Genomic DNA, 72,089 nt, shown 5'->3' with positions numbered 1-72,089 from the left:
CGCGATTGACGAAGGGCGCAGAAGACGACGTTAGTCTCTGCGTGCTATCAGGCTTTTCGTCTTACAGACAACAAAAAGTTTTGAAAGTGCGGACAACCACTTGGGTATCTCCGCATGTCACGTGACCCCAGTGCCAGCATGACAGAACTTGTGAGGGTGGCCGACAAAAGCGAGACTCTTGCTCCTACGTATCCTCCAATGAGGAACTCAGACCTACGTAGTTCGTGATAACTTGTGAGACTTGAAAAAGTCTCCACCGGAAGATGCTGACACCTCCAGAACGAGCGCAGATGACCACATTGGCCTCTGCTCGTCAATTACACTTGGGGTCACTGAATGACGAGGTGTGGATAACCGTAAGGTGTCTCCGCGGGCTACCAGCTCTTGGGTCATGGTAACAAAAGGTGGTGTGGTCGACAAAAGCGAGGCTCTTGCTCCTACGTATCCTCCAATGAGGAACTCAGACCTACGTAGTTCTGGATAACTTGTGAGACTTGAAAAAGTCTCGGTGTTTTCTCCACTAAAATGCAAACATGCTTTAGTAAAGAGACCAATATTCCAACTGATTAGAGCAGCATATGCCTTTTTGAGTGAAAAACAATGCGTCTACCGGGGAAGGAGAGTCTGCTGATGAAACCCCCCCATAACCATAAATGAGATTTTGGATGTTAGCATTTCGTTTCTAAATGACCATTTAGAGGAAACACTGGGTTCAACAAATAATAGAAGAAAATCACTCAGAGTGTATCAACCTCGCACAGGTAAGTGTTTCATCCTAATTCCGAACCATAGATATGTCACGACTTGACTTTGCGAATTATTTCCTATCAAATCAAAGATTACATGGGTGATCATGGATCAATAGGACTTCCCTTGGAAATGGGTTCTTTTGGTGGGTTTTTCGGCTTTTGATTTTTTTGGCTTTTTCCTTTTCTGTTCTTGTTTGACGCGAGGCGAACAAGTCATCGACACACAGGTTTTTGGTTGGTAATCAAAGGGAGAAGACCACTTTAGGTCATGGTTTCCTTTCCTTCCTTTTGTTCATTTGGTGACAATTTTGTATTGTTCAGATATTGTCTGGTCCAAAGACCTTCCTGCATATTTCTTCTGGTTTCTTTCGATCCTTGATCAGGAACTTTCTTTCCTTCCTTTTTTACTTTCTCCCACTCTTTGACTGGGAATTTCCTTTCCCCTTTTTTTCTGCTTTCTCTTTGATTGGAAATTTTCCTTCTCTTCCTTTTTTTGCTTTTTCTTTGATTGGAAATTTTCCTTCTCTTTTTTTGCTTCCGAGGGTAAGGATTGACATTCTCACCCTGGGTCAAGGTTTATGGTGAGTTAGGATTTTGGCTCAAGGCTTGTAGAATGGTGAGACATGATGCATGTCAGGGTTTGGTTTGGTTCAAGGATAAAAAGGGATGCCCCACATTATTTCCATGACACAAATGCAAAAATGATGATTTGGAAACTTTATGCAAAACTGGTCATGCATGCACCTATGTGGACACTCAAGTGTCAAATTTTTATGGCCATGTGATGCTAGGGCTCAGGATTCATTTCCTCTATTTTAGTCAACCCAATGTTTCCAAAAGATGTTCTTTTATCCATTTGTGCATTCATCCGAGTCCATTTTGGGCGTCCGGGAAAATTTTCACAGCGTTCACCCTTCAGGTGTACACACATTTTTTTTCAAAAAACTAGCTATGATCAGTGAATTATTTCAAAGAAAAGTTGGAAGTTATCTCTTTTCAAAAGCATGTTGGTTTTTTAGCTAGACAACTTATTATTTCTTTATTCTCTTTTTTTTTTCATTTGTTCATTTCTTTTTCTCGTTTGTTTTTTTTCCCTTTTTTTTTCATGAGGTATTTTGCTACCTAAACATGTGTATATTTTTTTGAGGTATTTTTGCTAGGTGTGTCCCAATAAGACTTGAGAAACAAAAGGTGATCAAATAGCAAGCAAAAATTTAAAAGTTACTAGGTTGCCTCCTAGTAGCGCTTCTTTAACGTCTTGAGCTGGACGCCTAATGATTTGTCGGTCATGGACCTAGTACTTTGCTTACCTTTGGCTTTGGACTTGGTCGCCTATTGGTCGGCCATGTGTCATAGGCAACGCTCTAACCTTTTTGTGGATGAGCTGAGGTGAACTCTAGAGGTGGTGGCGGTGTGTCTATTGCCTGCTACCGGCCATCCCAATGCTGCTGTGGTGTTTTGCCCTGGGCCTGCCTGGGGGCGCAGTACTTCTTGATGAAAGCTTGATTAGTAGGGGCCTGATGACCTTGCTGGGGGCGATAGGCACTCCGTAGAACTGAAAAAGGTCCGTAATCAGAGCTAGAAACCCCAAGACCCTGTTGGACTTCTCCGGGTCCACTGGGTGTCTTGCGGGCGCGATCCCTGCAAACAATAGATGGCATCAGAAATCAGTTGAGAGAAGTGCATACTTACCTATGTCACGATGGCATGACCTTGCTGGGGGGAACGGGCACCCTGTAGGACTAACAGAGGCCCGTAACCAGAGCTGGAAACCCCAAGGCCTTGTTGGACTTCTCCGGGTCCACTGGGTGTCTTGTGGATGCGATCCCTGCAAATAATAGATGGCATCAGAAATCAATTGAACCATATACATACTTACCTATGTCGGAACGACACATACCAACTGATACTTCCACAGGGGGAGATCGGCATTGCGGTCGCTGGGCAGAATGTTGCTAAGTAGCAACGTCATCTATATCTATGTAAGAGTGGTCATGTTGGTGCGCATGATCCGCACTCGTCTCTTTGCAGCGGCACGGGTGAAATCTTGCCCCAGTATGCATAGTAGCTGTGTGATAGCCTCCCTCTCTGGTTGTGCTCGCACAGTTGGCCCTCCTCCAATATTAGGGGGTGGCCCAGGAATCGTTAAAAGGAAACTACTGGCCCCTTAACCGGGAGTGCAAGTCTCGGTTAACCATTTAAGGGCAGAGGACCTTAAATTCTCTTAAGGTGTGGATGTGGAGCACACTGAAAATGAGGACGCGTAGCCCTCTAAAGGTGAGGGCGTGCAATCCTCTGAGGGTGAGGACGTGCAGTCCTCTGAGGGTGAGGACGTGCAGTCCTCTGAAGGTAAGGACGTGCAGTCCTCTGAAGGAGAGGGAGTGCAACCCTCTGAAGGCGAGGACGTGCAGTCCTCTATAGGTGAGGGCATGTAGTCCTACGAAGGTGAGGACGTGCAGTCCTCTGATGGCGAGGGCGTGAAGCCCTCTGAAGGTGAGGGCGTGTAGCCCTACGAAGGTGAGGACGTGCAGTCCTCTGATGGCGAGGGCGTGTAGCCCTCTGAAGGTGAGGGCGTGTAGCCCTACGAAGGTGAGGACGCGCAGTCCTCTGAAGGTGAGGACGTGTAGTCCTCTAAGGTGAGGACGCGTAGTCCTCTGAAGGTGAGGACGTGTAGTACTCTGATGTGAGGACGCGTAGTCCTCTGAAGGTGAGGACGTGTAGTCCTCTGACGGTGAGGACGTGTAGTCCTCTAAAGGTGAGGGCGTGTAGCCCTACGAAGGTGAGGATGCGCAGTCCTCTGAAGGTGAGGACGTGCAGTCCTCTAAGGTGAGGACGCGTAGTCCTCTGAAGGTGAGGACGTGTAGTCCTCTGATGGTGAGGACGTGTAGTCCTCTAAAGGTGAGGGCGTGTAGCCCTAAGGTGAAGGAGTGCAACCCTCTGAAGGTGAGGACGTGCAATCTTCTATAGGTGAGGGCATGTAGTCCTACGAAGGTGAGGACGTGCAGTCCTCTGATGGTGAGGGCGTGAAGCCCTCTGAAGGTGAGGGTAACTAGTACCCAAGGCGAGGGCGTGTAGCCCTCTCAAGGCGAGGACGTGTAGTCCTCTGGAGGTGAGGGCGTGCAGCCCTCTGATGGTGAGGACGTGTAGTCCTCTCAAGGCGAGGACGTGTAGTCCTCTGAAGGTGAGGGTGTGCAGCCCTCTGTTGGCGAGGACGTGTAGTCCTCTCAAGGTGATAGGTACAAGTACCCAAGGGTCCACCCTTATGAGAAAGCAAGAGATCGACTCATCGAGAGGGCCGGTCATCCCAAATCCACAAGATTTGGGCATTAGATGTAGGAAATCTATGCAGTTAACATAATTTTTAGGGATGCAGATGCATGCAACCTTTGTCGTGAAATTTGGTAAATGCGGACTTCATATGAAACGATGCAATGTAATGGAAAGTTGTACAATGTTCATGACATTCTTTCCCTATTTTGTGATTTTGATTTTGATTTGATTTTTTTCGGAAACACAGATTGATTGTCCTTTTGAAAGAGGTGATAGTCCATTCAACCTTATCCTATCTTTTGCAAATCTCTCCGGGAACTCCCTCAGAGTGTGCGTTCTGTTTGATTTAGTCACTTGACCATTTTGGAGTGACGGCAATGGAGTCGTTTGATGTTTAATCAATCCATTGAAATCCTAGGGTTTGTCCCCCCCCCCTTTTTTTGTTTAAAAACATCGACGGGTGAGAACTTTTGATCGGCCCCTATGTTCACTTGAGGCTCATGCACGGTGCCCCTCATTGCCCCAGTGTAAGGCTTTGAGGTACCAATCGTTGTCTTTTGTCATGACCTTGTAAGAGGGAACCTATTGGGTGAGAACTTCTAATCTGCCCCTAGGTTCACTTGAGGCTCATGCACGATGCCCCTCATTGCCCCAGTGTAAGGCTTTGAGGTACCAATCGTTGTCTTGTTTTCATAGCCTCGTAGTGAGGAAGAATGAAAGAAGCAGTTGATTCTTGCAAAAAGAATTTTCCAAGGACGAGAAATAGTTGAAGGATTTTTTTATGGATTAAGTCAAATGACTCCTATGTAGAAGCAAGATGTTTTGATGTTTTGATGATGCCAAAGGATCAAGTACTTCCAAGTTTTATTCAAGACAAGAATCCAAGAATCCAAGAAAATCAAGATATATGATCAAGTTGATCTCTAGAATCTTAGGAAGAAGTTTCCAAATTGAAAAAGCAAAAGGTTTGGCCAAAGACTTCTATCCAAATCATTTTAAATTGAGATTTACTCTCTGGTAATCAATTACCAGCAGCTGAAAATGTTTATAACAGTCACTAGAAATTTGAATTCAAAATTTATAATGTGTAATTGATTTCACATGGATGGTAATTGATTACCAGCAGTTTATTCAAATTTTAAAGCCTGTAATCGATTACCAGAGGAGATTTTCAGAAAATAATTTCCAAGAGTCACATCTATTCAAATGGTTTATGAATGGCCATCAAAGGTGACTTGGAAACACGAATTTAAAGAGAGTTTTCATTGCCCAAAAAGTTTTATCCTCTCAAAAGATTAAGAGTTTTTCTGAACTGAAATGTCTTATCCTCTCAAAAAGATTCCTTGGTCAACCACTTGCATATTCAATAAGGAATTTTGATTGATCTTCATTGTACAATCTATCTCTTTTAAGAGAGATTTCTTCTTCTTATTTCTGAAAAGGGATTAAGAGACCGTGGGTCTCTTGTTGTAGAGGATCCCTGAACACAAGGGAAGGGTTGTCCCTGTGTGGTTCAGACTTTGTAAAAGGAGTTTTACAAAGAGAGTGGGAAATCTCAAGTGGGTTGCTTGAGGACTGGACGTAGGCGCGGGAAGTGGCCAAACCAGTATAAATCAAGTTTGCATTCCTCTCTTCCTTTAAACTTCTTTTATTTATTGCTATTTATCTTTTGCTTTAAAGAAGTTTATTTTGAATTGTCTTTTGAGTAATTCATGTTAAGGGTGCATTGTTAATCCAAAAAGAAAGAGTGATAGTTCAATTGAGGAATAGTCTTTGCATCTTAATTCAACCCCCCCTTTCTTAAGATAACTGAGGCCATTTGTCCAACATCCTATTCTTGACAACTCGCTTCTCTAAGAAGACAAACTTTCCGGAATGATAAAATGAAGTCACATGAACGTCTATATTTTTACTTGAAAACACAGTCAATCAAATGCCCCCTCTTCTTCTTTTTTTTTTACTTTACTCGTCGTTTTACGACACCCCCACCAATGTGCAAGATGAGTAATCTCTTATTGAACGGTCTTGGAAGTCAACACTCAGGAGCGCAGGTTGCTTGAGCAAACAGACCAATGGCTTACACTCACATTCCGGTGGAAGTTGAATAAGCAAAGATGTGTTTGTGAGAGGATGAGAGAGACAAGGATGTCCATTTTATCCATATCATTTAGCACTGTAACTGTGGTTTATAATAATGGCATAAACTTGAAAATCCTGATGAGTCATAACAACAGCTTCCAGAATTGCCCCATGTATGGTGTTGCTTGTCAATGTTAGGATTCAACAAGCGATTCTCCTCAAATTTCAGCCAGCCCATATCAATTAGACTTCACACTTTATGCTTCGGGGTCATACAATGCTCAATGGAATGCCCCGGGGCTCCTCCATGATAAGCACACGTTGCGTTCGAGTCGTATCCTTAGAAAAATGGAGGTTAAGGAACCTTGGTTGGGGTTATGGCTACCATTGAATTATCGAGTGGATATGGGATCAAGTTTAGCATATGACAACGGAATTTGGGGTGAACCCTACAGGCTTTTTGCTGCAAAATTCCTTTTTGTTGGTGTTTTTTGGTTTGTGCTAAAGGTGGTCTTCGTCATTGGAAGTGCGGTAGACAGGCTTTGTGGTTGATTTAGGGATGGCCTTTGTGGATAACTGGGTGGTGGGTAAGGAGGAGGTTTGTTATTGGTTGAGTAATGACATTGTTGGGTTGGTGGGAAACTTGGCCGTATAGGAATGGCAGTCATAGCATGGGTTTCTCCCTCTTTCTCACCCTCTTCATTTGCCCCAGTTTTCTCAGTCGTCCTAGTAGGATGATCAAATTTGCCTCTTTTCGGACCCACATTGATCCTTTCACTGGCGAAGACCAAATCTGCAAAGCTTTGAGGGTGCGTAGCCCACCATCTTTTCATAGTAGAGTACCGATAATGTGTCTACCATCACGATTATCGTCTCCCTTTTAGCACATGTTTTGTAGTTGCATCCTATCCGAAACCATATCAGAATAGTACTGATACTGCCTAATGAAGGCAACCATTAGGTCCTTCCAAGTATGGACTCGGGAAGGTTCCAAGTTAGTGTACCAGGTAACAGCTACCCGAGTAAGACTTTCTTGGAAGAAATGTATTAGCAGTTCCTCATCTTTGCGTATGCCCTTATCTTCCGACAATACATCTTTGGAGGGTTCTTGGGGCAAGTAGTCCCCTTGTACTTGTCAAAGTCCAGCACCTTGAACTTGGGAGGGGTGATGATATTGGGTACTAGGAACAACTCTTCTAGGTTAGCAAAGGCATAATCTTTACCTCCTTCAATGGCCCTGAGCCTTTCCTCTTTCCCATTTCTGCCATAGCATGAGGGTTTTTAACCGCTGTGGAATGTGAGGGTTGTGGTTGTGGGTGACACTGAGGGCCCTCCAAAGTGTTTTGCAGGGGTATACCACCAACTGCTTGCCCTTCAGTGGCATATCCGAGGCAAGGCTCGAAGTCGGCTAGATTGTGGTGGGGCATTCCATGTGTCTCCTCCATGGGTCGAGAGACATGTGCATGATCAGATTGAGGTTGCTGGCTCTTAATGAGTATGGGTGTAGAGTTATTGACATCCTCATTGGGAATGTACGCCACATTGGGTGGTGTATAGTTTGGGAGGCAAGCCATATGGCGGGAAGGCGTGCTTGTTTTGAATTTGCACATCATGGGGTCATCCGTACTTCCCAAATCTTTGCGTACCATATTTGAGGTTGGATGATTCATTTGCTTGAGGCCAGATGGGAGCATCGGGTTCACCTTAGCGACAGCGCTAGTAGTGGCAACTATAACCGCATTGACTTCCATTATCTTCTTCATGCTCATCATGGCCTCCATCATTGTGGCCATTTGCTCTTTCATGGCCTCCATTTCGGCCTTCATCTTCTCTTGCACCTCCTCTGCTTCACCCATTACTCTAGCACGAGTTCGGTAAGGGCGCCGTAAAGCGTGTCCTTTTCTTTTTGATAACAATGATTAAGTTCATTTTATTTTATTTTTCAAGGAAAGAATGCAATGAGCAATGCAACCAATGAAAAGCATGGATGCATGCGAATGATGTACAGTTGAAGTATTGCGAATTTTTACGCAGGATATGGGGTTGAATCAATTTAGATTTTCAACATGGTCCATGACATCTTTGTCAAGGTGAAACTGGAAGTAACAAGGACATCAACAATCCTAAATATGTTTGGCAGTGGACGAAGCAGTGATGTGACTCGATTCATCTTTTGCCCCAATTTTGCAAGACGGTTACTTCCATATTTCAACTTGACTTGATAAACCTTTTTGTAAAAGCATGAGCTTGGTTCCACCCTATAATCCAAGGAATGGCAATTCTGATCGCCAATACTTCAACAACATCTCATAGGGATGAATGACTCGGGCATACTTTAAGCTTATGCACGGAAAATGTAATTATGAAATTGAGATGCCCGAAGAAACACCATTTCCTAGTTAACCATGCATTAGGTACCATGTTCAATTATTTTGTTTTGTTGTTGTGTGTTTTTTTTTTAGAAATGGGTTTATGATCCCAACATGGTTGGCTCATGGTGCCTAACACATGCAACTAAGAATGTAGTGTGAAGTTTCACGCTTCCCCTTTTTTGTTTTTGTTTTGTAGAGGAAAACACAAGGAAGAGCAAACATGAAAACAAATGGTATGCAATTTTGCAGATCAAAAAGTTTGTTGAACGCATATGCATGATGATGCCATGACTCATGCAAAATGTGAGGCTGTAATATGATAACAGACAAATGCAGGAACGATATGTTCATTATGATGCCATGAAGAGATGTTTATGTGATGCATGATATGAATGCATTTACGGACACGAGAGCCCGAAAAATTATCTCTTCTTACTTGCGCATTTGGGGGCGCAGTGCCCTATGTGTACAGTTAATAAGGTGATATGGACCTTTCAGCTTCCCTTGACAAAGGACGAGACCAACATACAATGCATGCTAGAGATAAAATGCGGGAGTGACTTGATTCGCACTGATTTTTGGAGTAAAAATGTGGGATAAACTCATTTTATTCAAAAAGTTATAACTAGTCAAGATGTGAGCGACAATACAAACTTCCTATTGGTTTCTAATCATATGGTCCATTAAGTCTATCATATGTTGACAATAGCTGAGAAGTCCGTGGATCTCCTCGGGGGCGGAGTAGGTGTCCGCCATTGCTTTGGCCTTGGCTGGCAATCAGGGAAGTTCTTGACTCCTGTTCAAAGTAAGAGCAAATTGGTCCATCCACATTGTTGCCTCTTGGTGCAATGAATCAATTACCCTTTCCCTTGCTTCCCTTTCTGCTGATATCTTGGCGTACTCATCCTCTAGCCTTTGCTCGTGAGTCGCTGCTAGATTTAGCTTCTCTTTGCACTCATCGATGATGGCCCACATATTCCCTTCAGTCTCACTTAATTGTTGGGACAAATTTCTTTTCGACCTAAGGCAAGCCTTTAGCTCGTCCTTCAAGATCATGCCTTTGACCCGTGATGATTCCTTTCACCTCTTCGGAGCTTGAGCTCACTATTGCTGCCCTATAAAGCCCCTCAAAACTTTGTTTTGGTCGTGTTCTTCCTTTCGGGCCTTCTTGGTTTCTCGTTCCAAGGCTTCAGCGGTGGCCATATTGACGTCCCTTAGTTCATCATACTCTCTTCAGACTTTGATGGCTATGGACTTGAACTTCTCTTTGACTACCCTGGCTCTTTCAAGCTCTGCCTTTAGGGCTTGTACCTCATCACTTTCTTCTGAAGCTTTAACCTCATCGTCTCTCACAGTCTTTAGATTTGGGAGCCAATCCAATCCTTGTGTCCGGACTCTCAGCCACTTATGATAGCCGCCGATGATCCCATTACTGCTTCCCCTAAGCTCTCTGTCTTTTCTTCACACCGCATCACATGCCTTGCGAACTCCTTGGAGTACCTTTGCATTGGGGTCATTGAAACCCCATGTAATGAAAGGCGTGATGCTTTCGTCTAATGGCGCTCCTCTCATGGGGTAGCCAAGCTGTCTTATGGCGAGGACAGGATTATAATTTATACAACCCCTTGTTCCCATTAAGGGAACATTTGGAAATCCTTCGCATGAAGATAGAATCCTGATTCTTCCTTCCTTCTAGCGAGGGAACCAATTAACAGACGCCCCTCTATGCTAGCCAAGAGTTGGTCCCAATTCGTCTTTCTTTTTTCGACGCATGAGCGGTGACCTTGTAGCGGATAGACGGGCCTACCTTCTTGGAGAAAAAGGTGCGAAACCAGCCACACATAGAGAGCCGGTGTACAACAAAAAATTCTTGCGCCACTCTTTTCACATCTCTGGTCGAACGTGTCATGCATGGCCAAAATGGCGACGACCGGGCTTTCCTTGCCATGATGAAAGGTGAGGAAAGCGTCAATCGCTGCTAGGTCCACTAACCCTTCCATATTTGCAAAGAGGACACCTCCAAAGATCAAAAGCGCCAAGATGTCAATAAAAGAAGCCCATTCGCCTTGATTTTTCCAAGGCCTTTGCCCTTTCCTCCAAACACTTCCTTGGTACTCCGACTACTCCATTTCTGTTTTGCTTTACACGGTCCAACTCTTGTGCTGAGATTTTCACTACCTTGGCAACTCTTGTCGTGGAGGGATAGAACCCAGAGAAAAGATATGGCTTCCTTCCTCCCAGTGGGCATCCCAGGATTTCTTCAAACTCTTTCACAGTCGGCACTAGCTGGAAGTCCTCAAATGTGAAGCACCTTAGGGGCTGGTCATAATACTGGGAAAGGGATGCAATCGGTTCCATGGAGACTTCTACCCTAGCTAGGTCCCAAATCTTACCATAGGCTTTGCGGAAGGCTTGCCGTTGAAGTTGACCCATTAATTGCCCCAACTCTCGTAAACTAGTGACCTCTAAGCTCTTGATTTTGACTTGATAGAACCTCTTTTTAAGCGAAGGCTTTTGACTTGATCCCATGTTTTACTAAAGTGAAATAAAATCTAGTGCGAATCAAAACTCCGACATCTATCATGGGTGGAATCGATGAATGCATGAAGAAATTCATATGACACAGATGCAATTTATGAATACGGGAGCCCGAGAAACTGTCTCCTTCTTAGATACAACGTCTAGGGGTAGCAAAGTGCCCCAATGTATGTATTTAAAACGGTGACACGGACCCTTCGTTGGTTTGTTTACAGAGGGGATCAAGACAGAACCCATGTGCGATGCATATGCGAAAGGCGCAACACGGGAATGTACATAGTATGACAATACTCACTGAATATAAGCAAAAGGGTATATGACACTTATGCATGGCAGTGTGAAAAATGGCACGCAGCGTGTTTGCTCCGTGCCCCTATTTAAGGGACCTATAAGGGAGAGAGCTAACTAGGCTTTTAGTAATAACCCCCAAGGTAGTCATATCTTTCTTGATGGTTTCTAGAGGTATCATCCCCTTCGAAGAACATACTGCAGCAGTAGGGACTACTAGCAACAATATGTTTTCAAAGAGAAAAACTCTAGATGAGGGTTCACTGTAATCAAGCAAGTCAGAGACCTAGCATGATCACGGATTCACCTCCACTCCTTATGTTCCCACGAACCCGGGTATAGGGCCCTTTTTCAACTCACCGTGTGTGCAAATAGTGTTAGTGTTTGTGTGCATCAAATGAATAAATATTTAACTCAAGCATACAAAAAATGCACTAAAAGCATCAAAGAGTTATATATACAAGAACATAATGAAGGAAAACCAGCAAAGGAGTAAGTCATGGTAAAACATTGCACAAGATTAAATGGCCTAACTCTCTAAAAACAGTCCCCAGTGGAGTCGCCAACTGTTGCAACCTACCCTTCGGCGGGAGGGCGACGCGTGACTCGCGGGATGCGTGTTCCACGAAAGGAATACGCGCGGAGTCGCCACCAACGTTTATTCGAGGAAAACGTCGGAAAAACAGGAAAAGACGCGATCTACGAACTTTTAAGTGAAAGGCTCGGGAGTTGTATTTACGCACGGGGAAGGTATTAGCACCCCACACGTCCGTCATAAGAGACGGCATCCTTTAATCAAATGTGCAAACATGACTTAGATTTTACGTTCCCTTTTACGTTCTTATATCTTTTATACTCTTTTTATATTTTTCCTCTTTTTGTGGTCGACAAGGGTGTTTCCCTTTGCTCCTACGTATTCCTCAATTGGGATGAGAAAATCAGACCTACGTAGAATGAATTGAAAAACTTGGTTTGAGGTACTTACCCGTTGAAGACTGAAGAAAACGAAGAACGGACAATGAATCTTGAAGAACAGTCGAGAATCTTCGCGTAATTACTCATGGAAACGTTACGGAAGTGCCTCGGCTTGGATTTTCTTCACGGAACTAATTTTCCTCAGCTATTTCGAGAGAGAGAAAAGTGCCTAAGGGGCTGAACCCTTTTCTACTTCACTTCTCCCCCTATTTATAGAAAATTGGAGGAGAAGCTTGCCACCCAGCTCGCCCAGGCGAGCAAGGTTGCTTCCTCCAGAAGACACAGCCTTCTGGAGGGCCCAAGTGGGCCTGGTTGCTATTTGCACCCCAATTTTTACTAAATACACCCTCCTGCCTTTTTTTTGTGATTCTTTTTTCGTTAAGTTACGGAAACTTACGAATTTCGTAACGATACTTGTTTTCTTTCCGTAATGTTACGGAACCTTGCGGATTACATAATCATCCTTTTTTTTACTTACGGAATGTTACGGAACCTCACTATTTGTGCAACGATGCTTCCTTTTGATTTCCAGTGTGTCACGGAACCTTACGGATTGTGCATCAATATTTTCTTTTGATTTCCGGCACGTCACAGAATTTCACAAATTGCCTAATGATGGGTGCCAAGCACCTCAAAATGACCAAACACAAGTTGCATGCCACCAAGCAAAGGTCCCCGGACGAAATTAGGGTATGACAATAATGAAACTAGCAAACACAGACAAGCACTCACATTTGCTTCAATGTAGTTCAAGAAACCATCATTAGGGAAAAAAGCGGCAATCTTCTTCCAATTCTTGATAAGTTGAACCCTGGCACACTTATCAATGGCAAAGTTAGGCTGCTTAGCCTCAATACCTCTGCAAATAGAAAAACACATTAATTTCTTAAAACTGTATACTCTAACCAAATCAAATAAATATTCTAGTGAAAGATATACAAATCGAGTTAACCAAATCTTACATCTTTTCAAGGACAATTCCCTTGGCATGGGATGAACCAGCAAAAAGTTTCTTCCATTCATTTCCAAGATGGGAATTCTTGTATGACTTGCCAGCCCACCTTTGCCTCTTGCAATGAGACTTGAGCCAGATTCTATAATTTAAAACTATGCACAGATTAATTATACTTTTTATTCTAAAGCTCTTGTAAGCTATTATTTTGAGACTAACTATGCTATATTTGAATAAACTTCTTATAATAGGAGGAAAAAAACAAAAAACAAAATAAAACAAAATAATCTTCTTCTATAAGCTAATAGCAATTTATAAGTTAATTTGTAAAAAAATTCTTATATGAGCTTCTCTAAAACACTTATTTTTAACTTATGAATAAGTTAATTTTAATTTTTGAAAGAAGTTTATTTTTTTTTTCTTCTATAAATACTTATAGATAATCAATGAGTCTAACTAGCTCATTTAATTAAACATGATCTATGAGTGTTGTAATATAAACAAGCAAACAGTACTTCAGCTTTTCATTGCTCTAATATGGTAATGGTTAAAAAATTTAAACTATTTTTATTAAAAATTATAACATTTAATTCTATTCATATGCATTCTACCATTTTTTTAATAAAAATAATATCTTCTTATTCCTTAATCATTTTACTAAGTTAGCAAAACTGTTTTCTTGAAAAATTGTAATAATGAGTACTAAGTTGTAATAATGAGTACTAAGATGTATTGAACTGTGTGTAAAGGTTTGGCTTACTTAAGCATGTGATTTTACATTCAATAATTGATTTATATATGTGTGTGAAAAAGAAAATTGGAAGAGGTCTCTACTTTAACGCTCAACTTTATTTTGAGAAACTGGTCTATTACCTATCAGGAGAAGGAATCCTCTGGGAAACTCTAAAAAAATATTATAACTTCGATTATCTAAACAAAGAAAAAAGAGACATTGCACCAAACTTAATCAGGGGCTAGTATCTATTTATAGTTTCTTATATGAATATATAAGAAATGATTTGTTTAATGCTATAAAAAAAACAAATAAATATGTATTTTAAAACTAGTGGCATACTAAGTTGGTGATTTAAAAATTAAACATAGTGTAAGAGCATTATCCTACTTAAACAAGAATGAAGAAGACACTGAAATAGGCATAGACAGATAGGAAATAATACAAGAGGTAAGTTCCTGTAATAAATTGTTAGTTGTTATTCATGAGTTAGTTTGATATTGAAAATTTGCTAGGAAATAGCAATGTACCTCCAATTTATGATTAATTTTTGTAGAGATTGTATATGTTTTCCTTATTGTGTGATTTTATAGAGTAGAAACTCCATTTTTGTGACCTAATGTTGGATCCAACTCAGTTTGCAGGCCAAAGAAGAGAAGGTAAAAGCTACGGATGACTCGCTTAGCAAGGCAGATTGGCTAAGCGAGATGCATCCGCTTAGCGAGGCATCCAGCTTGCTTAATAGATGGGAAATCTTAGAAGACGATAAGTCAGGGATATGCACGCCCAGTGCACAGCCAGCCCATCCAGTGAGGACGTTGTCACTTCTCGCGCTTAGCGCGCCCAAACTCACTTAGCGGATTTTCACTTACTCTCGCTCAGCGAGCCTTTGGAAGCTGAGAAGTCCAAGAGCCTTTAAAACACTGAAGTTGGCGGAAATGAAAAGACACAACTGGTTGAGAGCAACAAAGAGAGCTTGGCTTCCTGAAAAACAAAGAGATTTAGGTTTGAGAGGCTGGAGAAGACATTCTTCATCATTTTCTTCCATTTTTCTTTCACCAAAAATAGTGTCTTTCTTGTATTTTGAAGCTTTGCTTGTAATGGAATGCTAGAGCTTATTTGCTGAGGAGTTACTACTTAAACCCTTGATGTAATACTCTTACTATTTATTTTATGTTATGTTATGTTTTTGTGTTCTTTGCTTCTATCTACGCTTATTTTACATGCTTGTGGCTTGATCACCCATTTGTATGTGTAGTTAGGCTTTTTAGTATTGGAAAATGCTTTAAAACCTTAGAACTTGATAGAGCAAGCTAGAAATCTGTATGTCTAGGAATGGAGTGTAGTGATCTAGTCTATTTTACATTATGTGCTTAGTGCAACTCTGTTAGAGTGAGTTTGTTGAGGAATCAAGAACGAAAGCTAAGAGAGTTAGGCTCATTCATGTGAGGAATCATGGTCTGAGTATTTTCTCACTGTAAGAACACTAGGATAGTATTAAATAGAGAAAAACCTTTTTATATAGCAAGAGAAATTCAGTAGGACTCTCCCCAACGCGTTTATCTTGATAGTTGTCACATTTTATAGCTTTGAATATTTTGTTTTTGTTCAAATAGTTTAATAGTGCAGAACTCAATATTTGTTTTATTCCAAGCTTTAAAAGTGTTTACATACTGAATATACATATTCATGGTGAAACAAATTTCCTGTGGATACGATACTCAATCTTACCGTTTTATATACTACTTGTGCAAATCGGTACACTTGCCGATCAACCGAACAAGTTTTTGGTGCCGTAGCCGGGGATTTTTTTTCCACTTAGATAGTATAATTCAATTTGGAAACATTTATTCTTTATTCTTTGATTGTTTCTTGTGAATAGGTAGAATTTAAATTTTATCTCTTGACTTGGTTAACTGCTGCTTTGTTTAGTTGCTTCTTGTATGCGAGGTAATTCTTCAGCAGGGGATTTAGCTCCATTAGATTTGGAGATTGAAGCCTGATCGAGGCCATACCAGAATCAAATAAATATTAAAATGTAGTAACTAGGAAGTGATCCTAGGTCGTTTCCCAATGAGCAATGATAAACCAAATGTTCATAACAAATAGTAGGAAATAGTAACAAATTGGAGGGGGGGGGGGGAGTTGTTTGCTTTTGTAAATTAAATAGCGAGTAAAATAGAATTAGAAAATATCATAATTAAAATACATTGCTTCCCCTTGATTCACAAGCAAGTCTCTTATCCTAGGTTGCGAGAATTTATCCTTTATCAGTTTAACCACTTAATCCAACCCTAAATTAAATTACTAAGCGAAATTTAACATAAGGCATTCATTATGTGATTAAGCAACACATACACCAATTACTCATAAACGATCATTAAGCATGAACGTAAATTAAGCGCAAAGACAATTAATCAAGCACTAAGCATGCATGAATTAATAGCAACAAATTCAGAGTAATTAGTGAAGAGGAAAAACTGAATAGAATTTAACAGTAATAATAGAACCTCAAAGAGAACTGTGCTTGATCCTCAAGAGAAAACAACGTTGGAGACTTAGCCTTCCATTAATCAATAGAGAATGAAATTTTATTGCTAAAATGAAAAGTAAAAACTGGAAATTGCAAAATGAAAAAGTGTCTAAAAGAAGAAAAGCCTAAAACTAAAAACGAAAAGAGGAGAGAGAGAGAAGAGAGAAAGAGGAGAGGAGCCTAAACTAGAACCTTGGTGCTGTTATATAGTTTTCCAACCCCAAAGCTTACAAATTTGTTTTAAATTAAAGCCCATAAATAATATAAAATAAAATCTAAATAAGATAAGATAAGATAAGATCTAGATGAAATAATATCTAGATGAGATCAAATCTAAATAATATCTAGATAAGATAAAATTTTGTAGAATAAAAATAGTCTGCCCTCTTCAAGTCCAAGCCCAATTCTGGATTCAAGCCCAATGCTTCATTAATTCCTGAAATTAGATTAAAAACATCAAATTAGCTGAATGGGCCCAAATAATAAAACTGCCTAATTAATTTGACAATTAAGACTAATCAGTAATTAAAATGGTGCAAAAAGGGTTAAGAAATAGGAGAAAATAATGGCACATCAAAGCCACTTGCAGGAGAAACAACACAGAGAGGAGGAGGAAAGTTTTACAAGAGAGGACAGTCTAGCCAAGCACCGAGAGAACTCTTTCATCCGAATCGTCTTCATCATTTCTAGCAAACTTGAGGGAATCCGAAGTTGCTGCGTCTGAAGCTCACATGATGGCAGAAGAGGAACCACAGAGGGTTACTCTAGCTCCACCGTGCCACAATTTTTCACAAGCATTGCGCAACCAGAAGTTCAAGCACACAACATCTCCTATCTACATTCCTTGATTCAGCTGATTCAAGGAAATCTATTCCATGGTCTGCCCAATGAAGACCCTTATGCACACCTTGCAACTTACATAGAAATTTGCAATATAGTGAAGATCGCAGGGGTGCCGAAAGATGCAATAAGGCTGAGCTTGTTTTCATTCTCTTTAGCTGGTGAAGCAAAGAGATGGTTGCATTCTTTCAAGCGGAACAACTTGAAGACATGAGAGGAAGTGGTAGAGAAATTTCTGAAAAAGTATTTCCCTGAATCAAAGACAGTTGAGGGCAAAACGGCTATTTCATCATTCCATCAGTTTCTAAAGGAACCTTTGAGTGAAGCACTAGAAAGATTCCATGGCTTGCTGCGGAAGACACCTACTCATGGATTCACTGAACCTATTCAGTTGAATATCTTTATTGATGGTTTAAGGCTACAGTCCAAGCAATTGTTAGATGCTTTTGCTGGAGGAAAGATTAAGTTGAAAACTCCAAAGGAAGCAATGGAGCTCAATGAGAACATGGCTGCTAGTGATCATGCTATCTTGCATGATAAAACTCATGTACCCACTAAACGAAGCCTGTTGGAACTCTCTTCACAAGACGCATTGTTGGCACAGAACAAGCTGTTAGCCAAGCAGTTGGAATCACTTATAGAAACACTCAACAAATTGCCAACACGACTACAAGCGACTCAGCCATCTCATTCAGCTGTTATACAAGTTGGAGGCTACAACATTTGTGGAGGATCTCATGAATCCGGTTGTTGTATATCCCAAGATGATTCAGCTAAAGAGGTAAACTACATAGGGAACCAAAACGGACAAGGATTTCATTCAGGCAACTTTTTAGGCTACCAACAAGGAGGGAGTTTAAATCAAAATCAAGGGCAAAGATGGAGGTCACATCCAGGGAACCAATTTAACAAAGATCAAGGAGGACCTTCCAATAGACCTCCTAATCAATGGCCTAACTTGTATGAGAGGACCACCAAGCTAGAAGAAACTTTGGCTCAGCTTATGCAAGTTTCAATGTCTAATCATAAGAGCACTGAATCAGCCATCAAGAACCTGGAAATCCGAGTGGGGCAGCTGGCCAAGCAAATAACAGAGAGTTCTTCTAGAGGTTTAAGAGCTAATACTGAGAAAAATCCCAAGGAAGAATGCAAGGCTATTATGACCAGAAGCAAAAGGGAGATAGTTGTGGAGAATGAGAGTAGGACTCATGAAGAGAAGGAGTTAGAAGTTGAGGGAGAAAAAGAAAAAGAAGGAGATCAGATGGAGGAGAGAGAAATAAATGAAGTTGAGGAAGAAGAAAATGAGAAAAATACAAAAAAAAAGAGACATTGAGGGGGATGAAAGAATAGAGAATGGAGAGAAAAAGACTAAGAGTGAGCTGGCGAGAGAAAAGAAGAAGGAGGTTGTCCCTAACTTGGGAAAAGAAGCACCATATCCTTTGGTGCCATCTAAGAAGGACAAGGAACGACACGTTGCCGTTTCCTTGATATTTTCAAGAAATTGGAGATCACTATTCCGTTTGGAGAAGCCTTGCAACAGATGCTGCTCTACTCAAAGTTTCTCAAAGATCTGCTGACCAAGAAGGGCAAATACATCCATAGTGACAACATTGTGGTGGAAGGAAATTGTAGTGCTGTCATCCAGAGGATCCTTCCACCAAAATATAAGGATCTAGGGAGTGTTACCATCCCTTGCTCAATTGGTGCTATGACAGTTGGAAAGGCGTTTATTGACCTAGGGGCTAGCAAAAATTTAATGCCCCTATCCATGTGTAGAAGGATCGGAGAGTTGGAAATCCTACCAACAAGAATGACATTGCAGCTAGCTGATCACTCAATCATAAGGCCATATGGTGTAGTGGATGATGTATTGGTCAAAGTGCGTCAATTCACTTTCCCTGCATATTTTGTGATTATGGATATTGGAGAAGACGCTGAAATTCCACTGATTCTAGGCCGTCTATTCATGTTGATAGCCAATTACATGGTTGATAAGGGAAAGGGTAACCTTGAGATGAGTGTAGATGATTAGAAGGTTACTTTCAATTTGTTGGATGCAATGAAGCATTCAAATGACCAAAATGTTTGTTCCAAGATGGAGAAGATTAAGAATGAGACAGCTTTGGTGGCTAGGGCTAAGGTGTTACAGGACCCCTAGAGGTAACAAAAGTCAAGCAAGTGATGTTAAAGAAGTGCTTACTGGGAGGCAACCCAGCTTTTTCTTAATTTTCTCAATCATTTTTCTGTTAATTAATGCATGTAGTTAGGTTTTGACTCACTTGAGATTGCTAGAGCAAGGTGTTAAGCATGATTTTTAATGATAAAGGGGTTGGCCAAAATCTTCTCTGAAGCATTGGATGAGGAAAGGACTTAGAAAAAATTCCAGTCATCCAACTCGCTCAGCTCGCCATCCGCGCTAAGCGAGCCATATCCTATGCGCTGAGTGAGTAGCACCTCTCGCTAAGCGCGCCAACCCCCATCCATTGGATGTTGGGGTCCCGCTAAGCGAGACAGTTGCGCTAAGCCCAAAAACCTCTCGGGTTGAGCATTTATTGATATTGGGCTAAGCGAGTCAGCTCACTAAGTGCGACATCGTCTCTCGCTAAGCACACTTGTGCGCTAAGCGTAAAAGGCTCTTTGTCTGGACTTTCATGGCAATTGGGCTAAGCAGACCATCCCGCTAAGCCCAAAACCTTCTCTGGAATGACAATAGCGCTAAGCGAGACCATCTCGCTAAGTGCGACCCCACTATTGCATCTTAAGGCATTTAATCCACTGAGCGAGCCATGTCCTGCTTAGTGGAAATTGCAGACCAATCAGAGCTGCATAACTCACTAAGCGTGTAACATCCCATTTTTCGTAAATAAAATTTTCGAGAATGATGAGATTTTTATAATTAAATAAATAAATAAAAATAGTTATAATAAAATAATGGTTAGAGAGAAAATAAAATAAAAATATTTTATTTATTAATTTGATAGATAATAAAATAGAGTTTTTTTTATATAAAATAATAAAAATAAATAAATAGAGTAAATAATAAGTTATGAGTACCCTAGGTATAAATATCGATGTTAGGTCAATTTTCAAACTGACGATGCCTCTTCTTCCCCTTATTTTCGTTTTTCTCTCTTCTCCTCCCAAAACCCTCTCTTTTTCCCGTAGACCACTATACCTGTCTCAGAAAAACAACGATCTCAGACTCATTCACCATTGGATCATCATGAAATTTTATCACCACATTTGCATCTCAATTCTGAGCCTTTCCACCGTTGGGAATTTAGAAATCATACTTGAGCTGAGAGAAATACACTTCGCACTCTAGACTTTTCTTTTCCCGCATAAACCCAAAATTGTCTCAGTAAAACTACGATCCCGGATTCGTTAACTGTGGGATTGTCGTGAAATTTTGATATATTATTAGAAATTCAATTCCTCACACCTTCACCATTGGGAATTGCGAGATAATATTCGTGGAGGGAGATAATGGAATCGCATGAAGACAGTACAAATGGAGGCTTCAATCCCTTCTCGTTCTCTCTAACGTTTGGGAATCCTATCAAAGCAATCACAGGAGAAACTTGAGGAATCTCAAGAAATTGCTAGAGATGCCCGCTTAGAGGTAAGGGATGAATTATTCACAATTGGGGATTCGTGAGAACATGTGTAGGGATCCTTAGAGTATCAATTGGAATGGGTTTTGGGTTGTTTCTGCAATTTTTATTCTATCCTTATAATTATAGGCATGAATTATATACGTTTGATGAACCAGTTGATGTCTCAATGAGAAATTACTATGAAATTGATGTGTCCTTGTGTTGAGTGTGAACCCTATAAATCGAACCTTTGTCTAGTTAGCGTGAATTGATGAAATTAAGTAACTAGGAATTTAGCGTAAGAGGGAGTGAGATATTGATTTTGTATTTTCTCCTTTTCATGTTTTTTTTAGGTTTTTTTATAGTTTAAAATTAATATTATATTTGAAATTGACCAAAGATTTCTAGTATATTGTGTGTTGTATTCTTAGATAATATATATGAATTCATGTATACTTATATATACGGGAAAGTGTTCATATAATTATTTAGAATTGGTACATTAAAAGATTATTTGAAATTCATGATCCAATATGATGTATGTTGTTGGTTTTATATATATAGATTTAGCTATATATTTATTTATATTAATATTTTATGTAAATAATAATGTAGTGTTGTTATAGTGTGATTCCAAAAATTATTCAAGTGTTGGAGTTTGAGAATATTATGGTTAGATTTGAGGTACATGTATATTGAGATGTGTGTATTGAGTTGTGAGCTGTGAATTATACAATAACCTGACCAGTGTTGATGCGCAATATTAAAGAAAAAGTGTAGGTTTCCTATTTAGGAACCGGTGTTAAATTGTAGTGCAATGTGTTAAACGTGTTTGAAACACGAGTGTGAGGTCATGGATATTGTATAATTCATAAGCAGTGCTTATAAATGAAATATGTGATGAATTATGGAATAACATGTTGCCTTGATATTATAGTATTGCTATTGAGATTAAGTATAAGTGCAAAGTTGAACATGTGTTAATTTGTGAGATACGTGTAGACATGTGATGGTGGATTGTGACACTATGAGATGTGGAATTGTGAATGAGTTTTGCTTGTGAATAACTGTGTGGTTAACTCTTGATGTGACATTACTTGTGTTGTAAGTTGTGAATTGTACAATAACCCGATCAGTGTTATCTTGAGAAAAGAGTTGATGCGCGATGTTAAAGAGAAAATGTAGGTTTCCTATTTAGGAACCAGCGTTAAAGAGAAAATGTAGGTTTCCTATTCAGGAACCAGTGTTAAATTGTAGTGCAATTGTGTTAAACGTGTTTAAAACACGAGTGTGAGGTCGTGGGTATTGTATAATTCATGAGCAGTGTCTGCTTGCAAAAATGATTTTAGGGGTTGGACCTGAATCAGGAGGGAGAGGCCCTAACAAACTCTTCAGAGTGTAGGCCTTGGGGGTCACCCAGTTTGAGTGCTCCTTTAAGCCTGTGCCGATCCCACATGGTTGGAGCATTCTTGCAAAACAGCGTGACCCTGACTGGTCTCCCTATGATTTTACTTAGTGAGAGTAACCTGACATAGTCATTTTGTGGTGTGTCTTGTTATGTACTCCTAAGCGTCCCAGGGTGGTTTTTCACTAACATGGTACCACATTGCATATAGGCTTGAGTCTTAGCATAACTGTTGCATACGCTTGCTAATTTTTTATTATGAAATTGATGTGTTATTATGTCTTGAATTGGAGTATGTGATTTTTGTGTAATGTGATTAATGATTGAAAAGTGCAATTGATGGTTGAAAAATGACTTTTGAATGACAAAGTGGTGGAATTACGTGAGTTATGTTTAAGTAAGTTTTATTTTATTTATATGATATGTATATCTAGTTGTCTTGCTTCTCTATTAGTTAGGAATGTGATAACTCATTCCCAGTGTGTTGTTTGTGTTTGGATCCTGTGATGATCTTGAACCTTATGTTCGTGAGAGCAGATGAATAGGTGGATGACTGTGAAGAACCTCATGCTAGAGGACACGAGAACACAATGCTCTGATAGGATGTGACATTAGGGTATAGGTTCTATATTAATTGTATGAAGTTTTGGACGGCCTTGTTTTGAGCCAAAGTGAATTTATTATTTATTTAGACAAGTTTTATTATGATGTTAGAAAGGTGAATGTGGGCCTTTTATCCTTTTGAAAGGCTTGTATTTAAAAAAAAAAAATACTTTTAATTAATATTTGAATTTTTATTCCTTTTATTATTAATACATATATGTATGGGGTAAAGAGTGTCACAAAGCGCTCCTCCACACTAAGCCTAAAAGCCTCTCGGGTTTCTTATTTTTCGAATTAGGCTAAGCGAGTCAGTCCCGCTAAGCGCATGAGTTTAAATTCTAATAATTCAAACGTCACTGAGTGCTTGCTTAGCAAGTCACTCGCGCTTAGTGAGCAGATCGAAGCTGCCAAACATAAAACATAACTGCCTTAGGGCAGTTACACTCCACTAAGCTTATAACTGGATTTCATTCATCATCTATAATCATTTGCGTGATCTTGCACTGTGCTCACACTTCATTCTGCTTCTTGCCTTTCTGCTCTCACTCAATACTCTGTAATCCAAGTAAGTCCCTTTACTCTCTTGTCATTTTTATTTCTAAACCCTAGGATAGATGAGTTATGAGTTCTCCGTGATTTTATGTTGTTGATTTTTAGTTAGATGTTTACTTAGTATGCTGTTAGGGCTTTAGTGTAGGATATAATGTAGGTTACTTGAAGGGTTAAGCCTCAAGCTTCCTATGCCTGAATAGTGGCTAGGGAGTTGAGGCTTCGAAGCCCCAATTTTTGGAAATTTCGATGCACTCGCAAAGCGATCCCTGCCCGTTAAGCGAGTTCATCCATTTTGGTTGAATTTCTGAGTTTTCTGATGAACACGCTAAGCGCGCCCTGCCCGTTAAGCGAGTTCATCATTTCTATTTAAATTTCTTCAATTTCGCATGAACTCGCTATGCCACTACACTTCGGCTAAGCGAGCCTTGAAATTTCAGTATTTAATTTCTGAGTTGCATGAACTCGCTAAGTCGGCATGTCGTGCTTAGCGAGTATACTTAGTTAGGATTGTTACTGAGAGGTGTTTTGTCTTCCTGTTGTGGCTAAGCGAGCAACGCTCGCTAAGCCCAGACATGCCTCTGTTGTGAATAAGCCTGGGCTAAGCGAGTCTATCTCGCTAAGCCCAAGGTAATTTAGTTTTGTAGGTTTTTGTGCATGTGCTAAGTGAGTCATGCTAGCAAAGTGCAATTACCTCTTTGTCTTAGAATAAGGCTTAGCAAGCCTGTCTCGCTAAGCCATTGATGTTGCAGTAGTCAATCCCACTAAGTATCCACTGGCGCTAAGCCTATGTAGTGTGTCGCGCTAAGCGAGCCATGCTCGCTAAGCGCAATTAGCTCTCTGTTGGAGAATAAGGCTTAGCGAGTCATGCTCGCTTAGCCACAGTGTTGTTTCAGCTAAGCGAGGGTGTCTCGCTTAGCCAGAGTCTATGTTTTTCCATTGTCGCGCTAAGCACGCCTTGTGCGCTAAGCACATGCTGTTGGATCGGGTGGCCTCAGAATAATTAAGAAGGGGGGTTGAATTAATTATTCCTAAACATTTACTAATTAAAAATTACTCTTCTAAGGATTTTACTAAATTGTTAAGAGAATGAGTAGTAGAAGAGAAACTTAACAGAAAGTAAAAGCAGAAATTAAATGCACAGCGGAAAGTAAAAGAGTAGGGAAGAAGGAAACAAACACACAAGAGTTTTTATATTGGTTCGGCAACAACCCGTGCCTACATCCAGTGCTCAAGCGACCTGCGGTCCTTGAGATTTCTTTCAACCTTGTAAAAATCCTTTTACAAGCAAAGATCCACAAGGGATGTACCCTCCCTTGTTCTCTTTGAACCTAGTGGATGTACCCTCCACTAGAACTAATCCACAAGAGATGTACCCTCTCTTGTTCTCAGTCAAACCCAAGTAGATGTACCCTCTACTTGTACCACAAAGGATGTACCCTCCAATGTGTTAAGACAAAGATCTCAAGCTGTTAAACCTTTGATACTTTGTGAATGGGGATACAAAAGAATTCTCAGGCGGTTAGTCCTTTGAACACTTTTGTATTAGGGAAAGGGAAGAATCAAAAGAATTCTCAGACTGTGTCGTTTTGAATTCTTTGACAAGGGAGAAGGGAGACACAAAAGAATTCAGGCAGTTAGTCCTTTGTCCTTTTGGAAAAGGGATAAGAGAGACACAAAAAGAATTCAGGCGGTTAGTCCTTGGCGAATTCTTTTCGGCAAAGCGAGAAGAGAATGAAGAGGATGAATAGCACAAGTTTTCAAGGTTTAGAAAACCAGAAAACTTCAGAAAGCTTTTGGTACAAAGAAGAAGAAGAAGTTCAAAGAGACTCAGAAATCAATGTGGAAAACTTGCTTGTGTAAAGAATGAATTGGAAAAGATTGATTGATAGAATGAAATAATTAAAATGCAAAACAAAGCCTTGCTTTTATAGACTCTTCATGTCTGATCAAGAAGACCATTTAGAAGAGTTATAACTTTTAGAAAAACTTAAAACCAATTTGAAAAAGTCAAAAACCTTTTGAAGAGTTACATCTTTTGATTTATTCAGAAACAAACACTGGTAATCGATTACCAAATCAGTGTAATCGATTACACAAAGCTTTTATGTGAAAAGATGTGACTCTTCACATTTGAATTTGAATTTCAACGTTCAAAGGCACTGGTAATCGATTACCAAAACATTGTAATCGATTACATCTTTTTTGAAATTAATTGGAACGTTGTAAATTCAATTTGAAAACTTTTTCAAAACAATTTTGCTACTGGTAATCGATTACAACAATCTGGTAATCGATTACCAGAGAGTAAAAACTCTTTGGTAAACATGTTTTGAGAAAAATCATGTGCTATTCAATTTTTGAGAAAAACTTTTCATACTTATCTTGATTGAGCCTTCTCTTGATTCTTGAATCTTGATCTTGATTCTTTAGATCTTGAACCTTGAATCTTGATTCTTGACTCTAAACTTTCTTCTTAAGTCTTGAATTCTTCTTGATTTACTTGAGTTGTTCTTTGATTGATCTTTGATTCACTTGAGTTGTTCTTTGATTGATCTTTGAGCTTTTTGTCATCACCTTTGTCATCATCTTTTGTTATCATCATTGTTATCATCAAAACACCTTTGAATCACCTTTGATTCACCATGAAGCTTTGCTTCTACAATCTCCCCCTTTTTGATGATGACAACTTCTTAAATCAAGAAACACACACACATTTTTTCCTAGTCGATCACTCACATAAATTTCCATTCTCCCCCTTTGTTTTTGAATTTATGCTTCACTTAAAATTAAGTTGATTACTCATGTGAGTTCTTGATTTTAATCCCATTTCTCTCCCCCTTTGGCATCAACAAAAAGCCAAAGTGCGTAACAAATTTGAAATAACTAAACATTCATACAACATTCATTGAGAAACTAACAACCAAACCATGAAGCAAGAATCATGAAGCAATAATCATAAATAAATTATCTATAAAACCCATATAGTCAAATAACATACTTAATATTTGTTCAATCATACCATGCAAATAGGGAAATAGTAAGTTGTTCAAATACCATAATAATATAGCCAAAATACAAGGCTGCAAATCAAAGTACTAATAATATTAAAATAGAAATCTAAGATGATTGTGGCAGCGGTGGTGGAAGATCGAAGCTTGAACGAATGTAAGATACATCTTCTTCAACCTTTGTGATTCTTGACTCCATTTCATTGAAGCGCATATCCACTTGCAATTCCAAAGTGTCAAACCTCTCACCAACAAAGGTTTAAAGACCATCAAACCTTTCCATAATCTTCGAAAGAAGAGATGAATCTTCTCCTTCATGTCCTTCTTCACCAACATTTCTAGCACCCTTCTTCACCCAAGAGCCATCATGCTCCTTTATATAACCAAAGGATGCTATGACTGAAGCGCCTATAAGGAATGATCTCTTGATTGGAACATAAGGTTCAGAATCAAGAGGGATGTTGAAGTGTTGAAGGAAAAGGGTAACAAGATGAGGATAAGGCAATGGGGCATTCAATCACAACGCCTTATGCATGCGATATCTAACAAGGTGTGCCCAATCAATTTGTAAACCTTTATGAAAGGCCCACATGACAATGAGATCTTCTTCAGAAACCTGGGCAAGGTTTAAAGATCTAGGAAGCAAAATGCGAACAATAAGGTAATGGAGGATGCGGCTTTCAAAAGCCAATGAACCGGCAAGAAGCCTTCCGGTCATATCCGCTTGGTTGGTGCAAACCAACCGGCGGGCATCATGCACAGAAAAATTGAATTTCCAATCATCAATCAGTGCACCCTCAAAAGGCACACCTTCACTAGGCAATTTTGTTAAATCATAAAATAGGGATTGGTCAATGACCATCTTAATCCCATAGATTTCAGACATTAGGATACCTTCATGGATTTCTAAATTAGAATAGAAAGCTTTGACTAATTTAGAATAGATAGGTAATTTCAGAGACATGAATGGAATAAGATTGGAGTTTTCAAATGCTTGGAAGCATTCAAAATTCTCATTTGAGAAGAACTCCATATCTATGAATTTTGGGTCTACAATGGAACGAGATGAAAAGGGGTTTGTGTACCATATACGTTGTTCCTCTAATGAGAACAATGATCCAAAGGGAATGGAGGGAGGAATTGGTGTTTCCTGTGACCCGGAATGTCGTTGACTCCGACTCGAGGATCCTTTCCGCTTCTTCGATGGTTCCGCCATTTGAGGAGTTTTTTCAAGATTTCAATCGGTTCAAATGAAAATGAGTGAAAAAAAGATGAAGTTTGGGCTTTGCGGGGAGTGATTTGGACAAGAATTGAGTGAGATATGGCTGGAAGAAAAATTGGGGGCGAGGGTTTTCGAGAGAGAGAGGAGTTGCAGGTTTCATAATTTGAAATTTGAATATATAGGTGCAGGGACGCGTTGTAATCGATTACACAAATATGGTAATCGATTACCAGAGAGCTACTTTGCCAGAAATAACTACTTGTAATCGATTACACTATTATGGTAATCGATTACCAATGGTTCTTTTAGCCAGAAAACAAAAACATAAGGCTTTCTAGGAGAGAAGAAGTTTTGAGTTACTATTAAAGTACTTTTTTATGAAAACTATGTTTGAAAATACTTTATGAATAATTTTCAATCATGTAATTTACATATCATGTCATGCAAAAACATTAAAACATGAAGATAATCAATTTTATCAAAAACAATCAAAACACAAGTAAGAAGAATATTGATTTTACTTAAATATATGAATGAATATTTCATGCAAATAAGATGAAATCAATCAAGCAAATATACTCATGAAAACAATCAAAAAACACACAAATAAATAATTGTTAGTCATCATAATCAAATTGTTTGAATAAAAATTTCAACTTTAAGAGAAATTTTAATAAGATAATGGTTTTGATAATACCTTTTTCAGGATTGAAGGGTCTAGATCTTCTAAGATGAGGATCATGCTTTTTCTCCTTGTTTTTCATCCTCGAGAGATGTTCTCGTCACTTTCATAATCTTTGGTTAGAAGATTAATCTCCTTTTCTGAACCATCGGATGAATCATTGTCATCCTATGCAATGTATGCTTTCTTAGTTCTTCTTTCGTCAAATCTTTTCTTTTCACTTTTCTCCGACCATTCTTCATTTGAAGGACAGTTGGCCTTGATGTGACCAATTTGGTTGCATTTGTAACACCTAAGGACTTGAGAATCATCTTGTGATTTTCTTCCATTATTGAAATTCTGACGCCTGCCAATTCTTCTTTTCTTGATTAATTTCTGAAATTTCTTAACAAAGAAGGAAAAGTCTTCTTCATCATCTGAATCTTCTTCTTCGTTTTCTTCTTGTATTGAAGATGAGGCTTTAAGGGCTATGCTTCTCTTCTTTTTATCATTTTCTTCATTCTGATTGAGGCGTTGAAGTTCTTTCTCGTGTTCCTGCAATTTACCAAATAAAGTGGCAAGAGACATGGAAGAAAGGTCTTTACTTTCAGAAATAGCAGTTACCTTGGGCTGTCATTCCCTATTTAAACATCTTAAGACTTTATTAAATAAATCTTCATTAGGAAAGATTTTTCCTAAAGATGCAAGATGGTTTACTATATGTGTAAATCTTTTTTGCAAACTATGAATATTTTCATTTGGATTCATCCTAAATAATTCATATTCATGGGTAAGAGTATTTATTCTAGACCTTTTTACATCTGTGGTTCCTTCATGGGTTAACTGGAGAGTATCCCACATATCCTTGGCATTAGTACAATTTGACACTCTAAAGTACTCATCTATTCCTAGGGCTGAAGTGATGATGTTTTTGGCTTTGAGATCGTACTAGATTTTTCTCCTATCTGCTTCTATCCACTGATCTCTAGGTTTTTGGGTTGTAGTGCTTGTGCTTACATCTACTATAGTGGGTATATGTGGTCCTAATTCTATTGCTTCCCAAATATTTAGATCTATGGCTTCAATGAATATCTGCATGCGGGTTTTCCAATAATGGTAACCCTCACCATTGAAAATGGGTGGTTTGTGAATGGAATTTCCTTCAGGAAACAAGGGATTTGAGGAGGTCATTTATCTTGAAGTGGTTAGACTTTTTACAAGAAACCTGGCTCTGATACCACTTGTTGGATTGAGTGGCCTCAGAATAATTAAGAAGGGGGGGTTGAATTAATTATTCCTAAACCTTTACTAATTAAAAATTACTCTTCTAAGGCTTTTACTAAATTGTTAAGAGAATGAGGAGTAGAAGAGAAACTTAACAGAAAGTAAAAACGGAAATTAAATGCACAGCGGAAAGTAAAAGAGTAGGGAAGAAGGAAACAAACACACAAAAGTTTTTATACTGGTTCAGCAACAACCCGTGCCTACATCCAGTGCTCAAGCGACCTGCGGTCCTTGAGATTTCTTTCAACCTTGTAAAAATCCTTTTACAAGCAAAGATCCACAAGGGATGTACCCTCCCTTGTTCTCTTTGAACCTAGTGGATGTACCCTCCACTAGAACTAATCCACAAGAGATGTACCCTCTCTTGTTCTCAGTCAAACCCAAGTAGATGTATCCTCTACTTGTACCACAAAGCATGTACCCTCCAATGTGTTAAGACAAAGATCTCAGGCTGTTAAACCTTTGATACTTTGTGAATGAGGATACAAAAGAATTCTCAGGCGGTTAGCCCTTTGAACAATTTTGTATTAGGGAAAGGGGAGAATCAAAAGAATTCTCACACTGTGTCGTTTTGAATTCTTTGACAAGGGAGAAGGGAGACACAAAAGAATTCAGGTAGTTAGTCCTTTGTCCTTTTGGAAAAGGGAGAAGAGAGACACAAAAAGAATTCAAGCGGTTAGTCCTTGGCGAATTCTTTTCGGCAAAGGGAGAAGAGAATGAATAGCACAAGTTTTCAAGGTTTAGAAAACCAAAAAACTTCATAAAGCTTTTGGTACAAAGAAGAAGAAGAAGTTCAAAGAGACTCAGAAATCAATGTGGAAAACTTGCTTGTGTAAAGAATGAATTGGAAAAGATTGATTGATAGAATGAAATAATTAAAATGCAAAACAAAGTCTTTCTTTTATAGACTCTTCATGTCTGATCAAGAAGACCATTTAGAAGAGTTATAACTTTTAGAAAAACTTAAAACCAATTTGAAAAAGTCAAAAACCTTTTGAAGAGTTACATCTTTTGATTTATTCAGAAACAAACACTGGTAATCGATTACCAAATCAGTGTAATCGATTACACAAAGCTTTTATGTGAAAAGATGTGACTCTTCACATTTGAATTTGAATTTCAACGTTCAAAGGCACTGGTAATCGATTACCAAAACATTGTAATCGATTACATCTTTTTTGAAATTAATTGGAACGTTGTAAATTCAATTTGAAAACTTTTTCAAAACAATTTTGCTACTGGTAATCGATTACAACAATCTGGTAATCGATTACCAGAGAGTAAAAACTCTTTGGTAAACATGTTTTGAGAAAAATCATGTGCTATTCAATTTTTGAGAAAAACTTTTCATACTTATCTTGATTGAGCCTTCTCTTGATTCTTGAATCTTGATCTTGATTCTTGAGATCTTGAACCTTGAATCTTGATTCTTGACTCTAAACTTTCTTCTTAAGTCTTGAATTCTTCTTGATTTACTTGAGTTGTTCTTTGATTGATCTTTGATTCACTTGAGTTGTTCTTTGATTGATCTTTGAGCTTTTTGTCATCACCTTTGTCATCATCTTTTGTTATCATCATTGTTATCATCAAAACACCTTTGAATCACCTTTGATTCACCATGAAGCTTTGCTTCTACACACGCTTGTTATTTTCTGAAGGCACGCTAAGCGAGCCTATATCGCTAAGCGCCCACCCTTTTTTCTTTTTTGTTATTCTGTTATCTGTTTTCAATAAACACTTGTCTAACTTCATTCCTTTGCTTGTTTTGGTGCAGATGGCCTCTAGAAAGAGAAGAGCGTCTACCTCCCGACCTCAGGAGCCTTATGACATATCTAGGTTTGTGTCTGAGGTCGCATGGGAGCATTACGAGAAGAACGTGCACACCAGGAACATCCTCCCAGAGAGGAATGTTGAGTTATCCATCACACAGTACGACGAGTTTAGACAGGAGCTCTAGCGGCGCAGGTGGAACCGAGCCTTGACCAGGCAGCCAGATAACCACATTGATGTGGCCCCAGTCAAGGAATTCTATGCTAATCTTTTTTATCCGGAAGATAAATCTCCAAGGCAGTCCAGAGTACGGGGGAAGCTGATTAAGTTTGATGCTGCGACATTGAACGAGTTTCTAGAGACACCAGTGGTTCTGGAGCCAGGGGAGAGATATTCAGCATATTCTAGATTCTGTCATACACACCCCGACCCTTAGGAGCTTGCCGCTAGACTATGCATTCCAGGGCGGGGATTTGTGCTTAATGCTGAGGGAGCACCCTGGAAGCTCCAGAGGAAGGACCTTACTACATTGGCTCAGACCTAGAGTGTCCTATCCTATTCTAACCTCACCCCTACTTCTCACACGTCCGATCTTAACATGGACAAGGCGAGGTTAGTTTATTGACTAGTTATGAAGATGGACATGGACGTGGGCTCTATCATCTCTGGCCAGATCTCCCAGATGGCCTAGTCCAACTCCTCCAGGCTTGGATTTCCTACACTTATCACAACATTGTGCATAACCAGAGGAGTCTTCCCCGATTTCCTCACCTTCAAGTCCCTGAGCCCGGTCATTAATTTGGCCTATATCAGGAAGAACTGTTGGAACCCAGATGATTCGACCATCACATTTCTTGGGTCCTACAAGGCCATGGCTCGGGGTCCCTCAGATGCTTCTACTTCTGCCCATGCTCCCACTCCAGCTCCCACACCAGCATCAGCTCCTGTTCCAGCACCTCTAGCACTCACAGCACCCTTCGACACCTCCATGCAGACCTCAGATGTCATCGTGCCAATGTTGTAGAGCCTTCACCCGGCTTATGCCTGGTGATGCTGAGTATACATGATTTGGCTCAGCATAGGCCTATCATGAGCATGGAGGCCTTTATGGCTCAGGTGGCCTGGCCAGGAGTCCAGCCTTCTTCTTCGGGGGGAGGTAAAGCTCCTACAACCTAAAAGCCACAGCCAGAGGCTGAGGAGACACTGGAGAACACACCTGTAGCCACGCCCATGGAGGCCACTGATGAGGACGGCGCAGCAGAGACCAACGTTGATACTGATTATGTAGTGGGCGTCACTGTGGTGCAAGGCACCTGGGATCCATGGCCCACTCTAGCTCAGGACCCTCCGATGCCAGCTCAGGATGCCCCCACATCACCTCATGACAACCCAACACCAACTCAAGAGGAGTGATGACAGGATTCCATTTTATTTTTTCTGATGCTCTTTAGACAATTTTTAATTTTTAGTTTATTTTCTTTATTTACTTAGCACACTTTTATAGTTTTTGAACAGTTTACTGGTTTTTGAATTATGCACAGTGGTTTTTGAAACATGTTTTGGTTTTAATTTCTCGTGTTTGTTGATTGGTTTGAATTGAATCGATTGGATGAATTGAGTAACTTGCGATACTAAATCATATGCCTTGAATAAGTATGCGGTAGCTAGAAGAGAAAGAACATGAAATTAGGGGTGTGAGTAAAAATGTTAGTTTGTTTGACAGGTAAATAGTGAAGGCAATCATTTGCTATAACCCGGTGAGATGTGTGAATCTAAATTGTGAGAGAACGACTAGCATCAAGCACCGATTTTTGCATGAATCTCTTAATACTGAATGAATGCATGATTTGGAAATGATGAAGGCCATGATTGGTTTGATTTAGCCACTTAGCTAAACAGCCCTACCTTGTTCATGAATGATTAAACCCTTGCACCCATTTTGAGCTTGAATATGATTGAATGAGTTCTTGAACCCTAAGCCTAAATGTAATTTTGATCTCCGTTTACCTTTCCTTAGGTTATAGGAGAGCATTATGGTTTAAGACAAATTTGTCCCAAATTTGGGGGAGTGTGTTTGGGTGATTATGAATGCAGGAAGGAAAGCAACAGCCACACGGAGAATCATATAATAGCTGGTACTAGTAATCATAAGCTGCTAAAATAAAAAAAATAAAAAAAAAGAGAAGAAAAATTTAAGAATAAGTGAAACTCTGTGTTGTTGCTTTAGCTGACAATCTTTTGTGCTTGTGGCATATCAACAGAAGCTAGGAATTAGAGAAGAAGGTAATCTAAGGATGAATGCTCTCCTAGAACCTAAGTTTTGCATCCTAGAAAAACCATGACTTGTTTGTAGCCCAACCTCATTACAAGCCAAGAAAGTCCTTTAGATTCATTTTGTGTGTTTGTGATTGTATGGAATGAGATGAAATGCAAAAGTTGAGACTTGTGTTGGTTGTTGATTTGAAGAAGCACCTTAAACACTTGTGTAGATGAGAGAAACAGTGGCCGTGAGGATTAAGCTTGGTTAACCTTCCTTGATACGTGTCATGCTTGCTAGCTTATTTCATTTGTGCTGCTTAATAGACATGCTCATATCATTGAAATATTGCATATCACTGTGAAAGGCTGTTGGTTGAAGCATTGCTAGTTTTCTTTGTTCATGTGATTGATACATTTGAAACAAACACAATTTTGGTTAACCACTATTGATTCTTTTCACTTGAGGACAAGTAAATTGTAATTTCTTTCCTTGAGGACAAGCAAAACTGTAAATTTGGGGGAGTTTGTTAGTTGTTATTCATGAGTTAGTTTGGTATTGAAAATTTGCAAGGAAATAGCAATGTACCTCCAATTTATGGTTAATTTTTGTAGAGATCGTATATGTTTTCCTTATTGTGTGATTTTATAGAGTAGAAACTCCATTTTTGTGACCTAATGTTGGATCCAACTCAGTTTGTAGGCCAAAGAAGAGAAGGTAAAAGCTACTGATGACTCGCTTAGCGAGGCAAATTGGCTAAGCGAGATGCATCCGCTTAGCGAGGCATCCAGCTTGCTTAGCGGATGGGAAACCCTAGAAGAGGATAAGTCAGAGATTTGCACGCCCAGCACGCAGCAAGCCCGCCCATCAAGGACGATGTCTCTTCTCGCGCTTAGCGCGCCCAAGCTCGCTTAGCGGATTTTTACTTACTCTCGCTCAGTGAGCCTTCAAAAGCTGAGAAGTCCAAGAGCCTTTAAAACACTGAAGTTGGCGGAAATGAAAAGACACAACTGGTTTAGAGCAACAAAGAGAGCTTGGCTTCCTGAAAAATAGAGAGATTTAAGGTTGAGAGGCTAAAGAAGACATTCTTCATCATTTTCTTCCATTTTTCTTTCACCAAAAATAGTGTTTTTCTTGTATTTTGAAGATTTGCTTGTAATGGAAGGCTAGAGCCTCTTTGCTGGGGAGTTACTACTAAAACTCTTGATGTAATACTCTTACTATCTATTCTATGTTATGTTTTTATGTTCTTTTCTTCTATCTACGCTTATTTTACATGCTTGTGGCTTGATCACCTATTTGTATGTGTAGTTAGACTTTTTAGTATTGGAAGATGCTTTAAAACCTTAGAACTTGATAGAGCAAGCTAGAAATATGTATGTCTAGGAATGGAGTGCAGTGATCTAGTCTATTTTACACTATGTGCTTAGTGCAACTCTGTTAGAGCGAGTTTGTTGAGGAATCAAGAACAAAAGCTAAGAGAGTTAAGATCATTCATGTGAGGAATCATGGTCTGAGTATTTTCTCAGTGTAAGAACACTAGGATAGCGTTAAATAGAGAAAAACCTTTTTATATAGCAAGAGAAATTCAGTAGGACACTCCCCAACGTGTTTATCTTGATAGTTGTCACATTTTATAGCTTTGAACATTTTGTTTTTGTTCAAATAGTTTAATAGTGTAGAACTCAATATTTGTTTTATTCCGAGCTTTAAAAGTGTTTACATACTGAATATAAATATTTTAGATGAAACAAATTCTCTGTGGATACGATACTCGGTCTTACCGTTTTATATACTACTTGTGAAAATTGGTACACTTGTCGACCACCCGAACATAAATCAACGAGCATTTTGGTTAGATTCACATCTTTGAGTTTAGGTACCTCATATGCAGTATGTAGAATAATAACATACAATTTGAGTGCAAAATCATAACAACATACAATTTGAGCTAAACTAACCAGGAAATGAACTTTAACTACCAAGATGCAAAAGCATAAATCTTACCAACAACTTTTTTCCCTTTATGATCCTCCTCTGACAGAGAAAGAGCAATTGCACGGTCAATGTCTTGTTTCTCAATATCTGTCAAATCATCTTGCATTCAGTTTGTAACTATTACAAATGCATATTATCTACTTAAAAGAAAGTCCCTTTTAAGCAATATAAAAAATGCATCCTCTATAGTAACTTAAGGATTAGCTTTTCAATCATTACTCAATCATCTAAAACAGGAACAACTTACATCTTTTTTATCCAATGGTGTTAGAAAAGGATCTCTCATGTTAAGCCCAACAACAACAGTTAATATGGGATCCAAACAATTCAAAATAGCACCTAATATTAGCATCTACCAAAGTTTGGGTTCCATAGGAAGCATTGTCAAATAGTGCCCTGTCAATTGAAGGCCCAAATACAAGTGTTCATCATTTCAAGAGGAAAAAATAAGCCAAATTTTCCAGAATTAGAAGGGATCAACCAACCTAGAATAGTGACATTCTCATCCTCATTACTGCGAGTATCTCAAGAGACTACAAAGCCCTACACAAGAACTCAAATATACTTCCAAGTCTTAGACTTTTGATTTGTAAACAGAGAGATTGCAAAGGAGTTCTCAAAATTCAGATAACAATATCAATATTTAAGGTCCAATAGTTCTATTCATGATTAATAATTAAGTTCATAATTCACTGGTAATTTACTATATGAAGATTTTGAGGATATACTGCATTTTACCATTATGGTCCTGGCGTCTAATTGATTTCTATCCTTAATCTTTAGAAAATGGCGCATAACAAGCCTTTCAACAAAATGGCAATTAACAGACAAGGTTGTTATAATTGTTAGCAGCAAATGCATTCACTCTCTTGATTGACATGCTTGCACAAAGTTTGTGACATATCCTGCATAGTCTTATCAGACATTAACCTTGATAGCCAATTCAGATAGGCTGGGGTGAAAATTACGACAAGTTTGTCATTGAATAATGCCCCAAAGATTATGGTACCAAATCCAAGAAATGCATTACCTTGGAATTAAAAAGTTACTCTCAAAGAAAAGCAATACCTTGGAATTAAAAAGTTACTGTCATTTTCTTCAACTAAATGACAGAATGCACTCTTCCACTTCATGTGACAACTGTCTCTTGCAAACATGATATGAACATTAAAAAAGCAAAAGAACTTATAGCTATGAGAAAATCCATGTTGCTTTAATACTCAAAAACAGTTTAAATTGATTACACAATGAAAATGTTACATATACAACTTTCAGTAGATACTGACTATTACTATTTTCAGAAGGCAAATATGCCACACTTTATGCGCAAGTTGTGCCTCGTGTGTATTTCAATATAATGATAAAGCATACAGAGGTTAACCTGAAATAGATATGGCTCCAAGGAAGTAAAGAATACATTTCTCGACACAAACCAACAAGAAATGCCTGATAAAAAAATCACACAAGTGATTGTCTAACAATCAAAATTTGCAATGTCCATTTGGCACTTAGTGTCACCTCAAGTGTGCAACCATTCAGTAAATCATGTTAGAATGATTATTGTGAACCAAAAATTAAATTGCAGCATTCTTAACAAAAATACCACCAGTCCTGATTCGCCATGCTACATCTCCTTCCAGTGTTGCTCTTCTAATGGATTTGGACTCTTTAATATTCTTCTTATTTGCCTATTTACATAATTATAGAACATATATATGAGTCAAATGAACAAGTAAAATTAAAAAAACAATTTACCATAGGCAAAATCTTATGTGGTCACCTATCCTAAGCATGTTGAGCAGGGAATGTAGGCATAAATTCTTTAGACTTCGGATGGGGAACTTCACAAAACTACTCATGGTTTAGAGCTTCTTTAGTTGTGATATGATGTGTATATTAATGATAACAGCTCATTCTCAATAAACACTGAAACCAATTACTATTTACTAAATTAAGTCAAGCGGTATGAATTATTTACCTTTTCATGGTCATAAGTTAAAAGCTTGTTCAACAAATCGAAAAGAACTAGTGATCCGGTGAATGATGTTACGGGAAATTTTTTGTGCAGGAGATTATACCTGAAAGGAACATTCTGATAATTAATATAAACTAGAAAAAGTTGAGTAGAAGTAACCAGGAGAGGTCAAATACCCAGACTAGAACCACCCAGAGTTGAAAAGCTTGAGAAAACAGTGACAAAATATAAGAACAGGGGAGCTAAACAGTAAAATTCTTAAATAAAGGAAATTTTAATAACTTACTTATTCTTAACAAAATTGACCTTGACTTGGGGTAATTCTGAGAACCCAAGCCAAATTGTTTCATTTGGTGTGCCAAGAATTCTAAAAATCTTCAAGTAAATTAATAATTGTTAATAGCCCTACGCCACTTGAAGAGGCACGAAATATTGAAAGACCAAAGTGAGAGCAAGAACTTATCCACTACAAGTCTAAAATGGCGTCAATGCATACCTTGTCAAGTTGTTCAAATTCAGTCTTCCCATTAAACAGTGATTCCTTGGACAATAGCTCAACCATTATACAACCCAGAGACCATATGTCAATGGCTGTTGAACTATTGTTTTGTCTTAAGAAGAAGTTCAGGAGCCCTAAAATAGATAACCATTATTAACTAAATGATCTCTTCCATTGCCAGGGAATGATGTCCGAGACATTCTAAAATACAAAGTAAAATAAAGTCAAATGCCACTAATAAAAGCAGCATCACAATGAAATGACAGACTTCTGAGAGAATGTTTAGAAAAAGGATACAAGAATATATAAATATTAACTGTCAAAAGACAAGATAATTATGTTAGGATATGAGACGTGGTTATGCTTTTTTTCTATGGAAGGATATGGTAGAAATGTATGATAAAAATTATAGGAATAGGAAGAGGATGAGTTTTTAGAAAATTGACACCTTAACTTGAATTGTGCTTATTAGCTTCTTGACCTACATTACATGGCTTGCTACAAATTATGCCTTTATATAGGTTACATAGGTGATTTCTACACACTTTTATACTACTTAGTCCTAGAGTCTTCTAGACTCATCTATCATCTACCATCCATCTCTATAATGTTCTTGGTGTTTCTATGACTTTAGATAATAAGATATTTTTCTACATCCATCAAGAAGTTTCTACACACTACAACATCTCCACAGGTGTAGAACTCTCTAGATAATAGACCACCAATTATACATCTACAATTTTCTAGATTAATCTTCAACAAATTATACTGCAAAAAAATAATTCTTGAAGAATATTATCAAATTAAGATTAAGTTCTATGACAATGGAAGCACCATATCCACACAACACACGAATAACTACACCTTCAAATTAGACTCCACCATAGTTGCATAATAGGTCTTAAGAGTGCCATAATGCGGGCGAAGAAACTTCAATAGCTTAGGAACTGAAGTCATAGAGCTCGTGGAAGTTCGAATTTCTTGCCTACAACACACAACCACAAATTCCAATTTTAAACACACATTCAAAACTAGAATAAATAGCCAAAAAATTCCATCCAAATCAAAATTTGTTCAGTTTGAGCATAAAACTAAGTTTACCTCATGCTCTCAAGTGCAACCTTCTACAATCCCTGGTCAGGATCCTGAACCCTCTCCACGTACAACTCCAATTGTTGCTTCGAAGCCAAATCCTCATCGGACTACACAAATTTCCACAAACAATCAATTTTTCGAGCCTCAGAAAGCTTACTAGAAATTTGAGTTGTAGAACGAGTGAAAATTTGAAGCAAGGGTTTTGGACTCAGCAAATCTTTGTTTTAGAACATCTTCTTGGTAACGGCATCATCTTTGGTGGCATTGGCATTGGAACTGGTGTCGGCACGATTAGAATCAAGTGCCATTGGAGAAATTGGAAATCCTAAAAGTGAGGAACGAAAGGGGATTGAACTATACGACGAAAGTTAAAAGAAAATCTCACGAGTAGAAGAAAGAGTTGCTAGTGCCAGAAATAAGAAAACCAAGGGAAGAAGAATACACTTTGGGAGAACTTAGAGAGAACTCAGTTGTGTCATGGTCCACGACGAAGAAGAGGCAAAGAAGCACGAATAGGAGAAGGAACGACGAGATTGTTGACGGAGAGGTGGCCTTGGTCTCTTTCACGGCGACTTGGGAACCCAACCCTAAAGGGAGTCGAAAAGTGAGAGGGGGAGACAGAATACATTGAGCGTGAGAGAGTAGAGGGAGATATTAAAAATAGTGGAAAACCTTTTAAGGAGGTTTTGTAAAAGCCGTCTTAGAATGACAACCTTCTAAAATGATTTTCAAAAAACCATCGTAGAGTGGTTGAATTTATTTATAAAGTTGTCGTTACGTCACATTCTAAGATGGTTTCACATAACCGTCTTAGAATGTGTGTCGTAAAATACAATTTTTCTATTAGTGACATTACTTTCACACACAAAAAAATGTTTTCATGAATATTTCTAAGCACTCAACATGGATGTCTCACATAGGCTTAGAAAAGATCATGTAAGATACCTTACCTATAAACTCGCTCGAGAGATATCATACTCTCAAACAAAACCTAACACAATTTAAAAATTAACTCTCATGAATTTGATGAATCCACAAATGAAAACTCATAAGGTTTTTATTTTTAACTTTGAGATAGTCAACCTAATTTGTCAACATACTTCAAATTTTTAAATGCTCATCTCTTTTTTTTTCTTGACTATTTTACCCGTCAAATCATAACACAAAGCTATGAGTGTTTACAGTACAGATCATTCACGAACTCAAATTAATCCAAACAGATTGAATTTAGTATTTTATGTATTTGGTAGAACCAAGTATGACACAGGGTCGAATCGGGTCAGAGACTTTCAGTTACTTGCCCCGTTGGTAAAATCTATGTTCACTATCCTCCCCATTATCAATAGGATTTTCTTTTGAAAATTACCTATGCATATCCATGGATTCCCATGGATACTTCAAATTATAAAAAAATTATCAAACAAACCCTTCATTTGTTATAAAATTTGAAAATAAAATTATACTATTTTCAAGTTTTGTTTGTGAAAATTACATGTCTTTAATGAAAAATATATAGTCCCTCATCAATAACTTTACTTTTTGTCACGTGAAAATTAAATTAGGGATTTATGATTTCTTTCCTAGCTAATATAATATATATATATATATATAGTTTTGTAATTTAATAGGTAGAGAATATCGGCTTGTGTGGATATTATGATACTTATATTCTACCCATTAATGAGCGGGTAAAAACACTTATTCCCTCTACCCGCAGATATCCATTTAAACTATCAATCTTCTATCAATAATAAAATAAAAATAAAAAATTATTGATTTTCTGCTCAAAATTAATTCAATCTTTTTTTTTTTTATAAATATCAACCCATCCTTAAGTTCCTGTCCCATGCAAAAGGCATCCATGTTGACCCAAAACACCCTTTTCAGCTCACTAGTGTTTCTGCAAAACTACCGAGTCACTAGTAAATTTACAAAAACAATAATATTTTACACGCATACCAAAAAATATAATATTTTTGGAAAATATCAGGGACAGGTGTCAAAATAAGGATCTTATTATTCTTGTTTTTAACTTCAGTATATATAATCTACTCATCAAAGGCTGTAGGCACGTGTATTATAAATAAAGTACCATGTACCATTTGCATACACATTTTCTGTAATCAATAATCAAATATATCTGCAAAATTATGTGTTTTAAATTTTAATCCATTTACACAGAAATTTTTCCTTGCCTTGTGAGACAATATTAATAAGCTACATTAGTGGTTAAGCAACACAAATATTTGTTGGTTTAGGTAACGTCACTGTTAGCTGGTAAAATACGCACTTCCATAGGTGTTACATCTTTTTTTCTATTTATTCTAAGTTCCCTAACTCTTAAGTATCTTGCGCTTTATGTAATGCACTAACATAGCACATTATAGAGAGAGAGGGAATTCTTCTAGCTTCAAGAAGCTTCACTCACATCACATTCCATGGCTTCCATGTTTTTACTGATCACAGTCTTTGTTCTTGATTTAATTGCTTTTGCATTTGCTGTGGCTGCTGAGCAGAGAAGAAGTACTGTGAGTCTTCTATTAATGTTTATATATTAATGGAGTAAAGAATAGAAATTTAATGTTGGACTCAAATGATCATGCATACATGAAAATAAGCTCAAACTTTAGAAACTGAAAAATATGGAATTTTCAAAAATCATTTCGGAGTTCTACTGGAATTTGGGAAACATGTCATTCTGTTTAGCTTCAGGGGTGCCATTTTCTCCTCATTAGCTTCATTCATATATGTCCTTCTCTATCATTTTGCTCCATTATAACCAATATAAAATTGTGTTACTGTTACTGTTAGATATAATATCATTCAAGTCCTTTCACCTAATAGATTAAGCTTTACAAATTTGGGTTCATAACATGGTATTGGAGCCTCTATAACCAAGTAGTCTAGAGTATGAATCTTGCAGCCCTAAAAACTAGAAACAAAATTATCTCCTTAAAACTAAATTATCCATTCCAAATGGCATATTTTCAACATATGGAACTAGACCGTCAAAGTTCCTTATATCCTAGTCAATATAATGTAGCAGAAACTTTTCTGATTTTCCAAAATTTTCCCTCAGTGCTCATAAATTTGAAACTTGTGATGGTGGCAACCCCTTAATTAGACATTAAGATCGAAAAATTAAATTAGTTTTTTTAATGTTTAGTATATAATCAATTTTGAGTTATTACCTCTTCAATTAATTGAGTCTTCAATCACTAGCAGGCCTTGATTGTACCAGACAAGGATATCAACTACAATTATTGTCTATGACTCAGATATATCAACAGGCCTTGGTGTTGGTGCATTTTTGTTTCTTCTTGCTAGTCAAGACCTCATAATGGTGGCTAGCCGCTGCTTCTGTTGTGGGAAGCCTCTAAACCCTGGAGGTTCAAGGACCTTGGAACTTGTCCTTTTCATAATCTGCTGGTAAATGATAACTCTTCACCAATAATAATGTAAAAAGCCTCAATTTAAGCTACTAAAGATTTGGACAGCTTTTTTGTATGAGTAAATAGTTCATGTACCAACAAGGATGTAATGACTAATGAGTTTTTATATTGTCATCTAATTATAGTTGTTATGTATAATAAGTTTATTAACTTTTATAATAATTATGTTAAAACTTAAAAGTTATAATTATCATGAATTTTGATTGATTGCCAGTGTAATTTTTTTAATTTTTTTTTATAGTGACAATGCATAATAATTAAACTCCTTTGTATGATTGTATCTTTTAAAGTTCAAAACAGATTAAACATGATTATTTTTTACATACTTAATTGAAGTGTTGAACTAGATATCTATTACTTACTTTATTGTTTATTAATTTTTTTAATTTAATTTGGGTGTTTTGAACTGAGGTAATATTTGTTTCCTGTTATTTGTATTTATTAGCTGATATTTGTTTCTTGTTATTTGTATTTATTAGGTAATATTTATTTCCTAATTTTCAGCCTAGGATCACGGTTATACAGTTAGTAATTCATGCGTATTAGGAACCTTTTGACTATCAATCAAATCAAAGGAGAATCATATTCTTATATGGTATCACGAGACTAAGGTTTCTTTCTTGCTTGCTTTCGCAACCTTAATTAGTTACCTTCCTCCTCATCCTTCCTCTTTCTTTTCTCTATGTTGCCATCCACCATGGCTGAAACTTCCAAATTTCATTCAACCTTAGCTATCACCAATGAGAAAACTCCCATCCCCATCACATTGGACTTGGAATCAGGACAATACCACCTACTGATGCAAAGGAGAAAGCTGTATATGACAAGGCCAAAGTCGATGATCTCCCTCTCTGGAAACGGCTCGATGCGGCAGTCTTGGAGTGGATTTATGCCACGGTCTCCTCCGACATCCTCACCTCTATTCTCATTGACGATGACTCGACTGAACATGCTTGGCACAGCGTTGCGGATCTCTTTCATGATAATAAAAATTCAAGGGCCCTATATCTTAACAAGGCTTTCACCAACATAAGTCTTGCTGATTTTTTGACAACAATGTGTATTGCAATTGTCTCAAAAGTCTTGTCGATCAACTAGCCAATGTTGGGGCTCCCGTCAATGATCAAAATATGGTTTTGAGAATGCTACAAGGATTGACAGAACAATATTCTCATTTTATCACTGTGATGCAAAACAAGAAAACCCTACCTAGTTTTGCTATAGCCCGTTCTAAACTCGCCTTGGAGGAGACCACCATTTTAGAGTGAGCAAAACAAGAATTTGCCCTTGTTGCGCATTCCCAGAATTCAGATAAGGATATGAATCACCAAAACTCTTCTCAAGGTAATTTTAATCATAATAATCTTCATAATAATAATAATACTTACCGTGACAAAAATGGTACTAACAGAAAAAGCAACAAGAATTTTGGCAATCGGAACTCCGAAAAAGGTGGCCAGAACACCGACGGTGGCTCAAACGATGGCTCCGGTACTAGTGGCGGACGTGGAAACCACCAACAACAGTGGCAGCCTGGGTCTTGGATGTAGTGGGCTCTATGGACTTTCCCTCCTTCTCCATATCCTTCCTACAACAATTGGGCCAAACCCACTTTCAGTCCTAGACCACCACAGCCTGGTCTTCTTGGACCAAAGCCTTAGCAAGCAGCTTACAATGCAAATGCACCCAGCCCAACTAATATTGAAGCAGCTCTTCATACTCTCAGCCTTGCTCAACCTGATCCGTCATGGTACATGGACATCGGGGCTACATCTTACATGACATCCACGGAAGGTAATCTCTCGTCTTATTCTAATTTGAGCAAAAGTCATGGTATAATTGTTGGAAATGGCCATTCTATTCCTATTCGTGGTTTTGGTAGTGCTAATTTACCTCATCCCCACCCTCCATTAGTGTTAAAAAAATGTCCTACATGCTCCAAACTTAATTAAAAACTTAGTTTCAGTTCACAAATTCACCACTAATAACCAAGTTTCTATTGAATTTGATCCCTTTGGCTTTTCTATGAAGGACTTTCAGACAGGGATGACACTAATGCGATGTGATAGTCAAGGCGAGCTATATCCCATCACCACCACCACCACAAATACTCAAGTCGTTTCTCCATCCACTTTTGCAGCTTTGTCTTCTTCTCTTTGGCATTACTGTTTAGGTCACCAGGGGGCATCTATTTTAGACTCCCTTTGGCGAAATAAATTGATTGAATGGACTAAAACTAGAGCCTCGAGTTTTTGTCATTCATGTCCACTTGGTAAACATGTTAAATTGCCATTTGTTGATTCGCATAATTCTACTTACATGCCTTTTGATATTTTGCATAGTGATTTATGGACATCTCTCATTTTGAGTTCCTCAGGTCACAAATATTATGTGCTCTTTCTGGACGACTATTCGAAATTTTTGTGGACTTTCCCTATCTCAAAAAAATCTCAAGTCTATTCAACATTTCTCAAACTTAGAGCCTACATAAAAACTCAATTTGAACAAGAAATAAAAAATATACAATGTGATAATGGTAGAGAATATGATAATGGTCCTTTTTCTGAGTCTTTGTGAAGCTAATGGAATTTCTTTTCGTTTTTCTTGTCCTCACACTTCATCCCAAAATGGAAAAGCCAAACGAAAAATCCGTTCCATTAATAATATCATTCGAACTCTATTAGCTCATGCTTCACTCCCTCCATCTTTTTGGCACCATGCATTGGAAATGGCAACATATCTTCTCAACAATTAACCAAGTAAAAATCTCAATTATCAATCGCCACTACCAATTCTATACCAAAAAGACCCATCATACTCTCATTTATGAGTCTTTGATTGCTTATGTTATCCTTTATTCCCTTCTACTACGATAAATAAGCTTCAACCCCGTTCCACACCTTGTGTTTTTCTGGGTTATCCTTCAAATCATCACGGTTACAAATGCTATGACTTATCATCAAATAAAGTTATTGTTTGTCACCATGTGTTATTTGGGGAAAATGAATTTCCCCTCTCAAAGTTTCATACTTCCTCTTCCTCCACCTATGATTTTCTTGACAATGGCTTATCGCCTTATGTGATAAACCATTTACAAAATCAGTCTACTCCTCACATTCAAGTGCAGAACCACCCTTCTTTGGCCCCAACCTAGTCACCTGGTCAGTCCTGTTCCCCTAATCATGCAACTCCCTCTTTTCCACAACCATGCCAACCAACTTCCTCACCCCCACAGTCGGCCCAATCGACCTCTACCAACCCAAAGTCATCATCCTTCACTTTGGGCCAGTCAGATATCAACCCATATTTAGACCATACACAACATCTCCCTCTTCCTCCCATTTTCCAGCCTACTTCGAGTTCCAAAAACAAACCCGTTACAAGGAGCCAACATGGTATTTTTAGACCAAATACAAAATATCAACATGGCTTCTTGATGTGATCCTGACTAGGAGTGTATCGCTTGATACAGGTTATAGAGTTTGGATGATGCCACTTCCAAAGAGGGAAGATAAGTCAGGTTAGACGCCACTTTCAATGAAGGAAGATAAGTAAGGGTAGATGCCATAAGGATTACCTTGATAAGTCTGAGATTGGTTCAACAAGGAACCCAGAGAGAAGCTTTCACAAAATTTTATCAAATGCCAAAAGTTTTCTTTATTGAAAACAAAAACCAATACATATAGTGTATTTGAACAAAAAGATAAAAATAGACATGGGCCTCCTAAACAGTTTGGGCCAAAATTACAATAAATAAAAATTATTAATAAAAATAAAACATATTTGGTATGGGCCTTCAAATTAATCTGGGTCTTCAGCAACAATTAATAGTCCTGGTAGTGCCTCTACCTCTGGGCCTTCATCCTTCTCCACTTGGGCCTTGCTAAGTATGTCTGCTACCATTTGTTGGAGGGTACCCATTGACTGTTTGGTCTTACTCCTGGTCATAGGTCTCTATATTTGGGCAGTTTTAGGATTCTCATCATTCGCTCCTTCTTGGAAAACATTTGCCCTCAAATGTTCAGGATCATCATCGGGTTCAAGTACCTCTTCCTTCCTGTTCTTGTTGGCTTGTTTGGCATAGCTTTCATTCTTCTTTGCAAATTGCACCTTCACTTGGTCATACAATCTTTTCACATACTCAACTTTGGCATGTGCATCCTTATGTTGAGTCTCTTGGGGATTGGTTTTGTAACCTGGCCTGTTAAGCAATGAAGCTCCTAAAAGGAGATCAAATTGATGTTCTATGCCTCTTGAAAGTGGCAGTCCATGAGGAATCTCATTGGGAAAGACATCTTTAAATTTCTGCAATAAGGGTTCAACACTAAGAGAAACAGAAATAGTTAACTCATTAGAATTATTAGTGGAAATTTTCTTTTTCCTATTCCTCTGTGGTGCCTCACTATTTTCTTTCTCTTGTTCTCTTTTTTTCTCTCATTCTGATGTGGTCATCACACACATCTATAGGGGATAGAGGTTTAAGACTAATTCTCTGGTCATGGTGCTGGAGAGAAATCTTGTTGGTGAAGCCATCATGCACTGCTTTGGTGTCCTCTTCAATGTTAACCTTCACTAGTGCCATCTCTATCTCCTTGTAGTACTCCTCCACAATCAAACTTCCTTGGGACAACATCTGGGTTTTTGTCACATGGTTCTACTGTAGCTAGTTGGAACATACCTTTTTCGCATAACCCTTCTCATCTTAGTCCATGTATCTATCTCCCGCCCTTTTTCTCTCTTCATCTCTCTTTGATTTTTCTTCCACCAAACAAGGCCATAGTCTAAGAATGTAGTTGCTGCTAACTTCACCTTCTGCTCTTCAAGATAATCATTGCAGGAGAATGCATGTTGAATCTTCATCTCCCAATCAAGGTAGGCGTCTGGGTTACTCCTGCCTTTGAAAGGGGATACATTGAGTTTTACTCCCTCAATTTTATCCTGCCCCTCTATTCGGTTCGGTCCATTATTGACCCTTCTATTCCCACCATAAGGTCTCCCAGCATTTGGGTTCATTTGGTGCTCTAGTCCTTCTATTCGTCTGTAGAGCTCTTCATTGTTACGGTTCAGCAATTGTTGCATCTGTGTTATCATTACGTTCAATAACAAACACTGAGATTCGTCTAGCTGATGATAATCACCACCACCATCACCAACTCCTGACATAATAAACAGAGAAAAAAAATCTTTTGTAATAATTTAAAAAAAAAGGTTTCAAGACCTCACCACACTCTACTCACATGTTTCTCTCTTTGATGGTAGTTCACTCGTATTTAATGCTCTCGATATAGGCTTTTGTGTGATGTTTTCACTCTTGCCTTTTACCACTCACTCCCTCCCTCTTAAGTTTCTGGGTGAATCAAATTAGACACACAAAAGGTATATAACAGGAAAGACAATTTAATTATCACAGACTGAGTAACAGATTTGATTTGGATAACAGATTGGACTTGATTTGGATAACAGATTAGACTTGATTTGGATAACATATTAGATTGGATTTGATTTGCATAACAAATGAGATTTGATTTGATTTGGATAACAAATTAGACTTGATTTGGATTTAGATTTGATTTGGATAACATATTAGATTTGATTTGATTTGGATAACAGATATGATTTGTAACAAATAGAATAAACAAAGAAGAAACAAAGAAGCTACTTAATCACAGAGAAGAAGAAAACAAAATTAACGAAGATGACAAGTAAACTTCAAATAGTCATAACTTTTGCTATGGTTGTCCGTTTGAGGCCCACTATATATCAAAATGCTCAGAATTCAGAGGAGAATCCAGATAAGGGGATTTGGTCCACGATTTTCTTGCCAAAAGAAACACCTCTAACTGCCTCAATTTCGTGTTCAAAGATCAAACACCCACTTTCTTTCTTTCCAATTTTTTTTTTTAAATTTCAGCAACTTTTTTTTAATGCTTTCTTTTCAAATTTGTCTATGATAATTTTGGTGACTTTTTCAATAGGCAAATACGCACATAGACTCAAGAATCCACTCAATTCCTAAATTCTTCTGGTAAGCCAAATTGTCCCCAAACAGAATTTGAAACAAAGTTCAAAAAGATTTTTTTTTTTTTACACAAGAAAATAGAACAAGAACGTGACAAGAACAAGAACAAGAACGCAAATAACAGAACAAGAACGCAACAAGATGCAAACAAGAACGAAACAAGATGGAAACAATAACGCAAATAACAGAACAAGGACAAAACACGAACATGGATAGATTACAAAGAAAAAGAATTGGATACGATAGAACCTGTATCAAGAGCCGAAGCTCTGATACCAGATTATGTAATCCTGACTAGGAGTGGATCGCTTGATACATGTTACAAAGTTTGGATGACGCCACTTCCAAAGAGGGAAGATAAGTCAGGGTAGACGCCACAAGGATTACCTTGATAAGTCTAAGATTAGTTCAACAAGGAACCCAGAGAAAAGCTCTCACAAAATTTTATCAAATGCCAAAAGTTTTCTTTATTGAAAACAAAAACCAATACATATAGTGTATCTGAACAAAAAGATAAAAATAGACATGAGCCTTCTAAAAAGTTTTGGCCAAAATTACAATAAATAAAAATTATTAATAAAAATAGAGCATATTTGGTATGGGCCTTCAAATTAATCTGGGCCTTCATCCTTCTCCACTTGGGCCTTGCTAAGTATGTCTGCTACCATTTGTTGGAGGGTATCCATTGACTGTTTGGTCTTACTCCTAGTCATAGGTCCATGTATTTGGACAGTTTTAGGATTCTCATCACTTCTTTACTAATGTCACCAAGTCTCCTCTCCCTCGTAACCCCGCGTCTGCACTCCAAGACCCAAACTGGAAAATGGCTATGGATGATGAATATATTGCTCTCATTAAGAATAAGATGTTGGATTTAGTGCCCGTCCACTTGATGTTAATGTTATTCGGTCTATGTGGATTTTTAGACAAAGAAAAATCTGATGGTTCTTTTGAGAGGCATAAGGCCCAACTTTTAGGTGATGGTGTAGGACAACAGATTAGAGTGGATTGTGGAGAAACTTTTAGCCTGATAGTTAAACCGGCAACTATTCAAACGGTGCTCAGTCTTGCTGTCTCTAAAGCTTTGCCCATTCATCAGTTGGATGTTAAAAATGCCTTTTTACATAGTGAACTAAAAGAAATAATGTACATGCATCAGCCCTTGGGTTTTAAGGATCCTGATCATCCTAATCATGTGTGTCTTTTGCGAAAATCGTTGTATGGGCTCAAACAAGCTCCTAGAGCCTGGTACAAACGATTTACCGACTATGTTTCTTCTATTGGGTTCTGATGAGGACATGACCAAGAGCAAGGGCAAGGATCCACTTGAAGGACTTGGAGGAGCAATGACAAGGGCTAGAGCAAGGAAAGCCAAGGAAGCTCTTCAAAAAGTGTTGTCCATACTATTTGAATACAAGCCCAAGTTTCAAGGAGAAAAGTCCAAAGTTGTGAGTTGTATCATGGCCCAAATGGAGGAGGACTAAATGGCACCACTTTGTCTCAATTTTAGAGTGTTTAGTTTATCTAAATAATGGCCCAATCCTTATAAATTTGGTTGACCAAAAATATGTTTTGGGTTATTCAACTAAAAGGGCTTTAGTTTGGTTTAGTTCAAGTTGTAATAAAGGCCCAATTGGCAACCTAGGCATCAGCCTTTTGGGAGACCAAATGGTGGCTGACTTGATGGCTGTTGGGGATGACTTTTGGTTACCACAATTTCAGTTACACTCAGCCATTAAGTTCCTTTAATTCCCTAGGTTAATGGCATTAAGTTCTTTTAATTATAGGTTAGTGGATCATTACTAAAATCTGATGTAAAGCTTCTATATAAGCTGAACCATTTTATCAATAAACACAAGTTGAGTTTTATTCAGAAAATTAGAGTTTATCTCTTTTATCTTAGTGAGAGTGATTCTCCTAAGTTCTTGAGTGATTCAAGAACACCCAAGCTATATCAAATGACTTTCACAACCTTTGTGTGTTGCCCTTACCGGAAAGAGTAATTATTTCCTTCCTTTCATCTTCAACCTTGTTCCTTCAAACCACAATTCTAGAAAATCCAATTCTGCCCAGAATTATCTCGTGACCATAACTCTCGTTTTACTCGTTCAAATTAAGTGATTCTTGAGCCTAAATTGAATTTCAAAACGAGACCTTTCACCTCGTTTTGGAATCACCTCATTTGGAGCCCTGTAGCTTGAGTTATAACCATTTCTATTTTTCTGTTCAGCCACCACTTAGCCTACATTTTTTTTACCATCCCATTCATCCATTTTATGCCAAGACCAACCTTATTAAGGCCCAAGAAATTAGCCACTGCCCAACCCTGGAATCTTGCCAATTTTCCATTTTTTTTTCTTAATCAATTTTTGAATTTTCCATCAAGGTTTAATCCTAGATGATACTAAGTCAGCCTTTGTGCAATGAAGGTTCATATCAGGTTCTCTCAGAGCAAGTCTGACAACTCTCTCTCTTCATCTACAAGAAAGGTTTGGAGATGGCTTACATTCTCCTTTACGTGGATGATATCATTCTCACTGCTTCTTCTGTTGCTCTTCGCAAGTCTATCATGTTACTTCTCAACTCCAAATTTGCTATGAAAGACTTGGGACCACTAAGTTATTTTTTGGGAATCGCAATCACTCAACATGTTGGTAGTCTACTTTTGTCCCAGAAAAAGTATGCAAACAAAATCATTGAACATGCTTGCATGTCATCTTGTAAGCCTTGTCCAACTCCAGTTGATACTAAACCAAAACTTAGTGCTAAAACCAGCACTCCATATGAGGATCCCACTCACTACCGCAGCCCTGTCAAAGCTCTCCAATATCTCACATTCACGAGACCTGGCATCTCTTATGTCGTACAACAGATCTGTTTATTTATGCATAATCCAATGGATGATCATATGCATGCTCTCAGGCGCATCCTGCACTACGCTCAGGGTACACTTCACTTTGGATTGCATCTTTATCCCGCATCAACTACTTCTTTGATTTCTTATACAAATGCAGATTGGGGTGGTTGCCCAAATACTAGAAAATCTACTTCTGGTTATTGTGTGTTTCTTGGCGATAACTTGCTCTCATGGTCTTCTAAACGCCAACCCATACTATCTTGCTCCAGTGCTGAGGTCGAATATCGAGGTGTTGCCAATGTGGTTTCTGAGTCATGTTGGTTACGCAATCTTCTTTTGGAGTTACATTGTCCTGTCCATACAGTTACATTGGTCTACTATGACAATGTTAGTGTGATATATCTTTTCGAAAATCCATTTCAACATCACCGCACTAAACACATTGAAATGGACATTCACTTTGTTCGTGAGAAAGTTTCCCGTGGACAAGTACGCATCCTACATGTCCCCTCGCGTTATCAAATTGCCGATATTTTCACAAAAAAGGATTTCTTTGGTGTTATTTCAAGATTTCAGGGACAGTCTCTGCATACAACAACCTCTTGCTTCAACTGCCAGGGTATGATAGAATATGTATATATTTAGAAAATAGTTATTTGTATTTATTAGGTAATACTTGTTTCTTGTTATTTGTATTTATTAACTGATATTTGTTTCCTGTTATTTGTATTTATTAGGTAATATTTGTTTCCTTATTTTCAGCCTAGTATCACAGTTATACAGCTGGTAATTCGTGTATATTAAGAACCTTTTGCCTATCAATCAAATCAGAGGAGAATCATATTCTTACATGAACTGATTGTTCTAGTATTGCAACTCACTCTCTTTCTCAGGGTGTTTTTCTTCATAGCTGAGGTGTGCCTATTGGCTGGTTCAGTGAGAAATGCTTACCACACAAAGTACAGGACCATGTTCACTGAAATTCCCCTTTCATGCCAAACAGTTAGAAAGGGAATTTTTGCTGCTGGTGCTACTTTTGTTTTATTCAATGGCATAGTTTCTGAATTCTATTATATTCGCTTCTCAAAGGCCAGGGATAGTTTCCAACCATGTGGTGGTGAGACTGGCATTGGTATGGGAACCTACAAATGAGCTTGTTAGTTAAGAAATTTACAATAATATCGATACATAGCCATAGAAGTATCATCTAGACTCTAGATTCAGCAGAACATTTATTTACATATTCCATTTCTAGGATTCAGTTGCATTTCTTGTGTTAAGGTGCTCAACTAGAATGTGTACTTTGTATGGTAATTATTCCTTGTAGTGTATGTTTGCCCAATCATCAGTTTAGAGGGTGCAAATGCTGTTGGATTCTTGAATCAAAATTGTGTGACAAAATTTGAGTTGGATTGTATTTAAACACAATTTGGGTTTCTAGTTATAATTTGAGTGGAAGTGAAAAAAGAAAAGTTGTTTTTAATTGGGCAACAATTAAGTAGTATTTTGCATATGATAATTCAAACAAACACCAAAGTTGTTTTTGGGATTCAAATCCCAAAAACAATTTTGGTATTCCTTGTCTCTCACAATTCATTTTTTGGCTTCTTAATTCTTATGAGTTCCAATTGATCATATATACATGTTGAAAAACAATATATAAAACTAGAGAAAGAAGGGTCAAATGTTTTTTTGTTATCTTTAAAATCTTTTTTGTATAAATAAAATATTTTGTTAAAAAAAAGTTAAAGAACATGATGTAGAGGTATCGGAGAAGGTAATTTTAAATAAAACTCTTTATATATATAATATATGGATTTTTATCATAAATTCAAGCATTTTTATAACAAGGAAAAAGAATGATAAGGGTTTAGTTTAAATATTTTAGTAATGGGGGAAAAAGAGTGCAGTAGAACTGCGTAGCACAAGATGGAATAAGAGATGTGATCGTGGGGAGAAAGAGATGGAAAAGGGGATTTTGGTTATTTATAAGAAATAAATTAATATTACATAGTCATCCTTTACTATATAGGGAGTTTAAATAAAGAATATATATAGGAATGCACTCACTTACTCTAAAAGTATTTTTTTAGAGTTATTTTTTATCTTCGTCATTTTTTATATATATAATAGTTAAAAATTATTAGACCTCAAGAAAATGAATGACGAAAATGAAAAATAACTCAGAGTTATTCTCAAAATAAATACATCATACATACATACGTGTGTGTGTGTGTGTGTATATATATATATATATAGGGTCATTAGATTCATAAAGTAATAATATGAGGGATATTGGCACTACCCACGTATGCTTTCAATATATTTTTTTTTTTGGAAAATGTATTTTTTTACGAAAAACATGATTTTGTTGGTAAAACATATTGCGTAAAAGGAGTTGAAAAATAATTATACAATGGAAAAATAATTATGCTGTGTATTTTTTTAACGAATTCTATTTCTATTACATCATTTTTCCCCCTCTTTTACACAATAGAATAATTTTTTTATTCAATATTTCTCACCCCTTTAGTAAACAATAGAAATACAATTCCATTGAACTATTAAACAACGGAATTGAGTTTTTGTTGTTTCATTTTTTATTAAACGGAAATGCAATTATGTTGCCCTTCACGCGAACTTGGGATGCTCATCATTCCCTATTGCACCACCCCTCCCCACCACAGCATCATTCCCATTCTCTTTCCCAGTGGAAACTTCTTCCATTTCCATTCAATCACCACCGTCATTTCCAATTGCACCTCCCCTCCCCAAAATAGCGTCACAAAGTCTCGCCTTTGTCACACACAAAATATCCAAAAATGCAAAACCCAACTTCTCCTTCCTAAACTTGAGAAATCCAAACCCTCATCTTCAACACCTACAAATCCACCTCTACCTCACTAAGGATGGTGACCACAATCGCGCATAAATGGTTGAGGCTCTTGCAAAATCAACCTCCAGAGTGAAGGATTTTAGGAGAGGGGCAACGATGGCAATGAAGGATGACACGATGGAAGACGATGGTGGAGACGCAAAGGGGAAGGGTTTAGGGAAAGTGGAAGCGAAGGGGAAGAGGAAGGGGAAGTGTTTCTGGAGTGGCAGTGGTGCTAGTGGCGCAATGCGACTAGGCCATAATGGTTAAGGAAGGGGGCACTACTTGGTTAAGGCAGTGAGAAGTCGTATTAGAAAGGGAGAGATCAGTGGATGTAGGGATTTGGACTTGTGAGCAAAAGAGACATTTTATCCCATTTGGTAGTGTCAATAACACTACTAATAGTGGGGATAATAGTTCCTTAATCTGAGAGCCAAACTAATTGAGAATGTGTTTAAAAGGGTGACTAAAGCAGGAGATCAAAGTTGACGAAGGAAGTGAAAGAGAGGGGGAGTGGTGAAAGAGACGCAGGATGTGTCGTTGCTATAAAAGAGGGAGTGTGTCAAAGAAGGAAGAATGTTTGAAAAGGAAAGATTATTTAAGTAATTTGATTTTAAAAAATGGAAGGGAAGTGAACTTAGCAAACAGGGGAGTGAATATAGCAATAACCTAAATGCTTAATTGCACATTTTATCACTTAATTTTTATTATTTTACAAAAATTATCACCCAAGTTTTATTTTCACAAATTTTACCATTCAAGTTTTCAATTTTTGCACATTTTATCACCATTGACAAAAGAGGGATGATTTTGACTTTTGACATCGGTTGTAATTATCAGTGATGTAGAAAGTAACTTTTTACATCGATTATAACCGCAATTGATGTAGAATGTCACTTTTCTATATCGATTATAACTGTAACCGATGTACAAAAATCTAAAAAAAAAATATTTTTTGCATCATTTTGTTATCAACGTGATGATAAAATGGACAAAAATTAAAAATTTGGATGATAAAATTGGTGAAATGTTGAAAGTTGAATGGTAAATTCATGAAAAAGAAACTTTAATGGTAGAATATGCAAAATTATGAAAGTTAGATTGTAAAATTGGTGAAAATAAAACTTGAATGATAAAATTTGTAAAATAATGAAATTTTAATAATAAAATTTATTTTTAAACCTAACCTAAATTTATTCAAGTTGAGGCCTGAGAATCTAGGCTACCCATGGATAAAAAAATTTTAAAAAAAACTTTAGTAAAAATTATAAGCTTTATGATAAAGGAAATTCAAAGAATTGGGAACTGAAAAAACTAAAAGTGTAAAGTGTGTAAAATTAGTGTCAATTTTTTTTCTTTTACTTTTAAAAAAGATGATCTCATAGAGACAACACTTATTTTTTTTAAGGGGCAAACAATATATTTAAAATATTCAAAGTAAAAAAATTTACTTTTATGGGGTAGTTGCCCCATTATTGTCTATGTACAGCCACCCTTTATCTTAGGTATTGTTCTCTTCTCACGTGGGTTTTCATGATCTTGTTCTTAAAAAGTGCCTCTCAACACTCAATAGGTTGTGTTTTTTTATAAATTGTCTCTTGTCTCAATTTCTAATAAATGTGAGACTTTTTTAGTATAGAAAAATGGTTTTACAATATTGTATACATCAATTTTATCACCTTCATATTAAACTATCCTTGCAGAAAATATTATATGTAGTGATAAATGCAACAGAAGAAATTAAGGGGTCAAATATAACCTAGATGATTTTATAATAAAAAAAAAGGTATATATTTTGACGGAAATCTCTTCAAGTAAATTTTGACAAATGTTGTACAACTTAATTTATGATTTTTTTGTCCAAAGTTTATATAATGGTGATCAAATTCATAAATTTGAAATTAGACTCATACCCTCGAAGCCACTAATAGATTAGAGCCTAACAATAACAAGAAGAATAAGAAAGAGATAAGGAAAACAAAAATAATATATGAATAATATTAATAAAAGATAGGAATAATTATTAGTATGCCTCAAAATATAAGTTAACCCGTTATGTTGACATATAAAATATCAATCTATTTAATGAAATAACTTATATTTTATTTCATCTGTAAGCAAGATTCCTTGCAAAATCTTTAGTCATTTTCTTACAATTATTCTCCGTGTGCAAAAGTAATCATGCTATTGGAGAATAATTATAAAATAAAATGAGTTGCTGAAGGAAGTATGTTACTTTTTAGTTTTTTGGACTTTACTTGTACCTCAATGTCATATGAAAGGTTTTGTAAAGTTAAGAGGCTTATTATTTAAGCAAATTTTTTTAGAATTGATGAACTAGATAGATTTTTTTAAGTCGATTAAAGTAACAAAATAATATGATATTATACTGATTTTTAAAATATTATATGTACCAACTTTAATGAGTTGCATTGTTTAAAGATACTCCAAAGAAAATTTTACTTAAAGAACGCAGACACTACCTTAGTTTGAATTTTCTTCTAGTCCTTTCCTATTGGTTTATATTAGTGTCTCCCTTTCTAATGCGCATCATTTTGTGATGTATTAGATGTGGCAAACATAATTAAGAAAGTACTTATCTTATCGCATGAACTTGCATTAATTATTAAAAGAAAACATTATCTTTTTTTGGTCACAAAGAACACATTATCTTCGATGTCTGAATTAGAAAATTGTCAAATTAAGTTAAAGGCCATTCAAAATATTTGCAATATTATACAAAATTCGCATAGACACACATATACAAGACAAGTTTAAAATATTTAAATATGGCTACGGACTACACAATGAAAAGAGATAAGTCCTCTCGTTTAAATGTTATTATGACATGATGATCGCGATTGACAGTATACAGAAGGCGTGGGCTTTTCTTAATTATTTGTGGTTCAATGTCACTTCAACTATTCCATGAAATATAAACTTTTTTTTTCACCTTGTAATATAAACTAGTCGATAATTTGTGTATAAGTACGGGTCATGTTCGCCAATTAATTTCCGATGCAAGAATTAAAAGAAAAGTATTGTAAAAAAAGGAAAAATACTAACATTGATATTAAAGAGTTTGATATTGGAAATTAATCTCCAACCATAGGAAGTTAGGCATCAAATAACAACACACATCGCACGTCACCAAATTGTCTTTCCCTCTTGACTCCTCCCCAAAACTCTATTAAGTGTTATATGAAAAATGAGCAAGTTTGGTGGAACACAGCCGTTGCATCATTAGGTTGTGATTATGAACCAAAACCAAGCCTTAACTGCAACTACAATTTAAAGCCTTTGTTTGCACATGCAATCTGGTTTCTCATTCTTTGCAAAAGGATAAGTGTCATTCAATAAGCAAGTTAGAGAATACAGACATATAACAAAAGCTTGCATCAATCATCAACAAATTGAGAATAACAATATGATATAAATAGTATAAATAGCAGCATACTTTTGGAGGCTCCAATAATTGTGTCCTCAGTTTTGCTATTTTTTCCTTGAACTTAGATGATACTCTGCAAGTACCCATATTCAAATTCAAATGCATTAAATTATCAAAGACATAGAAGATAAACCTCAAACCAAAATTAGACCATAAGGCAAAGTGAGAGAAAACAAACATGGGAAAAAATTACTTTTTGAGAGCAGAGAAATTAGGTTTAGAAAAAATTATTAACCAAAGAGAAGCATACAACTCCTGTCATCACAATATAAAAAAGGACATTTAGGTAGATCCAACATAATAATAATAATAATAATAATAATAATAATAATAACAATAACAATAATAATAATAATAATAACAACAACAACAACAAAATTAAATAGAATCATAATCTAGCTTCCTGTAACAACAATAAACTTTATAATTTAAAATGTAAAATTGCAATATGAAATAAACAGTATAAATAGCAGCATACTTTTGGAGGCTTCAATAATTGTGTCCTCAGTTTTGCTATTTTTGCCTTGAGTTACTCGAGATGATACTCTGTTCAGTACAGATAATAATAATAATAATAATAATAATAATAATAATAATAATAATAATAATAATAACAACAACAACAACAACAACAATAAAATTAAATAGAATCCTAATTCGACTTCCTGCAACAACAATAAAATTTATGATTTAAAAGAAAAAGTAAGAAGGAAATACTTGAATAGGTTTATCATTATCAAAGCAAACATGATGAAATTCTAGGCATTATTTTGAAAGTCATTATTCTATTATGTGCATTCACACAGATATCAAAATAAACATTTCCAACAAAATATACAATTAAAAATTAAAAGTATATAATAGCTTACTCCTCCATTATTAAGAACTTCTCTTTCTTTTGGGTAGAGAAGTGCTTGTGGAGTTTTGTATTTTAAAAAAACATTTTTATAATTAAGACATTCTAAACTTATATATATTTTTGTTATTAATAATTTGAATATTCATTTGTTGTTATTATTATTATTATTATTATTATTATTATTATTATTATTATTATTATTATGTAGACTCTAGTTGAATGTCCTTTTTTATGTTATTATTATTATTATTATTATTATTATTATTATTATTATTATTATGTTGGCTTTAACTGAAAGTCCTTTTTTATATTGTGATGATAGGAGTTGCATGCTAAAACAAAAATAGTTTTCTTTGATATTACAACTTACACACACTAGGAAGCTCAAAGAAAAATCTCAATGTTCACTCCCGGAATTAGAATATAAAAAAGGGTCTTCAACTAGAGTATACATCATAATAATAACAACAACAACAACAACAACAACAACAACAACAACAACAACAATAATAATAATAATAATACAAAAAATCCAACCATGAATTGACCAAAAACCAAAAATGGCAGGAAAGCATCAACAAAAAAATACCCATAAAAAGACTTACCAAACATGTAGTCCTTTAGAACTTGCAGGATGAGAAAAGAAAGAAAGTAGGAAAGTTCCAAAAAAAATATGAAGAAAACTTTGGTATTAGAATGATAAAAGTTAAAATGAAAAAGGGAAAAAAATGGATGAAAACCACTACATACCCATAGCTTCTAGTTGTTGGATGAAAGCCATTTGATTTCTCATATGGAAAATATCAAGAAATCCACTAAAGAAAATTGAGGGAATTAAAAACAAAAACAAATACTGATCTTAGACATAAAAAAATTGTCCAATTAAGAACAATAACGGCTAAAGGAGTAGGTACTATAGCAGTGCAATCTGCTCCAAAGATATGTATAATGGGAGGTTTAGACATAAAAGTTAAACATGTAATTAAACTAATAGGATGAAAATACTTATCTTAAGCCTGCTTTCAGGTGCAATTTGAATGACAATGTTATTTCCCAAAGAAGCTACCTGTTCAAAAAAACAATAGACCAATAACCTGGGATCCTTCAAGAATCAATAAACAAAATGTTAAGAGTCTATTATGAACCATGGTCGTGGATAATATGGAGATCAGCTAGCACAAAGCTGCAAAGAAAACATTTGAGTACTGAATATGATAGTCATTATAGGTATGAGCAAGGAAACTAAATATAGAAGAGCCTAGATATTAATCAGAAGCAAAAGAAAATAATGATTTGACCCAAAGAAACTAAACATATGAGAGAAAGAAAAACATGATAAAAATTACAGAAAATGAAAGAAAAAAAAGTTACATTTTGTTGATATTGCACCTCGAGTTACACATCCACCTAATGAAGCAACAATTTATTTTTCTGATTAGAAAACAAACTAAGAAACTATAGAAGAACAGAGCCTACATAATAATAATAATAATGATGATGATGATGATGATGATGATGATGATACAAAACCAAATATAAGCATAAGGACATTCCTATGAGTTCGGAAAATATAAGCAACTAAAATTTTGATTTCTTAACATCTACAAAAGATGAACCACTTCTCAAAGTGCATGCTTTATTTAAGGAACCCAAAGAAACCAAACATTCAATAGCAAAGTGGAATGTTGAAGCATCACAATTCTGGGTATAAGGTTTCTAAGCTTATTCTACACATGCATTGAAATGTCATGTATGTATGTCATTTGTAACATATAAGAGAAAGAAAACCATGATAAAAATGACAGAAAATGAAAGAAAAAAAAGTTACCTTTTGTTGATATTGCACCTCAACTTGCACATCCACTCAACAAAGCAACAATTTATTTCCTGATTAGCAAACAAACTAAGAAATTATAAAAGAACAAAGCCAACATAATAATAATAATAATAATAATAATAATAATAATAATAATAATAATAATAATAATAATAAGAGATAGGAAATAATGTTTGGTTTTGTTTCATTATTATTATTATTATTATTATTATTATTATTATTATTATTATTATTATTATTATTATTATTATTATTATTATTATTATTATTATTATGTAGGCTCTGTTCTACTGCAATTTATAAGTTTATTTTTAAATCAGAAAATAAATAAGAAGGATCAGGGAAGAAAATAAATTGTAAGTCTAATATCGCAACTCTAAACAGCTACATTGGGCAATCCCCCAAAGAAAAGAAAGAAGCTAATCCCTAATATTTACCTCGTTGACTGCATAGGACTTTTTTGGAGCACTGTCATCATGTTCCAGTCCAAGATATTGCTCCCAAGCACCATATATATCCCTTCTCTAAACAATCAAACAGTGCAAATTTGTAATAACTTACTCATGTAGAAGTTAAACAATATGCCTAAATAGATTCCATTGACCTTGATAGCTCTACACCTAGAAAGTAATTGAAGCAGGGCTGAAACACAGATGGACCAAACTTTCACATAATAGTTTAATTTAACTACAATGCAGAAGAAGAGAAAACAAAATTTTAACATAATTAGTAAAATATGCATCAATCTCCCATAAAACAAAGTTGACCAAGCTTTAAAAGGCCTAAAAAGTAGTGCTAGTGCACATAATTGAATTAACACATACATATATTCCTTTCAAAACTCCACATCTGGAACTTGCAACTTTTTCTGTATTCGCAATTTGACATTAGCTAATTCTCATCGTCATATATAACAAATAAAAAAGGATCCCCAAAATTCTAATTTTGAAACTGTATATCATTTGGTTTAATGTCTACATTGACTAAACAAATAAAAAACTTGAAATTTAGGGGGGGGGGGGGATGTTGAATCTCAAGTACCCGTGAATGTGCTTGTTCTAAAAAATTGAAACTTTTTGGGGCAAAACTCCCCATCTAGCAACACCCAGGCCATCAATCATAGTTGTGCGTGAATTAGTTCCCGTCATTTGTGTTGAACACAACTCTACTAAGGTATTCTAAATTAACTTGCAAAATTAAAATGACAATATTCAGAAAAGAAATTTGAATCACAGGATGAAATTTTTTTTCGCTACATGTAAAATTAAAAGTATTCTATATCAGCAAAATTAGTATTCTATATCAGCAAATTGATTTTGGTACTGCATATCATTAACGATTCAAATTGATTTTGGTACTGCATATTATCAAGAAGAACAATATAACGATTCAAATTGATTTTGGTATTGCATATCATTATTCTATATCAGCAAAATTAGTATTCACCATAAAACTAAATAGAGACAACATCTTATCAAGAAGAAGAATATAATGATTTAGATTGATTTTGGTACTGCATATCATTTGCTTTAATGTCTACATTGACTAAACAAATAAAAAACTTCAAATTTAGGGGTAAAAATGTTGAATCTCAAGTACCAGTGAATTTGTTTTAGTCTATTTTATGCGTTTGTTCTAAGAAATTGAAACTTTTTGGGGTAAAAATAACAAAAAAAAACGATAAGCAAACATGCATGTAAGAAAGGATACATGATAACAGCACCGAAAGAGAAGCCGAACCTCGGCCAACACAAAAAAAAACAAAAATCTAACATGCATGTAAGAAACCATACATGAAAACAGCACACACAAAAAAAAAAGGCAAACCTTGTTTGTATCTGGAAAAATGAAGAGAAAAACATCAATAATAGGAAGTCAAAAGTTACACATTTATAAAAGAAAATACAACAGCAAAGCTACATTAAAAAACAAAACAACAAAAGTACCATGAACAGAGAAAAATGATAAGCTAACATGCATGTAAGAAAGGATGCATGAAAACAGCACCGAAAGAGAAGCCAAACCTTGTCCAACACGCATACACCACCATCTGCACACGAAACGCACCAAAACACGTCAAAATAACAATCCATAAACTCAATTGTAAATAACAGTGATCTAATGTTAAATAAAATGAATAAAAAAGAACACCACATTACCACCAAAAGCCCAAAACTTGTTCAAACCTGCACAACACAAAATCCAATCCGCATCATGGGTGATCGTTTATAAACCAAAAAATAGTAAATTAAAAGAAGAAAAAAATATATGAGAGAGAAAGAAATGAAATATATCAAATACCAAGAATAGATGCTTGGAATTGTGTAGAAGAGAAAAGGAATCCATGAACCAAAAACTGATCTCACACACAGTATCTCTCTCTGTGTGAAAGACGGAGATTGGAGGTGGTGGTGGTGGAGGAGTCTTTTGCGTTGTTTGTTCACGGGAGAAAGAGAAATGGAAAAATACGTGGAGCAACCAAGGGAGTGGGAAATGAAAAGGTTAGAAAAGAAGACACCTGGAACAATATGTGGAGCAACCAAGGGAGTGGGAAATGAAAAGGTTAAAAGACCAAAAAACCAAGAAAATGAACAGGTGTCACAACCTTAGGTAGGGACATTTTAGAATTTTCTAGGGGTATCTCTTTTATAGATAGTATATAGATTATGTACTTTGTCCATCAAAACATCAGTGGTTACAATTGAAGATAGTAGTAATGGTGGCAGTGATAATTATAATGGTCATGGTGGTGACTGTGTAACATCCAAATTTTTTTCGTAAATAAATTTAAAAAGATTTTTAGTAAATAAATAAATAAATATAGAGCAAATAATTGGCTGAGTACCCTAGGTATAAATAGTTATGTTAAGTTAGGTGCCTCCTCTTAGCCTCATTTTCGTTTTTCCCCCTCTCTTCTCAAAACCCTTTCTTTTTCCCGCAGCTCACCAAACCTGTTTCAGAAAAATGACGATCTCAGATAAATTTACCGTTGGATTGTCGTGACATTTTAACAGCCCGTCCGCAACCCAATTACGAGTATGCTCACCGTTGGGAATTGTAAAATCATTTCGGAGCTAAGAGAAATACCCTTCGCACTGTAGCTTTCTCTTTTCCCGCAGAAACCCAAAATGGTCTTAGTAAAAATACGGTCTCAGTTTCGTTAACCGTTGGATTTTCATAAAATGTGGATATGTATTTCGAAATTCAATTGCACACACTTTCACCGTTGGGATTTACGAGATAATACTAGTGGAGGGCGAAAAATGAATCGCATGAAGATAGTATAAGTGGAGGCTTCAATCTCTTCTCCGTCTCTCTGATGTTTGGGAATTCTATCGGGACAGTAGGAGGAATAACTTGAGAAATCTCAGGGAACCGCTAGAGATGTTGCTATCGTTGGCTGAATACACGTGAGCCCGCTCAGAGGTAAGGGATGAGTTATTCACAATTGGGAATTAGTGAGAACATGTGTAGGGATCCTTAGAGATATCAATAGGAATGAGTTTTGGGGTGTTTTTGCAATTTTCATTTTATCCTTATAATTATTACAGTGAATTATATATGTTTGACAGACCAATTGTTGTGAAATTGATATGTTATTGTGTTGAGCGTGAATCCTATAAATCGAGTATTTTTTCTAATTAATATGAATTGATGAAATAAAGTAAGGAGAAATTTAGAGAAAGATATTGATTTTGTATTTTCTCTTTTTCTTGCTTTTAGGTTTTTATATATAATTTAAAAAATTAATATCATAATTGAAATTGACCAAAGTGTTCATATAATTATTTAAAATTTGCGCATTGAAAGCTTACTTTGTAATTTGTGATTCAATATGATGTATGCTAGTTTATATATAGAGAGGTAGTTATTTATATTAATAATTTATGTAAATAATATTGTAGAGTGTTATAGTATGATTCCAAAAATTATTAAGTATTGGAGTTTGAGAATATTATGGTTAAATTTGATGAACATGTGCATGTTGTACCTTATGAATATCATTAGGAATGTTATGAAATGGTTGATGTGATGTTATGAGATGTTAAAGTGTGGACATGATATTTGATTGTGAATAAGTGGATGTGTTTAACACCTGATGTTACATTTATTATATTGTGAGCTATGAATTATACAATAACCCGACCAGTGTTTATGCGCAGTGTTAAAGAGAAAGTGTAGGTTCCTAGTTAGGAACCAGTGTTAAATTGTAGCGTAATTGTGTTAAACATGTTTTAACACATGAGTGTGAGGTCGTGGGTATTGTATAATTCACGAGCAGTGTCTGTGTGCTAAAATGATTTTAGGGGTTGGACCTGAATTAGGAGGGAGAGGCCCTGACGGACTCTTCGGAGTGTAGGCCTTGGGGGTCCTCGGGTTTGAGTGCTCCTTTAAGCCTATGTTGGTCCCATATGGTTGGAGTATTCTCGCAAAACATCGTGACCCTGACTAGTCTCCCTATGATTTTACTTAGTGAAAGTGACCTGACAAACCCATTGTGTGGTGTGTCTTGTTATGTACTCGTAAGCGCCCCAGGGTGGTTTTTCACTGACATGGTACCACATTGCATATAGGCTTGAGTCTAATTGTTTATTATGAAATTAATGTGTTATTATGTCTTGATCAGAGCGTGTGATTCTTGTGTAATGTGATTGATGATTGAAAAGTGTAATTGATGGATGAAAAGTGAACTGTGAATGACAAAGTGGTGGAATTACGTGAATTACGTGTAAGTAAGTTTTACTTGATTTATATGATATGTATATCTAGTTGTCTTGTTTCTCTATTAGTTAAAAATGTGATAACTCACTCCCCGTGTGTTGTTTGTGTTTGGATCTTGGGATGATCTTGAACTTTGTGTTTGGGGGAGCAGATGACTAGATGAATTGCTTTAAGGAACATTGTGCTGAAGGACGTCGAGACACAATGCTCTAATAGGATGTGATAGTGGGACATAAATTTTTATATTAATTGCATGATGTTAGTCTATTTTATTTTATTTCACTGATTTAACAAAATATCTATGTAAATTTTGACGGCCTTATTTTGAGTCGAATATGTTTTAATAAGTTTTAATTGATAATAGTGAAGTGAATGTGAACCTTTTACCCGTGTGAATTTGATTATATATTTTGTTTATTTATATATATGTCGGGGTAGAGGGTGTCACAGATTACAACCATGAAATATATATGGTGGCAGAGATGATAGTGGTTGATGATGGTGGTGATGACAGTGATAAATTATGATGGTGGTAGCGACAATCATGATGGTGACGAGTTAATTGAAATATTTTAGGGAGTAATAATTGAGATCTTTATAGATTTGTTTGTTGTTGTTTGATTATTTTTTTAAAGAATTGATGATATATTAAATTTTAATTTAAAATTCTAAATATTTTAATGTCAATCATTTATTATTTTTAATCTTAATGTTATGATTACTATTAATTGTTCTCATATTCTTACACATGTTCTCACGGGAGTCATGCTCTCTATATATAAGTCACTTGAGAGTTTTACAACTGCCAAATATAACATGCAAAAATATCCATTAATATAATTTATATACATATTTAAAATGTCTATTATTATTATTATTATTATTATTATTATTATTATACAATTTAATGAATTTTAAAATGATTATGATAATAACATTGAATGCTATCTTTTTCATATTATAATAACAATAATAATATACTATTAGAATTTATAAAAAATCAACAAAAACTAAAATCTTTATAAATATAAATGTAATAAGTGTTTTTATTTTTATATATAAGATATAAATAGGTTTATTGAAAAAGGAATCTAAAAATAATAATTTTTCTTATTATTGTTTATTAGATAGATTAAGAGAAAAATAATAAAATAATAAAGTTTAGTCAAATAAATCTGAAATGTCCTAAAATTAAAAAAAAAAATGTTTGTACATAACAATAAAGTGATAATTATATTCAAAAATACATTTTTAAATATTATTTTAAGAATTATTATTATTATTATTATCAGTGTTTTCTTATCAATAATTAGTTTTCATATGAAAATATATTTAAAAACTTTTATTTCATTTTCTTATAATCCTAAATAATTTATGTATATAAAAACACACACACACACATGGGAGCGATCACACACACATATTTTCTTATAATCCTAAATAATTATTAAAATTTATTTTATGAACTATTATAATTACAAATAAATATTTTATAAATATTTAAGTAATATGTAATAATAAAAGTAATAAATGAATTATCATAAAATAGTAATAATAAACTTCACTTTAGCTTTATCATTAAATAGTAATAATAATAATTTCATTGTTTTAATGGAGAGTGTTCAATTTAAGTTGTAACGAGGTAAAATCAATTAAAAATTTCAACAATGACAATTTAAAATAAAAATTTAATTTTATAATTATTTTATTAAAAAAACCCTTAATTGTAGGCCCACAAAATTCAATTTCTATAAACATATTAATGTTCACAATAACAAGATAATCATATTAAAACTACAATAAACACACTAAAAGAAGGGGTTGAATACTGTATATATTAAAGATAAAAACTTTTCACAATAACATAGATAATATGGATAAAACAGAGACAAACATTGGTCGTCCATTGATAACAAACAGACTACCAAAAATAAACTAAGTGGTCGTCCGATGATAGTTAAGAGTTTCTTAAAACAGTTTTTCAAATAAGCACTTGGTGTAAAGTGATGTTAGCAAAAGCTAATAAGAATACTTAATAAAGTAATATGGAGAGAAGTAGAACAACTTGGTTTATAATGATTCGCTCAACCTGAGCTACGTCCAATTCTCCTTTACTCACTAGTAAAGAGTTCCACTAATCAATAACTGATTACAAATAAGTATTATAACCCGTCACTCCTAGCTTTACAAATATTCTTAACACCATTTCTAGTATCTTAGACTCCCCCTGAAGCTAAGAACATAAGTATTTTTTTTTAACACTAAGCCACTTTTGGCTTTCACAAACAAATGTTTGATTAAATACAAGTATTCTTAGCACTCAAGGGGTGAATATACAATTAAGCACGGATACAAACTACTTTGTTTTGCAAAGGATAATAACAATGTAAAACTTGTAGTGTTAATAACAGAGTTTCTCTTTGAATTTCTCTCGTGCTCTTGTTCTTTTCTTTTTCTCATTTTTCGTTCGTTGCTTCATTAAGGGAGACATCCTTTTATAGACTTCAATAAGATATCCATTGTGCGATTTGTGTCATTATCTTGATAGGACTGTTGTCTCACGTAGAGCAATTGGTTGATGTGTCAAGCTCTGAATGACGAGGATTTATATGAAGTACAAACAATGTCATGTGCTTTTTGTCTGCTCTCAAAGTGACCTTTAAGAGAATATTCCACCGAATTCTTTTATTCTCTTCTATACTGTCTTTTTCTTAAAAAACTTTAGCTATTGTTAGTCGTCATTTACGACTAGCTTTTGTATTGAATAATTATATGAAATTAGCATATTTCCCTCAATTTATAGTTCTTTTTGTAAGATTTGTACATATTTTTATGGTTTAGTTGATTTTGCTCAGCAGATACTCCCAATTTTGTGAATTAATATGAATCAACTTCAGTTTCAAGCCAAATGAAGAGAAGGTCTAGTAGCTGATGTCTCGCTAAGCAAGGGATATGCGCTTAGCGAGTGACATCCACTAAGCGAGGCACTCAATCCGCTTAGCGCGTGGGGAAACCCTAGAAGAGGATCTGTCTTAGATGTTCGTGCTCAGCGTGCCGTCAGCTCGCTCAACGAGTCGTTTGTCCTTTCTCGCGTGATGAGAATCCTGAAACTGGCCAAATGCAGGCTAAAGGCCCAAGTGGAGAAGGGCGAAGGCCCAAGTGGAGAAGGACAAAGCCCCCAAGTGGAGAAGGATGAAGGCCCAGAGGCAGAGATAGTATCAAGACTATTAATTGTTGCTGAAGGCCAAAATTAATTTGAAGGCCCATAATAAATATGTTTTAATTTTTTTATTTATAATTTTTTTGACCCAAACTGTTTTAAAGGTCCATGTCTATTTTTATCTTTTTGTTCAGATACACTATAAGTATTGGTTTTTGTTTTCAATAAAGGAACTTTTGGCATTTTCATAAAATTTGGTGAGAGCTTCTCTCTGGGTTCCTTGTTGAACCAATCTCAGACTTATCAAGGTAATCCTTGTGGCGTCTACCCTGACTTATCTTCATTCACTGGAAGTGGCATCATCCAAAATCTCCGTAGCCTGTATCAAGCGATCCGCCCCATAAGGATCACATCATCTGGTATCAGAGCTTCAGGTCTTGATACAGGTTCTATCTTATCCTATTTTTTTTCTTTGTAATTTGTCCAGGTTCGTGTTTTGTCCTTGTTTTGTTATTTGCGTTCTTGTTTGCGTCTTGTTTCGTTCTTGTTTGGGTCTTGTTGCGTTCTAGTCTTTTGTCCTTGTTCTGTTATTTGTTTTCTTGTTTGTGTCTTGTTGTGTTCTTGTTTGTGTCTTTGTTTCATTCTTGTTCTTGTTCTTGTCACGTTTTTGTTCTTGTTCTTGTTTCTTGTTTCTTGTTTCTTTCAGACTTTGTGTCAAAAAAAAATCTGTTTGAGTTCTGTGTCAAGTTAAAAAAAAAAGTTGCAGAAATTTTGAAAAAAAAAAGAAGAAAAGAAAAAAAAGTGGGTGTTTGATCTTTGAACACGAAATTGAGGCAGTTAGAGGCTTTTTTTTGGCAGAAAACCGTGTACTAAATCCCCTTATCTGGATTCTCCTCTGAATTTTGAGCGTTTTGATATATAGTTGGCCTCAAACGGACAACCGTAGCAAAAGTTATGAGCATTTGAAGTTTACTGGTCATATCTGTTATCTTATCTGTTATCCTATCTGTTATCTTATTTGTTATCATATCTGTTATCCAAATTAAATCTAATTTGTTATCCAAATCCAATCTAATCTGTTATCCAAATCAAATCTAATATACTATCCAAATCGAATCTCATCTTTTATCCAAATCAAATCCAATCTGCTATCCAAATCAAGTCCTAGTTGTTATCCCAAATCAAATATATTACTCAGTCTGTGATAATTATATTGTCTTTCCTTTTACTTTATATTACCTTGTGTGTCTAATTTGGTCCATCCAGGAACTTAAGAGGGAACACGAGTGGTAAAAGGCAAGAGGGAATACATTACACAAAAGCCTATATTGAGAGCATCAAACACGAGTGAACTACCATCAAAGAGAGAAACACGTGAGTAGAGTGTGGTGAGGTCTTGAATCTTTTTTTTTTTTAAATTACTGCAAAAATTCTTTGTTCCTTAATCATGGCAGGAGCTGGTGACAATGGTGGTGTATATCATCAACTGGACGGATTTCAGTGCTTATTACTGGACGCGATGACTAGACAAATGCAACGTTTGTTGAAACCTAACAATGAAGAGTTCTACAGGCGAATAGAAGGACTAGAGCACCAAATGAATCCAAATGTTGGGAGACCTTATAGTGGCAACAGAAGGGTCAATGATGGATCGAACCGAATAAAGCGGCAAGACAGAAGTGAGGGAGTAAAACTCAATGTATCATCTTTTAAAGGCAGGAGTGACCCAGACGCCTACGTTGACTGGGAGATGAAGATTCAGCATGCATTCTCATACAATGATTATCCTGAAAAGCAGAAGGTGAAGTTAGCAGCAGCTACATTCTCAGACTATGCCCTTGTTTGGTGGAAGAAAAATCAAAGAGAGATGAAAAGAGAAGAAAGGCGGGAGATAGATACATGGACTGAGATGAGAAAGGGTTATGCGAAAGAGGTATGTTCCAACTAGCTACAGTAGAACCATGCGACAAAAACTCCAAAGGTTATCCCAGGGAAGTTTGATTGTTGAGGAGTACTACAAGGAGATGGAGATGGCACTAGTGAGGGCCAACATTGAAGAGGACACCAAAGCAGTGCATGATGGCTTCACCAACAAGATTTCTTTCCAGCACCATGACCATAAAATTATTCTTAAGCCTCTAACCCTTAGAGAAGTGTGTGATGACCAAATAAGAAAGAGAGAAAAGAGAGAACAAGAGAGAGACAATAGTGAGGCACCACAGAGGAATAGAAAAAGGAAGAGTGATACACTTGAGTGATGGAGTGATACACAAGAGGGAGAGAGTGATAATTCTAATCAGTTAACTATTTATGTTTCTCCTAGTGTCCAACCCTTATTGCAGGAATTTAAAGATGTCTTTCCCAAGGAGATTCCTCATGGTCTGCCACCTTCAAGAAACATAGAACATCAAGTTGATCTCCTTCCAGAAGCTTCATTGCCTAACAGGCCAACTTACAACAGCAAGCCCCAATAGACTCAACATAAGGATGCACAAGCCAAAGTTGAGTATGTGAAAAGATTGTATGACCAAGTAAACGTGCAAATTTCAAAGAAGAATGAAAGTTATGCCAAGCAAGCCAACAAGAAAAGGAAGGAAGTGGTACTTGAACCCGGTGATGATCCTGGACATTTGAGGGCAAATGTTTTCCCAGAAGGAGGAAATGATGAGAATCCTGAAATTGGCCAAATGCAGGCTAAAGGCCCAAGTGGAGAAGGGCGAAGGCCCAAGTGGAGAAGGACAAAGCCCCCAAGTGGAGAAGGATGAAGGCCCAGAGGCAGAGACACTATCAAGACTAATAATTGTTGATGAAGGCTCAGAGATTAATTTAAAGGCCCATAATAAATATGTTCTAATTTTTTTGGCTCAAACTGTTTTAAAGGCCCATGTCTATTTTTATCTTTTTGTTCAGATACACTATAAGTATTGGTTTTTGTTTTCAATAAAGAAACTTTTGGCATTTTCATAAAATTTGGTGAGAGCTTCTCTCTGGGTTCCTTGTTGAACCAATCTCAGACTTATCAAGGTAATCCTTGTGGCATCTACCCTGACTTATCTTCCTTCACTGGAAGTGGCATCTTCCAAAATCTCCGTAGCCTATATCAAGCGATCCACCCCGTAAGGTTCACATCATCGCGCTGAACACGCCCAGCTCACTAAGCGAAAATTCACTAACTCACGCTTAGCGAGAAAATGGCACTAAGCGAGCCTTTAGAATCTGAAACGTCAAGGAGCCTTTAAAACACTGAAGTTGGCGTAAAACAAAGGGGGGATACAGAGAGGAAACGAAGAGACACACCCAGAGAGACGAAAAACATAGCAAAGTTCCAGCCTTTAGAGAGTTTAGGTTTTAGGAGTGATTTTAGGGTTCTAGGGGTGGAGGAGACATCCTCATCCATTTGTAACCTTAGTTTTTCTTCAAAAATCTATCCTTTTTGCTGAAAGTTACTAACTTGCAATGGAAGCCTAAACGTCCTGTTGGAGATTTCTGCTGAACATTTGATGTAATATTCTCTCACTATTTATTTAAAGATGTTTTTATGTGTTCATTGCTTCTATCTGCACTTATTTATTGCATGCTTGTGGCTTGATCACCCATTTGTACATA

General features: G+C 36.4%; 2 long non-coding RNA genes and 1 pseudogene across 3 annotated transcripts; 1 reads left to right on the top strand and 2 right to left on the bottom strand.

Moving 5' to 3' along the window:
• Positions 1-35,371: 35,371 nt before the first annotated feature.
• On the bottom strand, positions 35,372-38,324 carry LOC114414177. 2 transcript variants are annotated; one of them, XR_003667147.1, is made up of 5 exons: positions 38,157-38,324; positions 37,664-37,763; positions 36,171-37,373; positions 35,933-36,081; positions 35,372-35,772 (listed from the first exon to the last, which is right to left on the bottom strand). It is a non-coding gene; the product is annotated as an uncharacterized LOC114414177 (long non-coding RNA). The 2 variants fall into 2 exon arrangements; XR_003667146.1 differs by lacking the exon at positions 38,157-38,324 and adding an exon at positions 37,837-38,037.
• A 3,299-nt stretch (positions 38,325-41,623) lies between these two features.
• Positions 41,624-53,022, top strand: LOC114416897 (annotated as a pseudogene).
• Positions 53,023-62,445: 9,423 nt separating this feature from the next.
• LOC114414366 lies at positions 62,446-63,445 on the bottom strand. Its single transcript, XR_003667196.1, has 3 exons — positions 62,903-63,445; positions 62,761-62,787; positions 62,446-62,651 (listed from the first exon to the last, which is right to left on the bottom strand). It is a non-coding gene; the product is annotated as an uncharacterized LOC114414366 (long non-coding RNA).
• Between the last annotated feature and the right edge of the window lie 8,644 nt (positions 63,446-72,089).

Source organism: Glycine soja, chromosome 6 (assembly GCF_004193775.1).
Source record: "Glycine soja cultivar W05 chromosome 6, ASM419377v2, whole genome shotgun sequence".
NCBI lineage: Eukaryota > Viridiplantae > Streptophyta > Magnoliopsida > Fabales > Fabaceae > Glycine > Glycine soja.
The sequence above is the reverse complement of the archived record's forward strand: the minus strand, read 5'-3'. Positions and strand labels throughout refer to the sequence as shown.